The sequence below is a fragment of the Mixophyes fleayi genome, chromosome 1, assembly GCF_038048845.1.
Source record: "Mixophyes fleayi isolate aMixFle1 chromosome 1, aMixFle1.hap1, whole genome shotgun sequence".
Taxonomy (NCBI): domain Eukaryota; kingdom Metazoa; phylum Chordata; class Amphibia; order Anura; family Limnodynastidae; genus Mixophyes; species Mixophyes fleayi.
This window is the reverse complement of record NC_134402.1, coordinates 264,211,198-264,272,145: the sequence shown is the minus strand read 5'-3', so window position 1 is coordinate 264,272,145 and position 60,948 is coordinate 264,211,198. Positions and strand designations below refer to the sequence as shown.

The window sequence follows — 60,948 nt, the reverse complement described above, 5'->3', positions numbered from 1 at the left end:
TCCATCTCCCCGGACCGAAGAGTCACCCAATCGAAGGAGAAAACACTGAGGGTCGGCACCTTAGGAAAATCAACTACAGGGTAAGCGATCCCTCGGATATATTACCGAGTAACCAGTGTGTCTCCATAACGATAGGCTGATAGCAGAAACCCTCAGTGCTGGATATAGTGCTGAAATATGAAGTGACCATTTACTAGAGATAATCTCTTAGTCATATCAGCAAGGAAACGGCATTTTGGGACATCTTACCACACAGTTTGGCACGGATCAGCAATCGTTTGTAGAAACAAGTTGCAAGCTATCTGGCTTGGATGCTGTACACGCAAAACCATTGACTGTATCAAGAGTGACCTATATAATAACATACTTACCTGCTCATCGCAGGATTGAATACATATGGATATATGTGTCATAATGCTTTTGGTCTTCTATTTGTGAAACGGGACTTTGTATATCAGGACACCTGTTCAATTATCTTGATATTTGACCAACATATACTTGTGGTATAATTACAAGCAGTTCTGCTTTGAACTTCACACACATATACTACGGACTGCACCAAAAGTCTTGTAAACGGATTATGCTCAATTGCCTGTCCCTGAGGACTTGATGTATATGTATGTATGTGAAATGATTATTTGATTTTATATATCAGTGCACTGATTCATACATGTTGTAATATATACAATGTATTGAAATAATACTCTGTGTTTTATTATACACCATCTTGGCGCCTTTGGATATCCCCGTTGTTTCAATCGATGATGTATTATTCATCTGGAAAGGGGACCTAGACTCCCTAAATCAATTTCTAGATTACATCAATAACAATCCAGACAACATCAAATTCACCTCCCAAGTCAGTCAGTCCAAAATAACATTTCTAGATCTGGAGATTTTTATACAAGACCAATCAATCAATACCAAAACATTCCATAAGCAAGTAGATGTAAACAGCTACATCCTAGCTTCCAGTCACCACCACCCACTTTGGCTTTCTAGTGTCCCCCTTGGTCAATTCAAACGCATACGCCGTAACTGTTCAAACCTTAATGATTACGGCACACAAGGAGAGGCACTCAAAGAGCAATTTCTTGACAAAAAGTACTGTCAAACCACGATTGATAAGGCCTTCAATCAGGCCAGAGAATCGGACAGAACTTCCCTGATCACATACAAAAAACCCCCTCTCAATGAGGTCAATAACACAACAAATTCCTACCCTGATGCAATCTTTTTCATCACCCAATACTCAACAGCAGCCAATAAAATCAGCAAACTAATCAAGAAGCACTGGAGTATCCTACTTAAGGACCCCACCATGCAACATATCCTGCCTGAGAAACCCAAAATAGTGTTCACTAAAGCTAAAAGCTTACACAGATCCCTGGTCCACAATCATATACCCCCAACTACACTACAACAGTCAACCATAAACCATTCATCACCATCCAAAGTATTCTTCCACTGTGGTAGATGCACAGGATGCAAAAACATGCACACCAAATCAACCAAACCAATCAGTACATTCCAATCCCAAGTTACCAAACAGCAATTCCCCATCAAAGATTTCATGACATGCAACAGCAACAACGTAATCTACCTACTGGAATGCACATGTCACCTACAGTATGTAGGAAGAACAATTAGACCACTCAAAACCCGCATCTACGAGCACATACGTAACATCAAAAAGGGATTTCTATTCCACAGCGTCCCAGAACACTTCCATAGAGTCCACAACTCCAACCCAGAAGGTCTCTCCTTCACAGCCATAAAACAAATCAAAAAGAATTGGAGAGGCGGAGACACCCTAAAACAGATTAATAGGGAGGAGGCAGCTTGGATCTACAATCTCAAGACCCTCAATCCCAGAGGCTTGAATATAGATTTCGATCTGAAACCACTACTATCCTAATTAGAATTCCCTTAGGCATGGCAGCTCACCCATTCCCATACCAGCATCCCTTCACCTTCTAGCTAGTTCCCTCATTTACTCCCCTTCTCCTACCCGTCCCCTCCGCTTCAATTTCTTGTTATACCTATCCCTAACACGCCCATTCATCCCAAAGCTTCCACATCCCACCATCAAAAGCCCCCCTCCCTATCTGCTCCCTCATTCCTGTCATATGTCCGACTCACACAAGTATGGATACCATTTATCCATACACATTATACACAAAATAGCTATATCCGCACTTTGGATTTCACCACCCCGCCGCAAGACAAGTACACACTCCCTGCCCCTACTTACCCAACATCCTTAGATCCATCAATCACCATTCTTATGTATCAAATCAGCTTATCCGCTACATATCTTACAATTACAATTAGTCCCTCGTATATTGCTTAAACCTCTTTTTAAACATATACAGCCCGAAGTACATCCATTCTTTCATTCACTCAGTTTAACCACTCCCCCATATTCCCGGCCTTTCAACACTCATACCCCCGCCCCCCCCATCCAATCAGGTGATCACCATTCCCTTAAATACCGGCCCACCATATCCATACGGTCACTCCTTGAAAAAGTCCATAGGACGAAACGCGACGGAGAACGACATTCCTGCATTAACTCCTTTGTATACCTGCTTGTTATCCAGTACTCTCGATGTAAGTGCTATATTACCGTTGTAATAAACTGCCTTGAGATACTTCACCATATAGTCTTTTCATTTCCACCCACGCCACGATCCACGCATGCGAGATTGGTAGCGAAACATATGACCCGGGTCATCACCCGCAACGTCATCACGACGCGCTCGCTCGCTCACTACACTGACCCACTCATTGGCGTGCTTAGCAACCATCGCACTTCCCACAACGGATCGCACGCTTCTACTATCAAAGCACTCAACTGAGTGCAGACACATACCAACGGCCGGGGATTCCTGACAACAGACCATCTGCACACATGCGCGCTTCCTAGCGTCACAAGGTAATTACATCATCATGTCATCCATTGTGATTGCTGATTTCTTACTGATCAGACCATCTGCACTCATGCGCGCTTTCTAGCGCCACAAGGTAATTGCATTACCTCCTCATTTATGATATTGAATCACTCACAGGCGCACCATCACCACAGATTACGTTGTCCAGCTGCACTCTACCTACCATTCAGACTCTCATTCTTGAAACCTATTTCTGTTATTGTTTATCTCTCCTGAATTACTGTGCATCCACATATCATTGTATTGTTTATTGTATTGTTTTTTTTCCCATGCTCATTCATATCTTAACAGCACCTTATCACAGTGCTATATACCTCCACTGTCTGCACAAGACATACTTCACTCACCCTCAGGCTCTTATACACCCCATTACTGATATCAGTATTTGAGCGCATCTGGACCATCCTTCTTCAACAATTCCTAAGGGGAGCGGTTACTCCCGTCCTGACTGCAGCTCATACTACACTACTTTTTGTCCGGTGCACCCTTCCACCAAACCCCCATTCCATTATCCATTAAGTGCTAACAGGACAAGATTTTCTTACTTCTATTCTCTAATAAGTTTTCCTGTTACAAACTGCAAAGCATAGGAGACCTTCTTTCTGTGGATATCTAGTGTTACTCATTAACTGCAATGCATGTATTGACTTTAACACCCTTTACATTTGAACCCTCCAATCATACATTTTTAGAATGTGAATTTACCCCATAGCAGTTAGTTTTCCACAAAACAGATTTCTTTGCTTTTGGTCTTTACCTGTCAAGTGAAGAAATATAAAGGCTCTGTTACCATAGAGAACTATAAAAAGCCTATGTATAATATTTGGTCAGCATGAAAAATAAGCAATATTCACATATGACAGTTTTGTAAAAACCCCTCAAGGCTCTCAGAATGCACTTGTTTTAATTTTCCCTACTTCTGTTTCCCCCTAACCTTTATTGTATTGCTTTGGAAGAACTGCAATCTGAAAGAAAATATGCCTCCCTGCATTGTTAGGACAGGGCCCATTGTGGAATTGACTATGGAATTTATAAAAGAACTACAGCAATCTCAGAACACAATTAGGCTAAATCACTCTCCGTTATTAAGTATATCTCATTTAGGGGTCTATTTATGACCCTTCACTTTTTTCAGTAGAAACTTTTCAATCCTTATCTCCTTGATAAGGATTGAAAAATAATGGCAATGTATTAAATAAAAGATCTTGGGGACAGCAGTGCCGATAACCTGCTGTCCCTGAAGTGACTCACCAGTGTATCGCAGTCTTTTCTCATTGATGAAAGCTGCGGTTATCTTCTCTTTTTTTTTGTTTGTTAGTGCGCATGCGCCGACTGAAAACTTGGGGCATGTGCACTAACATCCTGGACGGCAAAAGGTACGTCATGTGACAGGGAGGCCCTCCACACATGCGCTGTCCAGCTCTGCTCTTCAGAGCAGAGCTGAAAGCTACGAAATATTTCAGTAATGTTAATGTACGCAAGCTTCATATGCTGCACATTAACATGTAACGGAAATATTTCACTGGCCATCTTTGATGCATAGCGTTACTGAACACTCCCCATACACTGTTATGGGGAGTGCTCAGAAAAACGCTAATAGATGCAAAGCAGCAGCGATGCTACAATAATACATAATGATTAACCGATAAATCCCTGGGGTTACTTTAATAAATAGGCCCCTTAGTGCATAGTTGCCCTCTCCCGGAAACTTGTTTCCGGGAGAGGGGGCGTGACGAGGCCAATCGCGTCATTTTGGCCCCACCCCCCCGCGAAAACATAATTTGCATCGCGGGGGGCAGGGCCAAAATGACGTGATTGGCCTCATCCCACCCCCCAAAATGGCGTGATTCACCGAGAATCGCGTCAAATGACGAGAATCTCGGTGAAATCCGGGATGTGGGAGAAATGCCATCTCCCCCGGGAGCCCGGGAGACTGACCCGAATTTCGGGAGTCTCCCGGACTTTCCGGGAGAGTTGTCAAGTATGCCTTAGTGTTAGTACTAAAAACCTAGGACATGTAATGCAACTTTGGAAATAATCATTCACAATGTTGGAATATTTAAATTGCTGCCATGTGAACTAACCAATATACTTCAATGTGTCCTGTTTTTAAGACTCTTCTCTGGGATTAAATAATGCCTGAAAAGCACCTCACACGTGAATAAACCTGGCAGAGAAGACTATTTCCCCATCTGAATTCTGTAGAAATATTACAATGTTTTCTATTAGAACACTACTCTGCCTGATTCTCCACCACTTTCACTAGCTACACATGGACATTTGCAGCATCCTCCTCCCCTGTGTACCATGTGACTACAGCAGTCACATGACCCGGTGCTGTCAGAAGGTCCTTCGGATGAAGGGGATCGCGTTTAGTTTTGCTTTACGGCAGCGGCTGTGTGCTGCAGAAACACGGATCCGGACGGGTCCAGGTAACGCCTCAGGGTGGCCCGGAAGGAACATCACAGGGGGTGGGTCATTTATACTGTCTTACATGGTTTACAGTGTAAAGGGCCATTCATAGATGGTTGACAAGGTATCATATCCTATATTCAGGTGTTTCCAGGACTGGCTCAGACTGCTGTTCTGCACATTTAATCATATTACTATTTTTCCATGTCTGCTTCTTTGTGTTCTTTGAACAGTAAAGTATAATTCCAGTGAAAACGGGGAAAAAAATAGTTTAGGTAGAGTTTGAGATTAAATTAAGGTTTACTCGCCTCTCATGCTCAGTTTACATGATCCATGTTTGCTCTGTCAGTCCCACGCCACACTGTATGGAATTAGTTCAAGGGGCGGGGCATCGACTCCTGCTTGACATATTTTAACAGACCCGATCTAGAGGGAGAGTGGAGTGCAGTTTTGGTATATTTAGACCTATCGGGAAATACAGTGAATGGAGTGTGGAAGGTGAGTAAATGTTTTTTTTTTTGTTTTTTGTCTCCTCTCAAGTTCAATGTGATAAATAGTGCTTTAAGAAAATGCAAAAAGTAGAGACACAAAATGGTCTCATTAGGCAAAAATGAGCCTATTTAGTTGTCACATGCATAGACAGGTGCACATCCACATTTTGCCTTTGGGACCTGCATCCTTACAGTCAGTGGGGCATATTCAATTAGGTTGGCGGTTTGCAATTCCGAGCCGGAACGGCGGGCGACAGTAATAGGTGGTACAGCAATAAGGAAAATTTTCCTTCACACCCCATAGGGTTGCGAAGTGAAATCCACGCTATTGCGGTACCGTATTACTTTGAGTAAAGCGCAGCGGCTGCATAATCGTGGACCTCCAAATGTCTACTTTTGAGGGATTGCCCATAAATTGTTATTCCCACAACTATTCCAATGCATTATATTCATATTTAATAGGTTTCAAGTTGTGCAGTTTATAGATACCGAACACTGTGTCAAATACCTACTATGAAAATCTAGTGGAAAATCTTATCAGTCCAGCTGCTGGATCCAGTGAGTTCAACTGCCATTGCTGTTGTCATCACTGTTCCTCCTCTGCGCCTTCCTTGGTGGCTGCGGTTGTCATCACAACTTCTGTGAATATGAGGAACAAGGGTCCTGCCTCAGTGTACAGCTGTGGGCATGATGCCAAAGAAAAATACCAGGTACACAGCTATGCCAAGCTGACACATAACCACAGGAGTGCCCCTACAGCACAAGGGCAAAAACCTTGTTCAGAAACAGAAAATGAAGAACGTTCAATTACTATAAATGGTTGTCAGCACTCCGCAGCAGTCTGTCTTAAGATTTGGGCAGGGCGATCATCTCTACAGCTTCAGTAGAAACTTATTGCAGTGCACAGTTATTAACACATAGCATTCTTCAGAGAATTATCTGTAAACGTGTGCTCCTTCTCTGGTACTTACTGCTGTAATGTGTTGGTCTTTATTTCATTTAGCTGCTTGCTGAAAATACTGTAACTAAAGTCTCATGTGATCATTCAGAGCCATTATGCTGAAGGCTGACATACTTCCTACTGTAAGATGATGGCACAGAAAGTTTTTAAGTAGCACATTGAGCATGCTTCTGCTAGTGTATGGGACTTTTAAACTTATTAAACCTGCCTAGAAAATGTCGAGATATGGGGAAAAAAGGTGAATTTAGAGGAAGCTGAGTGTAACACACAGTAAACGTAAAAACCTTTATACCTGTTATGCAGTGTTGCAAAAAACTCTTAAGACTTTGCGGAGGAGATTCAATTAGCCGCAATGTTCCTCAGAACATGGCGGTTGTGGGCTTTTTACAAGAAACCTCTGATGGAACATTGCTGCTAATTGAATCTCCCTCTTGGTGTTAAAATGAAATGTAAAATTATCTGTAGCATTTTTTATAAAGTTAGCTGTGCATATTTTTTCTTCCCTGTTTGTCATATAAATCCTTCCATAATTCCTGCCTTAGGCATTTTATTTTTCTATTAGTGCGGACGGCCCTGTAGGCCTAAGGACCCTTGACATTAGTATCGTATCATGTAATAACTTAGAAGCAATCTGCAGTCGGATATCACACAAATGCCCTCAGCAGCACAATGAGTATGCTCCTATCAAAACACATTAAACACTTATTAATACTCATGAAAACATATACCTGCCCAGAAGATGGGTAACTTTATGCAGGCATGTAAAAATATTCAGAAGTAACTATGCAGCCTTAACAAACAGTAAATGTAACAATATCTAATAAGTTGTCTGCTTAAATATGTTTAATGTGCAATTGTGTGTAGGTGACAGGTGCTGCTTATTCATGGTTTATGCAATCTGTTCCTAGGTCCTCTTTAATGAGTGTGAACCTGCATGTACAGGCAGGGGCATGCTCATAGTGATTAACAGTATTGTATGGCATCATCAAGCTGTAGAGCATCTTGGGGCTGTGGTACATGGCATTTCATTACTAAGCTATTTTTTCAGTCTAGAAAAATGCAGGGCATTCAAAATATTAAATACTTCCATAGTGACACGTAACAATGAATGAATAACCGTGTGTAGTGCTTTCACTCATGGAACCTGTCCCATGTGACAGGTAAACAGAACTACGCCACTGTACGTCTGTGTGCTATTGCTCTAGAATGTAAATACTGACAGCTTTTGATTGGCTCTGAATAATCGCATGATTACACTGACTATATGAATCTAGATAAACATGTGCAAGTATCATAGGTAGTTTAGTCTAAACTATGGCTCCCATCAATAACTATTTGCATGAGGCACAGTACCATGATTCACAAAAAGAGCTGGACCACAATTTTATAGCTGATGCTATATGGGTAGCTTCTTCAACTTTGCATGACAGGTCCACTAAAAACTGGTTGGATGTGTGAATCTAGTGCCATTTGTGCAGTTAACACCACAATATTTCAATATCAGTTTGACGGGCACCTCACATCAGTACTACTACTTACGGCTCGCCTCCATTCGCCTCATCAGATTATGGCTCCTGTTTAAATGAAGCATGAATAAATGATTGCACGTGTGCTACCATTCTAAAGAACTGTATAGCCCAATGTGCTTGTTTCCAGCAGTGAAGCTTTCTGGTGGTTTTGTTATGTTGTGGGGTGCATTTGGGTGCAGTCATTCCCTATGCTAATTACTACATCATAGTATTAATGATCACCCCCCACCCCCATGTTGCAGCATTTCTTTCCTGACTGGAAGGTGTCTTCCACGATGACAGTGCCCTCGTCCACAGAACAGAACACATGTGGTTGCAAAATGGTTTTATGTGCGTGACACTTATGTTATCTGTATGTCATGGTTTTTTTAGTCACTAGATCTGAACCCAATCAAGCAGATATGGGATACAACTCCTGCATAATTCCAGATTTTGTAAGACTTAATATTACGGCAGGTATAGGCCGTTCTGGATGCACGTGGTAGCCCAATCACTGCCCTATTAAGTGCAATTTTGTTTTGTCCATTACCTGTATGTATTCCATTTGTTTTCCTTTATTTAGTATAGACATAATTGTTGTTTTTTTGTTTTGTTTACATTTTTTATGTTTTTCCGTTTGTTTTCTTTTCTGAACATTTCAGTCTCTTGTGACTTTTATAAGCAAATCAATGTACTTAGTTTAACAGATATTATTCGTATATCTCTGTATTTTTGCAGATTGACAGTGTTCTCTATGTAGAAAAGAAGCACATAAATTATATCAAAAGCCATCCAAATATAACTGTTGCTATTATAGTATAGGACTTTGGATCAATAGTGGTTGGAGTGATAGAATTGTAAATTTGCATGATTCATTTAATACATTTTATGTTTTATATATACAATTTGTGCACTAATATTTGGATTCCCTTTAAAAGGTTTATTTGATGGAATGTATGCACTTCTTTTCTAGTTTTTTTTATTTTTGGATGAATCTGAAGGATTACCATTTACAGTAAACTCATTATTAGAAGCAGCTGTATTCTTATAGACTTTATTCTTGCTCTATTTATTTATTTTTTGTTTAAAGTAAAATTATATATATTTGTTATGAATGTTTGTATGAACATATATTTTTAATATATAATTTGGTAATAATACATATAACCTTCAATTAAGATTTATTTTTTCAGTTCAGCTGTATAAGAGCCTGATTAGAACCATTTGGGGTGTTGGTGTGTTCTCTGTATAACCAGAGAAACATGGCAAGGAGTGATCTGAACTGTACTTGGGTACCAGCAAGTCGTGAATGATGCAGCGAATCAACAGAATCAACAGAAATGTGCTCCTGGCCGTGCTAACAGCTGCAAGTTCCTTGTTTCTTCTGTTTCAACTATTCTACTATCGATACTACATATCTTCAAAGGTACTATTTATCAAAAGTGTGTGTACATGTATGTGTGCGTGTGTATATGTATGTATGTGTGTGTGTGTGTGTGTGTATATATATATATATATATATATATATATATATATATATATATATATATATATATATATAAATTTATTTCATTGGAGGGGGGGGGGGGGGGTTGTTTGGATAGTTTTATAGTGTAGCTTGCTCCACTGGCAGGTAACAAATGACCTAACAAGATCAATAAGGTGTTGTTGGCTTTCAAAGAATAAGTATGTTTACTGAAAGCTGACCTGTCATTGACATTTTGAGAGATGATCTAAATGGTTTCCAGAAACACAATGTGACTATCAGTCTGGATCCATTCCCTGCTGCAACTTCCATACAGCAAGATCCTCCAGGGTGGGTACCAAATAAGTGCTGTGTGATTAACCAGGTAAAAATGCATCTACCAGGGCTGTAATAATTGTACTGTCTTTTTTTCTTCAATGTGTAAGCGTGCATTTTAACCAGCTTCTCTAATTCAGTCTATTGATCTTCTCAGCCTACAACACTCTATAATTTGACAAACAATCAGATCTGCAACCAATTTGGTGACACAGAGAAGGGTGATGGAGCACAATAGAAATTATCTTCTCACTACCAGGTCGGCCGACGGCCTCACTCATGTGTGAGCCATTGGATTCCATGGCATTTTGGTTATTAAGGATGGGACTACATACTGAACAATAGCCAAGAAATATTTTTAAGAGTAAATAAATTGGTTGTCCAAATCTACACATGTGTGACAGCATAGTGGCTTTCAGGATAACCAATCAGTGCTAAAGATTATATGGTTCGCTTGATTTAGGGAAAGAGAAGGGAAGAGTGAATTGTTCCATGGCTATACCAGGAGTGAAGACCATATGAATTGCTAAAAACTTTCCTGATTAACTGTCTACCCTTGTTGTTTTGCAAAAAGTAAAAGTATACAATACATTTTATCTGCAGCCCATGTAACTGGGTCATGCGGTCTTATGTTCTCATGTTTTTTAGCCAGAAAAATAGTGAGCAAAAGTGAGAAGATACACAGTGCAAGGGTTCTTATTTCATTAATGTATTTGTTTGTGTAGAGCGTGAGGCATATGTATAGATTGTGTTGAGATTTGCAAATAGTTTGATTAGAATTGTAAATGTTGGCTGGGAAAAGGAGTGAATAACCACTGAATGCCGAGATCTGTACTTTTGGGGGGGGGGGGAGATACATTTGCCGGTGGTGTGGTGCATGGACATCGTGCCACGAACATCAACGACAATTATAGTAAAAATCTCTGCTCATTTTTCCTCGCACCTCTTGGGGATTTTGCAGAAATCTCCACCGCGATGTGTCTCTGAAACTTCCATGAGACACATAGCAGCTAATTGATTCTCCCTTTGGCTATCATGGTATACAAATGGCTTACAGAGTGTTTAGCAAGCTTTATTGCATCTTGCTGTGATAGTTTCTCATTTGTAGACCTAAAAGTTTAGTTGATATTCAAGGAGTGGAGATGATATATGAGTGAGTTCCCTGGTTAGTGGGTTTCCGCAGGGCCTCTTTCCACTTATTTGTGGGTGATCTGGAGGCACCTTATACATTTGATGTTGTGGGCTTTTTCCCATCACACATATCTTTGTGCTTAAATAGACACATGATAAAAACACACAAAAGTGACGTACATAATAGTAAAGATAGTCCTGATACCCAACCCACACTGTTGTGGTTAGTTTAAGACATTGAATAAGATTGGAATGACCAGTATTTTAAGAGTAAAAGAAAAAGTTTAATTGATAAAGGGGTGATTCTAATGTTTTAGTAGGTGGGGCTGTAAGCGACACTGTCACGAACACGCTCCCAGCTGCCGTGACTTTGGGGGTGTTTGCTGTATTAAGCACACGATTCCAGCCCGCAGTCTCTCTTTACCTATCATACAGGTTATAGAACTAATGAATCGTCCCAAAACAACGCTCACATCTCACACACTTCAGGTTTACCACCACCTATTTAATACGGGCAATAGGACCCCAATATACTGTCTCGCACTGGCACACAAGGTTTCTAGCTAGCCACAGACTAGGAAGACCAACACCAGCAAGCAAAGGGTTAACTCTTCACACCAGTAAATGTAAATGCAAGCACATACAGCTTGTTAATCAAATATATCAGCAAATCACACACTGGCATTTAAAGGGTTAACTTGGCCGAGCTATTTTCTTCTTCACAGGCTAATGGATTTGTTAGAGTATCAAGAACGCAACATTTTAAATTATAGATTTAATATACAAAAGTACAGGGCATACAGATATAAAAAATAATGAATAAACAATTATTAGATTAACATAACAAGCAAACAGTTTAAAATAAAAGGGGTTATATTCAGAATAGCACCTACTTGAGTTGCATAATCTGTGTCATGGGAAATTGGCTAGGGTGATGGACAGCTTATCAATGTGAATTGATTTCCCAAAAAAGTCTGACGTCTTGCTATACCTGGTCTCAGCCTTTTAAAGACACTTCTACACCTCTTTCTACCCCTAGGGGGTTGTGGCCTGTGACACTTTTTTCAATCACTATTTGCATGTTGCCTCATTTACTAACCAATTCTACTACATGATCTAACTTTTCTGTAGAGCGTCACATTGATCCAATTTTATCGTTAATAAATCCCCTATGACTCTGTCCATCTTTTGATACCAAACATGGTGAGATTTTGACAATGTGACATACCTTTTCCAAAGATTTGTGATTTTAGCTGTTCCCGGATACCACCCATACCTGTCATTCACAACCCTGGTGTGATTTCTGCTCCTCAGTATGGAGTGGCACCCAGATTTCCCAAAATATGAACTATGAAGACCTTTTCCTTTTGAAGCTCATATTTCTATATATCTTTATAGACAGTCTTCAAACGCTATCTTTGTCTACAAGGATCTCACCTAGGCATATGGCTCTGTCATTTAAATTTAGTGGTTTGTTGTGTTTACACTACCTTTGAAAAGGAAGTCAATTAGGAAGTGGAATATATGATCAAAACAATGGATGTCTGTGATCTGCATATCTTAAACAGGTCTCCTCATCCTAATTACTTCCTACTGGGCTAATTGTTTCCTTTGTAAAAACATTTATCTGAGTTGAAAAATCAGGTTCATTTAGGTATCAATGCAATGTTTTATTTGAGCCCTGACATTCAATATTCTATTTCATCATATCAGATTTATGCTCTCATCCTGACAGACACATTTCCATCAAGTGCATTTTAACGCACACACCCATAAGAGTAAGCACAGGCTGACTTTATGGGAGCAGTTTTTCCAAAACCGGAATATGTGTGTGTACCTATTTCTGCGTAACGCAGAGAAATAAGTGCAATAGAAATGTATGGTAGGGGCACTTCTCTAAAATTACCTTTTTATAGGGCATTTATTTTGCAGCACATATTGTAAGAGAACATTTTATTTAGGAGCTTATATTTTTTTTATTATAAAAAATGGCAATGATACATATTCATTTTTGTTAGGCATTTTCTGAGCTGTAGGAAATCTGTTTAACCACTTCCCTTGTACCAGACAAATCCTAGCCTTGCATCTTATTTATTAACATGTATTTATATAGTGCCTGGATATTCAACAGAGCTTTTATTATTGGGAAGAAACACAGTAATAAATAAGAATGGACATTATCAAAGGTCCTGCTCACAAGCTTATGCTTTATATGGAAATAGCAGTTAGATACATTAGGTTAAGTGCCACATGTTAGTCCAGTGAGAAGGTAATGGGGAACAAGTGCTTAGTGGGGTCTATATGATACAGTCACACAGCAATATTAGTTTCACAGGTTTGTTTGTGTATATAAAGATAATACATGTAAATTTTGTTTTAGCATTTTATTTTTATAAATTGTCCTATCTTGTTGTAAATATGGTTTATGATTAGAATTAGTTTTTTTCTATTTTGTTTATTTTAAGCCATTGAAAGGGAATTAAAATAAATAAATATACTTTTTTTTTGTACTGTGGCTAAAATGTATAAATACAGTGGATGAGTAAATCAAATTCCATTGCATTGTACCATGTCTATTTGTACATTCATTTATTCTAATTAATCTTTATTTTATTTAGAATGGCCCTACATTTTCTAAGCTGAAAGGAAGTTTGTCTGCAGAAGACAGTACACATTGGGTAAGTGTATATTTCAAGGGCCACATATTAAGGTTTAAGTCGTAAATGAAGTGGTTTGTAAATTAAAGTTTAGTGGAGACTAATACCGATGTTTTGGTTAGATGTTACTAAGTTGTCAGAAATGCAATTGCAACTGCACTAAATCCAAACCAATCTATATATGAAGCGGACTGAAATGCCATGAACTACTATTGGACAACTGCACAACTTAGATACAGTTCTTTTGAAAGACACTGAACCATCTTAATGTAACTGGGAATTTTGTGTTGGGGGTTTGTTAAACTTTTTTTATTTATACGTAACTTACCAAAACATTGAAATCAATCGGTCTATGAGGGGGTTACCGACATAACTAGTAGGGTTAGGATCCACCAACCAGAGGCAGGACACTAGCACGCATGTCTGTCTCTCACACTTCTGAACCAATTAACAACTATGCTGTTATTCACTAGAGATGAGCGGGCTCGGATTGCGCTAATCCGAGCCCACCCGAATAGTGCGGATCCGACGGGATCCGAGCACTGTTCGGGTATTTCCGGCCGCCAAAAGAACTGAAAACGAGGCTATGACGTCCAAGTCTCGCGTCGGATCTCGCGAGACTCGGATTGCATAAATTCCCCGCTTGCGGCCGCCATCTTCAGTCGGGCTCAGATCATTGAAAAGGGAGGTTGTAGTTTGGTGCTCCTGTGTCCTGTCACTCTGTCCTGCTTAATCAAGTGGTTTTACTTAGTCCTGTGCTCTGTCCTGCTGATCAGTCCAGTGGTGCTTTGTCCAGTGCTCTGTCCTGCTGATCAGTCCAGTGGTGCTTTGTCCAGTGCTCTGTCCTGCTGATCAGTCCAGTGGTGCTTTGTCCAGTGCTCTGTCCTGCTGATCAGTCCAGTGGTGCTTTGTCCAGTGCTCTGTCCTGCTGATCAGTCCAGTGGTGCTTTGTCCAGTGCTCTGTCCTGCTGATCAGTCCAGTGGTGCTTTGTCCAGTGCTCTGTCCTGCTGATCAGTCCAGTGGTGCTTTGTCCAGTGCTCTGTCCTGCTGATTAGTCCAGTGGTGCTTTGTCTAGTGCTCTGTCCTGCTGATCAGTCCAGTGGTGCTTTGTCCAGTGCTCTGTCCTGCTGATCAGTCCAGTGGTGCTTTGTCCAGTGCTCTGTCCTGCTGATCAGTCCAGTGGTGCTTTGTCCAGTGCTCTGTCCTGCTGATCAGTCCAGTGGTGCTTTGTCCAGTGCTCTGTCCTGCTGATCAGTCCAGTGGTGCTTTGTCCAGTGCTCTGTCCTGCTGATCAGTCCAGTGGTGCTTTGTCCAGTGCTCTGTCCTGCTGATCAGTCCAGTGGTGCTTTGTCCAGTGCTCTGTCCTGCTGATCAGTCCAGTGGTGCTGTGTCCAGTGCTCTGTCCTGCTGCTCAGTCTAGTGGTGCTGTGTCCAGTGCTCTGTCCTGCTGATCAGTCCAGTGGTGCTGTGTCCAGTGCTCTGTCCTGCTGCTCAGTCCAGTGGTGCTGTGTCCAGTGCTCTGTCCTGCTGCTCAGTCCAGTGGTGCTGTGTCCAGTGCTCTGTCCTGCTGATCAGTCCAGTGGTGCTGTGTCCAGTGCTCTGTCCTGCTGCTCAGTCCAGTGGTGCTGTGTCCAGTGCTCTGTCCTGCTGCTCAGTCCAGTGGTGCTGTGTCCAGTGCTCTGTCCTGCTGCTCAGTCCAGTGGTGCTGTGTCCAGTGCTCTGTCCTGCTGATCAGTCCAGTGGTGCTGTGTCCAGTGCTCTGTCCTGCTGATCAGTCCAGTGGTGCTGTGTCCAGTGCTCTGTCCTGCTGATCAGTCCAGTGGTGCTGTGTCCTGTGCTCTGTCCTGCTGATCAGTCCAGTGGTGCTGTGTCCTGTGCTCTGTCCTGCTGATCAGTCCAGTGGTGCTGTGTCCTGTGCTCTGTCCTGCTGATCAGTCCAGTGGTGCTGTGTCCTGTGCTCTGTCCTGCTGATCAGTCCAGTGGTGCTGTGTCCTGTGCTCTGTCCTGCTGATCAGTCCAGTGGTGCTGTGTCCTGTGCTCTGTTCTGCTAAGGACACTGTTATTTAAAAATTATTTTAAAAAGTTATAAAAAAAATAAAGAAAAAATTATACAAAAAAATAATAAAAAAAGTATACAAAAATAATTTTTTATTTTTTTTTAAAAAGTCTAGAAAAATTTCTACTGCAAAATATAAATACGTTCACTTTTCCTGCAGTCAAGAAATATTAGAACTGCAATATATAAATACGTTCACTGTTCCTGCAGTCAAGAAATATTAGTACTGCAATATATAAATACGTTCACTGTTCCTGCAGTCCAGAAATATTAGTACCAGAGATTAAACTATAATGGAGGATAAAGTAGGGAAAGATCAAGAACCACTTCCTCCTAATGCTGAAGCTGCTGCCACTAGTCATGACATAGACAATGAAATGCCATCAACGTCGTCTGCCAAGGGCGATGCCCAATCTCCTAGTAGAGGGCATGTAAAATCCAAAAAGCCAAAGTTCACTAAAATTCGTAAAAAAGAAAATTGAAATAATCTGAGGAGAAACGTAAACTTGCGAATATGCCATTTACGACACAGAGTGGCAAGGAACGGCTTAGGCTCTGGCCCGTGTTCATGACTAGTGGTTCAGCTTCACCCAAGGATCTAAGCCCTCCTCCCTCCCCCCCTCTAAAAAATTTGAGAGTTAAGCTGTCATCAACAACACAGCAAACAACTCTGCCTACTAAAGAGATGGCATCACAAATCCCCAAGGCGAGTCCAAGGGTGTTGGTGGTTGCGAAGCCTGACCTTCCCATCACTGTACGGGAAGAGGTGGCTCCTTCCACCATTTGCAGAACGCCCTCTGCATATGCTGGAAGGATCACCCACAGTCCAGTTACAGATTTGGCTAATGAAGGTGTGAATGTTGTACACCGGGAGGAGGATATTGATGTAGCTGGCGCTGAGGAGGAACTTGACGAGGAGGATGCTGATGTGGTTATCTTAAATGAGGCACCAGGGGGGGAAACAGTTGTTGTCCATGGGAAGAAAAAGCCCATCGTCATGCCTGGGCAGAAGACCAAGAAATCCACCTCTTCGGTCTGGAATTATTTCTATCCAAATCCGGACAACAAATGTATGGCCATATGTACCCTATGTAAAGCTCAAATAAGCAGGGGTAAGGATCTTGGCCACCTAGGGACATCCTCCCTTATATGTCACCTGAAGAACCTTCATAATTCAGTGTTTAGTTCAGGACCTATGGCTAGGACCGTCGGCAGTCCAGGGACACCTAAATCCCTTGGTCCTGTTGTATCCACACCAGCAACACCCTCCTCGTCAATTTCCTCCACGATCTCGATCAGAGATAGTCCTGCAGTCCAGAAATATTAGTACCAGAGATTAAACTACGTTCACTGTTCCTGCAGTCCAGAAATATTAGTACCAGAGATTAAACTACGTTCACTGTTCCTGCAGTCCAGAAATATTAGTACCAGAGATTAAACTACATTCACTGTTCCTGCAGTCCAGAAATATTAGTACCAGAGATTAAACTACGCTCACTGTTCCTGCAGTCCAGAAATATTAGTACCAGAGATTAAACTACGTTCACTGTTCCTGCAGTCCAGAAATATTAGTACCAGAGATTAAACTACGTTCACTGTTCCTGCAGTCTAGAAATATTAGTACCAGAGATTAAACTACGTTCACTGTTCCTGATTGGTTTGTTAAAGTGTGAATGTCCTATTTCAACAACATCAGGGTGGGTGGGAGGGCCCAAGGACAATTCCATCTTGCACCTCTAGCAAACTCTTGTGAGGTGTTCAGAATAGACTGGAAATTAGTGGAAATGAATGTTATTGAGGTTAATAATAGTGTAGGAGTGAAAAAAAACCAAAAATATGGATTTTAGCACTTTTTATGCTTTTTTAAAAAAAAATCAGAACCAAAACCTTTCGTGGGGTGTTTTGGCAAAACAAATCAGAACCCAAAACCTCAAGCTAATCAGAAACCAAAACACCAAAAGTGGCTGGTGCACACCCATATTATTCACCACTATACAGTCCTTAGCACCACCATCTGTGTCTTCCTAGCTTCCTTTGCAGTGTTTCATTATTTCATGATGCTGGATTAGTTGGTGGACATATTTGTCTTGTGCATTGTTTGTGTTCTCTGAGAACTGCCCTGTCACTGCTCTGATTTACATAATTGTTTTGCTATTGTTCCTTCTGGTTTTTATAGAGATCCTTTTTTTGACGAAGACGGTTCTGATGCTAAGCGTAGTATGGCTAGATTGAGTTGTGGTTTTGCACCTTTAAATACTGTTCACCTTTTTAATAGCTTTGTAAGTACTTTACTGTTAACAGTCCAAGTTAACCTCTTATCTGATTTCATCTGCATCCCCCCCAGCAGCTTTCCTCTATGTTGTCGGTGAAGAGACACATTTTATATCTGCTTGCAGGTGTCTGACTCATCTTAGGAATTGAAACATGTGGGGTGACAAGCCATGTATATTGTGTCCCACTTATTAGATTATTCTTCTGATGTTATCCAGTTTATGTCTAATGAACTTCAAGTTTTCCATCTACCTAGGTAGTGCAAATATCGATTGGGAAGATATTGTACTAGTGACATCTGCATTTCTATGGTTTATTTTTATTTTACGACATTTACTTTGATTGGCATTCTCCCTACCATGACTGTAACCAGCTGGTCAAGATGACATTGATCAAGGCCCCAACTTGGAATCTTGATTATTGTCCTGTTAATCTTATGGTGCAGTAATCCATCTTCCTTCTCGTGGCTGAAAATGTCTTTTTGGATCTGTTCAGCTCTGAAAAACCACAGGAGTTTAAATTAACAGCAGCAATCTGGATAATACTGAGATATACCTCCACTGTTACATGTGGTCACCAGGATGACTGCTTCAATTTAGAGGCGAGACGATTTACAATAGATACAATTTGTTCCCTGCAGTACGATCTTCTCAATAGCCTGGACAAGTCCTTAATTTATCCGACTCCCTTGCTGAGCTTCTACTACAAAACTCAGCGTGGTCACCTTGTTGAGACTTCTAAGATATGGAACTCCTGGCCTGCATCGAATGTAGGGACCCAGATGCCCAGACCACAGTCTGTTAGGGTTTTGTAAATTAAAAGAAAAGCAGATTCCTTGGCACAAACAGACTTTTAAAAGGGATATCTTTTATTGCAGCAATTCTAAAATCCATACATGGAGCAAAAATGAGGCTCCCTACCATTGTAGAATTCACACATTTTGGTCAGAGCTACTTTATCGCTACTAGCACTAAATGATTTAAAAGAACTTTGAAAACATCAATTAAACCTCTCCACTATCCTTCCGTGTTTTTCAGACGTTGTCATGTGTCTTTTGATACATCAGCGTTTTCTGACCTTCATCACAACCACATGCTTTATTTTTAAATAGAGTTGTGGTGGAAAGATGGTTAAGGCATTGATAGGGCATCACTCATGCCCCTCAGATCTGACACTTGTACTCAGACTTCCCACTTGCCATAAATGCCTCTACATGCCTTCAGAGGGCCACATGTCATAAAATGACCTCACACCACAACATGCCCTCAGATACCACATGTACTCTGAAACTTCCCCGTTTACACTCACATGCCCCACTCAGTGGGAGTATAAATGACCACCCAGATCTAATCTAGGAACCTAACTAATTAAATCATCCATTTAAACTAAATATTAATTTGCTTCATGCCGCAGCCACAGAGAAAGGAGGGGAACACACACAGAATACGCCGCCTTGTGGTCTGGTGTGCTGTGAAGAGGAGGTCACGTAATGTGGAAGCAAGCTACTCCTGATCAGCCTTATTTTCTGCTTTATGACATAAAGCAGATAATAAAATATAAGGCCCATAGGTGAAGGCTTATCGGACTCCTTGTCTGCCGAGGATTACTTTCAAAGAGCACCTACCAGTAAAGCAGAACTGTTTAAAATAAATCCAATGTAGAATAGGCGAGGCAGTTACTATTATCATAGAGAACCTCTGTTTGATATGTATAGATCTTAGTGATCTCCAGTAATATCTACAAATTTCAAACAACTGTTTTGAGAAATAAAGAAGCCTAAGTCATGTTTGCAATGTAAGTGGAGAAATTTGATACATTACTATGAAGAAAACATAACCCCACCATATCATAGTCAAGGTAAGTGTTGGGAAGGTGTAAGAGATTTAAAAAAAAATCTATGATAAATGTTATATAAAAAGAATATACAGAATGGTTAAAAATGATTGTACACAGTAGAAATTTACATTGTTTGATTATTCTTTTCTGACAAACAGAGAGTGGTGAAGAATTTTTTAAGCGTGGTTTCCAATCACAATGCACCAGTGTTTCTAGTGGACTCTGTGATTTTGGGACTACTAACCAAGGACTTGGGACAGCTAAGAAGTTCACCAGACAGTATACATTCAGAATGTCAGTATTTCTGCAAGCAGAGAGATGTCACCACATTTGGACTTCTGGATAAGATATGGGACCACAAAGTAAGATTTTTGTTTTGTTTTTTAATTCTCACTTAGTTTGGAAATTCACTATGCCCAGTTTTTATCTGATGCACCCAGAGAGGAAACTCCAGGATGTTACTGCAGTCATGCAGTTCCGAACAATTAAAAACAAATAATCCTTTATGGCACTAAGATATTTTTAGCAGTAGCAAAAAGCAGCTTTTGTAATAACATTTACTGCTGTTCTTTTATTGCATCCATGGAAGCTGGATCTAATAGAAGTAACTAAATTATTTTAGTACTGACTTTAGGGGAAACCCATATGATAAACTGACCTTGTTTTATAATGGTTAAAAATAACTAAAGTTGCAAACAGTAAAAATATATATACAGCTTTAACGTGGTGAGTTCATTCCTGCAAATTTAATATAAACTACACATATTCAATATCATTGTCATTGGGGTAAATAACGAATTTTATCTATATATAAAAGCTAAAAAAAATTCAAGATCTTGCTTTCTGTATTTTTTTTTCTACTGTTGTCTATTGTTTTCCTAGAAAGCAGGTTTAAAAAGACATTTATTCTAAGTTTCTACTAAAAGAAAGTTCTCCCTCTCTCCACTCCTCTCATCATTTTCCCATATTTCTGTTTGTAAAACATCCTTACAGGGGCTTCTAATGTTCACTATCTGAGATGACAAGAAATATTATAAATACAGTAGGAGTGCTTACTACATCTGAAATGCTATTGTATAATTGCCCAAATGCTCATATCATATCTAGGCAGTTGGAAGCACTAAAACACTGATGTGTCTGCCCATTACAATATGATGATGAGTAGAGTGTATATAGTTTTGTTTTTACAATTAACACCAGTGGGTATTTTTACTAAACTGTGGGTTTGTAAAGTGGAGATGTGGCCTATAGCAACCAATCAGATTCTAGCTGTCATTTTGTAGAATATACTAAATAAATAACTAGAATCTGATTGGTTGCTATAGGCAATTTTTTCCAACCCGCAGTTTAGTAAATATCCCCCAGGAGTTTGTAACTCAATCTGTGTCTTCTATTGCATTACTCCACTCTTCTTGCTTGCAGTTTTTTCTGGTGCTTGTATTTTGTTCTGATAGGATCTCGGAGCAGAAGCACAGAAGGTGGGTACTAGTTAGAGCAGTGGATTGTCCAGGCTAGCTGTCAACTTCTGCTGAGTTTAGTTATGGCCCGTTGGAAGCCACAGTGCAGAAATCAAACACACAAGGAATATACCAAAAATACTTAATCTGCCTGCAACAGTTTATTTTAATTTAAAATAAGTTTTATTCTTTAAAAAAAAAAATCATAAAACTTTATTTATTTTGAATTGCTCTGACAATCTTAATGTCTTCAGAATTGCTGTTTCTTTTCCTTTCAAGGCAAGTGCACTTATGCATGAAAACATATTTCTTCCAAATATCCGCTTCTATCTCCCTTTGTGTGTTTCAGGGAAGTATTTTTCGAGCTATGGAGAAGATGGGATTTCAGTGGCAGAAGTATGAGGGGAAAGATCCTCGACTGGAGGGGATGGACGACCTTTCAAGCACGGAAATACCTCTTCATTATTTATTGAAAATGGCGTCTCACACAATACATTTAGTAGTGTTTTATGAAAGGAGTGGCAACTACCTCTGGCACGGCCCCTTACTGCTAAAGAGAAATATGGATAGAAAGTTTGCACCTTTTCGGAAGCTTCAATTTGGTCGCGATGCTGGAGCCTTCAATAGGTAGCATACATTTCACAGCTTCAATATTCTGCATGTCTTTGGCTGTAGAAGAGATTATTAGCTTGTTTATTAAAAACTGTATAAATGTGTGACTTGACAGTAGTGAATTTAGGGCCTGATTCATTAAGGATCTTAACTTGAGAAACTTCTTATTTTAGTCTCCTGAACAAAACCATGTAACAATGCAAGGGGTGCAAATTTAGTATTATGTTTTGCACATAAGTTACATACTGGCTGTTTTTTCATGTAACATACAAATACTCGATAGCTTATTTGTACACTGAAATTTAAAGTTGATATTTGTGTGCTACATGAAAAAACAGTCACTATTTAACTTATGTGCAAAACAGAAAACTAATTTGCACCCATTGCATTGTTACATGGTTTTGTCCAGGAGACTGAAATAAGAAGTTTCTCAAGTTAAGATCCTTAATGAATCCGGCCCTTAGTCTTTAAAAATGTTTTTCATTTTATTTATTTTTAATTCTGCAACCTAGAACAAGTTAATTATACATAATAAAAATATAGTTCTCTAGCTGTAAAACATTCATGTTCACATCATCAATCAAAAACGTATGATTCTTTTATTTATAGTATGCTTAGGTGTTGATTCACATGATATTTTCACAATGAGACGTGATAATTACTGTCAGAATACTGCAGTCACCGGTGTCTTTAACCTCTCTGCCCACTGATTTATGCTGCTCGCTCTGGTTGCAGTGTAAACTGTGGATGAGACCAAACACAGCATGCACGGAATGTATATACAGAAAGTGACATCAGGTGATGCTCTAAGCACGCTTCTGAATGAGCCACCCTACACTTGTTAGGTTTCATAAAATGATGATTTATTTTATAGACTTTTTTGATGGCCATGAAACTGCATATACAATACCAGCTATTTCTATATATGTCAAGGTATGGATTAAATGGGCATTGATAATGCAATAAAAAGTTCCATTATAAAAGTTCAGTGGTTGAACCACAATAATTTGTTCCACACTAGGGGTGAAAATAATAGTCCAACAAAGTTAGCATACCCATCTAGCACAAGGTATGCTTAAAAATGCAATGGGAGGATTCTCGCACATCAAATGTAATTTTGCATTCTTTATTTCAGAGCTGACCTGAACCAAATCACTGCAGATGGATTAAAAGTTCAGATCCCAAAAGATCCTTCACAATTTTTAAGTGAGATGTTACACTCAAGGTTTCATGAGTGCAGGTACAAAGAAGCTCGGTCATTTTTTCAGGTTAGTTCTGTTTGCCATGTGCTGTAAAGTTGCATTGTCATAATGATGAAGATATTTGGTAAAAGTGCCATTGCAATGTGTGAACAAAGTTTCATATGTGAATTATGTATGTAGTATGCAGTGATCATTGTTACCTTAACTTACTACAGCTGAGTTATTGAACAGTGAAGTGTAATAGTGTGCTACTATCCCACAGCTTGTGTTCGTTGGACCATTTCAAATGTAACCAAGAGGACCAAAAACTCAAACTGATGGTATTTAGGCCTCTGCAGCAATATTATTATTATTATTATTTATTATTATTATTATTATTATTATTTGACTTATAAGGTGCCACAAAGGGTCCGCAGCGCCGTACATTACATATACAGAAAACAGAGAACCAAGACACAACATGATGCAAAAATATATACAAACACGGTAACAAGGTAAAGCAAATCAGATTATTTCTGGGACAGATAGTGAAAGGGATGGTAGAAATCAGCGAGAAGAAAGCCGAAACTTAAGAAAACAGGGAAACCAGGGCTAGCGAAGCAGGCCAAGAGGTACAGAGGGTGATGGAAAAGTAGAAGGAGCACACAGGGAAAGAGGGCCCTGCTCATGAGAGCTTACATCCTAAAGGGAAGGGGGAGACACAAATAGGGTGGTACTAACTGAGGGAGAGAGCCAGGACAAGGAACTTATGAGGAGGACTGATAAACTTGAATAAAGAAATGAGTCTTAAGGGCACGCTTAAAGCCTTTGAGAGTAGATACTAACCTGATGGAACGTGGATTCCGAAGGTGGAAGTAAGCAGGATTTTGAGAGGGACAGAATGTGAGGTTTGAATGAGAGGGAGGAATCAAGGATGACCCCAAGGCATCGGACTTGGGGGACAGAAAACGAGGGTAGTGTTATTAACAGAAATAGAGAGGGGGGGAGGTGGGAGAGTCCTGGAAGGGGGGGAAGACTATAAGCTCGGTCTTGGAAATATTGAGTTTAAGGAAGCGTTGGGACATCCAAGATGAGATGGCCGAGAGACAGGAGGAAACACGAGACAGAAGGAAAGGGGAGAGGTCAGGGGATGAAAGATAAATTTGGGTATCATCTGCATAGAGGTGGTACTGGAGGCCAAAAGAGCGGATGAGGACACCAAGGGAGCAGGTGTAGAGGGAGAAAAGCAGGGGGCCAAGAACGGAGCCTCGAGGAACGCCAACAGGTAGGGGAAGAGGGGGTGATGTAGAATCATGTGTAGAGACTGAGAAGGAGCGGTTGGTGAGGTAAGAGGAAAACCAGGAGAGGACAGTGTTACATAGGCTTATAGATTTGAGAGTTTGCAAAAGGAGTGCGTGGTCAACGGTATCAAAGGCAGCAGAAAGCTTAAGAAGGGAGTAGTGTCTATTGGATTTAGCGAGGAGAAGGTCATTAGTGACCTTAGTGAGGGCAGTTTCAGTGGAGGGAGCTAAAACCAGATTGGAGTGGGTCAAGGAGTGAGTGAGAGGAGAGAAAGGAGGCGAGACAATTGTAGACAAACCCGTTCAAGGAGTTTGGAGGCAAAAGGAAGAAGCGAAATAGGGCGGTAATTAGAGAGAGAGGCGGGATCAAGGGACGGTGTCTTGAGTATGGGGGGGGGAGACGAGCATGTTTAAAAGAGGAGGGGAAGATTTCAGAGGAGAGGGATAGGTTGAGGAGGTATGCAAGGTGGGATACTCTTGTTTTCACTTCACCAGTCAAGAATGATGTAAAAGCGAGAAGCTCCACCTGCTCCCCTACACTATCGCCCCACTGTAGCTTTTGGGTGCATCTGTTTTGTCTGAAATAACTTTTTATTCTTATTTAAGTATTCAGTGTAAATTTCTTCTATTAGATCTTCTATTATATTTCTTCTATTCGATTCTAACAGACATGATTGAGACCTTATACAGGCCTCTCTTGCATTGCATTAGGATTACTTTATTTTGGGGGGACGAGTCCTAGAGGTGATGTCACAGAATTTCCTTATTATCTATGAAAGTGTTAGGCTGGATTAGTAGAGTCGGGTTTACTACACTAAAACCCAATACACATCCTGTTCTTCTGTCCTGTTATACACTGTGTGGTGCAGAGTTAACAGAGCTCTCTGCTGGTTGTAGGTACTGGTTCAGCAAATGCAAAAGAAAAAGACAATGGTCTTCTAATCTTCAAAAATATATATATGTAAGTGTTTATGATTTTAACATATTTGACATTATATACATTTTAACCAAATTGATACACAGCAGTTTTAGTTCATATGGTTCACAGACTATCTGGCTTTTTGCTGTATGTAATAGTATGGATTCCATTGTGCAGAACTGGAAGTCAGAAACGATTAGAAGACTTGCTTTCCACATTACAGAAACTTCCATGTATATTTGTAATTGGTACAAATGGCTTTTTCATAACCGTCACAATAAGTTGCATGCTAAATTTCAACAAATTTCCATGTTTCTTTTAATGAAATCCTTTCACCCTAGCTCTATCCTGATGACATATCACTGGACGGGATTGAATTTCGGAAGAAATCTAAAACATTGTTACACATGGCAGCATCCACTTTAGATACATTGGGTGTGAGTTTCTGGATCAGCAGTGGTACATGTTTAGGTATGTCATTTTCACTTAACACCACTTTTTTTTTTTTTTTTTTTTTTTTTTTTTTTAATATATGGATGTTTTTACTGTTTTAATATAAAATTAGTTGCAATATTAAATTATATTTTAGGTAGCATTTTTTAATGTGTTTGTGGAGCTCTGAAAATTGCTAATAAACTATGCTTTTGATTTTCAGGATGGTATAGGCAGTGTAACATTATTCCATACAGTAAAGATGTGGATTTGGGGATATTTATACAGAACTACAAACCTGAACTAATCCCAGCTTTTCAGAAGGCAGGGCTGCCTTTGAAGCACAAATTTGGCAAGGTGCGTAGTATATGTTTGCCAGAAGTCCTTGTTATTTTATCTTTGTCATCCTTGTATTTGTTTCTGTAAACATTGTCTTACTTGTTTTATATGGATATCCTTTGTTTAGTTTTTGGGGTGGTTTTTTTATTATATTTGGTGTAGATGTTCTTTTTATGTTTTATTTGTTCATTTTGGTATATTTTTAATATTTTGTTATCAAATATTTAGACTACTTCTATTTACCATATTAGCTATGAAAACACAAATGTCATCAATCTTATGTTACTGGTCATATCCAATATAAATTTAGTTAAGGTTATGATCTGGGTTATTGCATTTTGGGAAACTTCCTCTTGCCAGTGTAGTGACCCTTTGAAGTATGGACTTATGTCAGACCACTAACTGTACATCTGACTTCAATATTAAGCATTTTGCTATCTGTTGTGGTTGTAGAGTTTGTCTTCTATTGCGTATAAAACATTAATCCCAATAGCAGCGGACTTTCACCATTCACATAATAACACCTGTTTAAGTCTAATGTACCAAGAACACTGCATATAAAGCCATTAACACTATATGTAATCCACGTTCTAACCATCCTTACTTATAGTATCAAGCTTGTAATCAACACCAATTACCACTTTTTTTCCTTTTTAATCTAAAATAATGTGGTTGAATTAATTTAAAAAATATTGCTATCTAATCCTTGGGGTAATTAGTTAAAACTACTTCAAATAAATTATTTCACAATTTTAATTTACATGGTTGAGAAGCTCTTTGCCTGTTTTTGGAGGAGTAAAACTGAAGTTTAATTAGCCTATGGCATAGCTGAGACACTGCTAGCTATTTTCTCTTTATCATAGGCAGTACAAGACAATTTTCACAAGAAAGGTTCTATATTATGGTTGTAATATGAAAGAATGAGTCATGTGACATCAGCTTTACTGCCTAAAAAGAAATGCTAAATACAAATTAATTTATATTGCAGAATAACCTTTTTTTCCCCCCTAATTTTCTTTTTATTTTAAAATGGTTGATGGTATAAAGGGGTAATCTTAACATTTCCCAGTAGATGGCAGTGCCACTTAACACTTGTAATGCCAGCTTCCATGTGTTTGATCTAGGCCTCTGATGTAAAATATATTTTGAGTAAGCAGTGTTACAAGTTTTATATGTTTTAGATTTAATGATTGGCAACACGTATACCGGAAAGATGTTACTGGCAGCATAGAATAAAGTAACGGTGCTCATACAATATAGCTACTGTGACTGTCACTTGTCTGTGTGTGTGTGTTAGGGAATTTAGACTGTAAGCTCCAATGGGGCAGGGACTGATGTGAGTGAGTTCTCTGTACAGCGTTGCGGAATTAGTGGCACTATATAAATAAATGGTGGTGATGATGATGAAAGAATTGCATCTTAAATGTTTTCTTGCCAGATTTATAAATAAATAAGTTGATAAAACAAAATATCCATATAAGCAAATTTACATATGTTACTAGTATTTGCTACAGCAATAAAATCTACAATAAGGTAAACTAAAATACCAGCTGTACCTGCACAATCCTGCAGCACACTCTTGGATTAGGCTTCTTTTCAAACAATGGGCCTGATTCATAAAGGCATGCAAAAGGAACGTATTGTGCATTTTTAGTTCCCCCTAAAAACACACATAAAACAAGCATACGTATGTCCGTTCCTGAAGAAACCATGAAATGAATTTATTAGGATGTTAATGCCTACTGTACATAAAATGCATTTTCACTGTTGCTCTTGATTACAAACACATGTTCTAGCAGGATCGTCATCACTGTCAATCGACACATAAACCAGACTTGTAGCTGGTGCAAGTGATATGACTAAAAAACACGTACCTTACAGATGACCAAAGCATGAATCGGACGCTGCTGGGTGCGCTCGAACTTGGCATGCCCTTACTGTACATTGACTACATGCATATGACCAGTCCCCTCCCCGTTCCACCCATGAAATCATAGGCTGTAGTAAGCATCCTTTGCGTTCGAAGTGAATTGCATACACCTGTATTCCCTAGTGTATAGTTAGTTTCTGGGTGTGCGCCGAGCAATTTAAAGCAAAATACAACACAAATCAGCTTTTTACATCCCTTAATGAATCGGCCCAATGTGTTTAATAAATGTAATCTTTAGCTTTTGATTCTGACATTTATTTCTGATACATTCAGTATTATTACTTACTCATTAGCAACCAGCAGTTGTACCCTTTATGGGTTTGTATGTTAAGAGGGCCCTGCTTGAAGAGCTTACAATCTAGAGGATTGTGTTATTGCCTGACTACTTGATCGTGTTTTGGTTAGCATAAACACCAGTTATTTAATTAATATTGTTACTAGCATACAAAGCAGAATTAACTTAGGTTACTAATTAGTTATTAGTAGTGATATAGATATATAAAGCCTAGTTTATGACGTAACAGTTTTAAGTTCCAAAAGATTTTTCTAGCAGATTATTCCCAAATATTGGCAATGCGTTTATTGAACAAAATGTAAGTTGTTTTTTTTTTGTTTTTTTTCCTGTAGAAATGTAAGTTTACCGGAAGTTCTTTCACCATTTGCTTCTCTGTCACATTTACTAGCGTTATTTGTAAATATAGCTAAATGTTTGTGCCTAATGTTCATTTTTCCTAATAAAAACTGGCCAAATTCATGTTTTAAAGATGCCAATAACAAATTCTAAAGAAAGATTGTTTCAGTCCGGATTACCATCTGTTAAAGATCTTTCAGAGTCCTTTCCAAAGAGAGCTACAAATCCTCTACCAACTTCAAGAAAAATCTTTTTATCTTCCATAAATCAGCTTTGTAAAAAAAATAAGAATCCGTTTTTTAATCCGGTCTGAAAACATAAAACTAACATAAATTTTCTTTTGTAGGTATGGCTTAGACTGATAAGCTTGCAATCTAAACCTGCTCATTTAGCCCATAAAGGCTGTAACTAAAATATCCTGCTATGATTTGTGTTGTGTAAGTTAGTTTATTCCACAGAAGGATAATGTAAACTAATTGTTCATGTTGGTTGAACAGAAGCACAGTGTGCTAAACTTTTCTCCTGTTACCACATTTGTCTTTGCTGGTTGCAATAAGGTATATGTTTTTCCGCCTTGAAAAAGTATTAACAGCGTTCCTGATGTATATCACCTCCACTGACACTTAAATCATAATGTCTATGCATAATAAGTAAAATAATATTGATCCTAGAGAGTTAATGACTGATGATCTAAAATGTTTTTAGTTAAATCTATTTGTAATTTTTGAAAGCAGGTTACAATTTGAAGACTGGATAACAACCAAGTAGTAAACAGCCGAAATACAAATGATTACAAAGTTGTGTGTTCATTGTTTACTGGGCAGCTTGCCAAATGACAACATTCAGCATTGAGATGGAAATATAACTCTGCTAGCACATGGAGAATAACAGATGAGTCTTGGCTGCTGTTAGTGCACCTGACTTTAGAAGGAAGTTGAAATCAAAAGAATTAGTCTATGCAATAACAGTAAAGTGGGAGCGAAAGATAAACTTGCTACTTGGATACAATTATACACCATAAATAAACACTATGTTTGGACAACAATCTGAATATGAAATATATGTAAGATTATTATATTAGAAAATAAAGGCCCTGTTATCCCGATGTAATTATAAATTAGTGGGGCATTATTATATTAAAATCTTAATATAAACTAAAATAATCAGAGTTATACAGTGGTAATTTTTTAATCAGATTATTTTCTAATCTTTACACAACTTTTAATGTTTAAAACTATATTTTGCTGGTTTTAAATTGGACCTTGAATGAAACTCTATTTTAATGATTATAATAAGTTACATGTTAAAACGGAAGAAATTAGTTCTTGGGGTAAATGTATCAAGCTGCGAGTTTCGACGGGTTTAAAAAGTGGAGATGTTGCCTATAGCAACCAATCAGATTCTAACTTGTTTATTTAGTACATTCTACAAAATGACAGCTACAATCTGGCTGCTATAGGCAACATTCCACTTTTCAAACTCGCCGAAAACTCGCAGCTTGATATATTTACTTCCTTGAGTGCAATGTGAAACCCTTTTTTGGGTTCAGCTGTGGAACCTTTCTGTAAAGTTTTATAAAGAAATAATATTTGCCTAATTAATAAAAGTGTAGTGGGCACACAAATATCAAAAATAACTTTGTGCGGTGGTAATCTTGAATTCTATGAATAAGGTATGCAAGTCAGAAACTGCACTTCACTTGACTTTCTCTTTTAAAGGGGTTTTCCCCTTTAAAAATAATTTGTACTTTATCCCTTCCCTGCCAGATATTAGTACTTTTTGGCAGTGTTCCCCACCTTTGGGACCACCATCACCCACTGTACTTAGCAGGGCCCCAGCTCTCACATATAAACACGTCTGTTGATCTCTTTAGACATTGCTTGGCTTTCTCCATAGCAGGCGAGGTTCGACACAGCACCTCTATATTAAGACAAGCTGTTGATTGCAAAGGAACAACCCCCACCAAAGGAGTAGTATTGGGAAGAGAGGGGATTTAGTAAGAAAAAAAAAAAAATACACCGATCAGTCACATCATTGAAACCATTGACAATTGAAGTGAATAACATTGATCATTTGTTACAATGGCACCTGTCAAGGGATGGGATATATTAGGCAGCAAGTGAACAGTCAGTTCTTGAAATTGATGTGTTAGAAGCAGGAAAAATGTGTGCTCATGCTGACTCTTGTCCACTGCTGAAAGAGTCTACAATAGGCACGGGAGCACCAAAATGGGACCATGGAGCAATGGAAGAAGGTGGCCTAGTCTTTTCTTTTACATCATGTGGACGGCTGGGTGCGTGTGCACCATTTACCTGGGTAAGAGATGGCACCAGGATGCACTGTGGGAAGATGGCAAGCTGACAGAGTGTGATGATCTGTGCAATGTTCAGCTGGGAAACCTTGGGTCCTGGTATTCATATGGATGTTACTTTGAGATGTACCACCTACCTAAACATAGTTGCAGGCCAAGTACATCCCTTCATGGAAATGATGGCAGCTGTCTCTCTCAGCAGTGATGGCAGTGGTCTCTCTCAGCAGTATAATGCGCTTTGCCACACTGCAAAAATTGTTCAGAAATGGTTTGAGGAACATGACAAAGACTTCAAGGTGTTGACTTGGTCTCCAAATTCCCCAGATTTCAATCCTATCCAGCATCTGTGGGATGTGCTGGAAAAATAAGTCGGAGCCATGGAGGCCCATCTCGCAACTTGCAGGATTTGAAGGATCTACTGCTAACGTTTTGGTGTCGGATGCCTCAACAAGTCAGAGCTGTTTTGGTGGCACCAGGGAGACCTACACAATATTAGTCAGGTGGTTTTAATGTTGTGTCTGATCAGTTTATATATTATGATGATTATCCATTATATATAATTACTAAGGCTACCATGGCATAGTGGTCTAAACCGACTCTGAATGATCTCTTTATGTATTTTGTGGTTGGAAGGATTTAGATTAAAACTATAAGCCCAGGGGGTAAATGTATGAATCTCCGGATTCTTCATCTCCGGCGTGTTCAGCCTCTTCAGCGCTTAAATTTAAAGCGGCGCTGCATTGTAAAGGGAAACTTCCCTTTACAATGCAGCGCTGCTTTAAATTTAAGCGCTGAAGAGGATGAACACGCCGGAGATGAAGAATCCGGAGATTCATACATTTACCCCCAGGTGTTCACTTGTTACAGCATTTAGTGGATCAGGACACACACACACACACACACACACACACACACACTTTTTCATCTTTTTTTTCCATTGTATATCATATATATGTTTGTATACCATCTGTGCTTTATATTTAATGTTGCTGTCTGGTATACATTTCATTAGCTTTATGTATATGAACCCTGTAAATACATTTTGGGAGACTCTGGCTAACTTGTAGTTCAGAATATTTACTGTAGGAGAGTTGACATTGAGTTCTAAGTATTGGGTATATAGGTAAGCAAGGATTGGGCTTTTTAGCTTTAACCTTGACAAATGTCTGTCTTTTAATGTTTTGTGATCAATAAAGGTATTTTTTATATTTTTACGTTCTAAAACAGTGCACCTCTATATATGACTGCCAAGTGTGTTTTTGTTGTTGTGTGTTGGGTTTTTTCTCTCTCTGCACTGTGGAGTTGCACCCCGCCAATGGACTGTATACGTGAGTGCGGAAACCTGTGTGTGTGTGTCTGTATATATATATATATTTGTATTTCCCCTTTCAAGTGTACACTCTTCCAGAATTATTGTGTCACACGGTGCTTTGCTTTGCCTTTCAGGTGGAAGATAGCTTAGAACTGTCATTTCTTGGGAGAGATGATGTGAAACTTGACATATTTTTCTTCTATGAAGAAAAGGATCATATGTGGAATGGGGGCACACAAGCCAAAAGTGGCAAGAAATTTAAGTGAGTATTTTTCGCAGAAACCCATGTCTTGCTATTGTGTGTGTATATATAGAATTATGGGGCTTTCCAAATTGAATATAAATAAGGAGGTAGTTGATTTAATGTTTATACATATACTAGCAAAAGAACCTCTTCAAAGGAGCATCCTTCTTCCTTTCCCCACTAGACTGCACACCTTGCCACAGCATACCAACTGCAGGTTTGGGCATCCACGCCACCATGAGGATGTCCACTGCCAGCTGCACACTTTGTACAGTTGTAGGACACACGATAGGACAAATTAAGTAGGAAAGGCAGAATAGCAGTCATTGGATAAAGTGGTAACTAAAGAAGGGTGCGAAGAAGGAAGGTTCCTTAACTAAGAGTAATAGCAATTAAGCATTAGGGAGTAGCATACACATGAAGAGGTAGCGAGAGAATAGCAACAAGAGTAAAATAATTGAAAGCCACTACACATAGATCAGTGCAAGTATAGAATAACAGGTATTAAAGTTGGAGCAAGTGGCAGTGATGAATTGGAAACCTATGAGTGGTTCATTGGTATTGTTTTATGCTTTGATTATGGGTTATTAATAGTATGTTCAGTCTTAATAGAGTGACTCTAGTGTGGTGGTTATTATGCAGAAATTGTATGTTATTTAAGTGGTAAAGTACTGGAGTGGGCGTGGTTTAAATAGCAATAGGGAAAGGGTGCGCGCCAGGAATAGGGTATATTAAGTTCAGTTTAGAAGAAGTGAATATATGTTGTTTACTTCTGGAGGTGTGACATAGTGCTCTGTTGTATAAAACCTACATTTGTGTTTTTCAGTAGTTAAGTTTGATGAATGCTTGAGTATTGATATGTGGCTGTAGGTAACTTCTTTGATAAAATATTTTGAGGTTTGTTTTGAAAACCAATTGCAAAATGATTTTTATAGACACTTGCAGCACTGAGCCCCTTAATTAAACAGTTGTGGTTAATCATAAGCATTAAATAACATCAGTATGTAAATAAACATAATCATACTCATGTGAAGTACTCCTTGCATGTAGAGACCAGTTCATCATCTAACCTAGTAATAGTTTGAATATACAAAGTATGTTTGCTGTAGAAGAGCATGCAGGTGAAAATCCAATTTATTTTATTCTGCAAAACTGGCTAGGCTGCATATACACAGAGGAGCAGAGGCTAGTAGATGGAGGCCACACTTTGTGCACAAACCCTCTCTGTACACACACTTAGTATGTACATTTTTAGTGTGTTTTAACCCATGCAAGCCTCTGGGTGGCGGTAACTGTTTTAGTAGGAGACTCCAATAGTAGTCTCCTATATTTTTGAGCACTAATAGATCCAGAGAAAACTGCAGCTTACAGTATCTAGCCGCTTTTAGATACAGTTTATAAAGGTAGCTTAATGTATTTCTCCCATGCATTTACCATGTCTTCACTGGCTATAACTTAGTGTCTACAACAGGAGAAAAACCCAAGAATTCATACATGTCTTATATTAATTAAAGTACATTTACACATTTATATGCTTTGCAAAAGAGGAAGAGATGGGCAGTTTTCTTGTTTGCTATATTGTACTCTTAATAATATATATATATATATTTTTTTTCATTTCAGATATCTGTTTCCTAAGTTTACACTTTGTTGGACAGAGTTTTTAGGGCTAAAGGTTCAAGTACCATGTGAAACTCTAGATTATGTGGAAGCTAATTATGGCAAGAGCTGGGATGTTCCTCTTAAAGTCTGGGACTGGAAACAATCCCCACCCAATGTACAGCCAAACGGAATGTGGCCTGTAGATGAGTGGGATGAGGTCATTCAGTTATTCTAGTGGACAAGAATGAAACCATTGTCATCGAACTACGCAGAAGTTGGATATATCGCTGTAATTGTAGGTGACATTTTGTTGAAGATTTTCTTTCAGTAATGTCACATGGAGGAGTTTGAGTGGCTCTAGGAACATTTTATTGTATTGAACCATGACTTATTTATACAATTTGTTTTAAGTTCTTCTGACTATAACAAGGATAGTCATGTGCACTGGCCTACAGTTATCACTTATCTGGCATAACACTTGTTTGGTTTTATTTTTTAAACAATTGACTGAAAATAGTAGTCCCAATTGTAAAGCGCTACGGAATTTGCTGGCGCTATATAAATAAATGTTGATTATGTAGTCATGTGACATATCGCACAGATGCAAAATTTCATAAGAAAAGCAATGGTGTTCTTTGTTTTAACGTAACGTTATTCATTCTCTAGTTTAAACTGAATTTTCTTTTGCAGGTAGTGACATTAATGACAATGACACTAACACAAACAGAATGTGTTGAGATTGTCTTGCTATCTGGAGAACGAAGGACATGTGCTATAGCAAATGATTTCAACAAACGTCTCCCAGATAAGCCACCCATTAGTCAAAGTGCATTTGCCAAACTCCATGCCAAATTGAATCAAACCGGATCATAAATGGCATCCCTACAGCATTCAGATGTTGCAACACCTGACTGAGGATGACCCAGTTAGTTGGACGGAGTTTGCGCACTGGGTAACACATCAACTTTAACTGAACCCTCATTTTCCACATCAGGTATAGTTTAGTAATGAGGCAATTTTTTTCGGCAATGGTGAGGTAAAAAAAAACAGAACCACAGGTACTGGCCAGAGACAAACCCTCGCTGGATGGATGCCTCTAGGTATGGTGTGGTTTGTGTGGACCATTCTTCATTAATGTATGGAACATTGACAGCAGCACATTACAAGAGGTTGTTAGATGAAGAGATTGTTGTAAGAGGATTTGTCATATCCTAATTTCTTCCAGCAAGATTATGCCCCACCACATTATGGACTCATTGCTAGGGATTATCTTGATGTGCAGTTTCCCCAAAGCTGGATTGGCCGTAGAGGTCCAGTCCAATGGCCACCAAGATCCCCAGAGTTAGCTCCATTGGATTTCTTTCTGTGGGGTTATCTGAAGGCAACAAGAAACAAGATTGTAACATCTGCATCAACAAATTATTGATGCTTATGATGAGATTCAGCCAGACATGTTGGTTAAGGTTCATCAGGAATGGGAATAGAGAATATTCTTAACACTGCAACATGGTGGACAGCACTTTGAACATATTCTATAAATTTTATGTTAAAACTCAAGAATGAATACAATTACGTTAAAACAACAAACAGCATTGTTTTCTTATGAAATTCTGCATCTGTTTGATATGTCACTATTTAAAAAAATTAGTTCCATCCAAGATGGCCACCATAGTGGCCACATACCCTAAAAACTTTTCCACCACACTTATGAACCACCCTGTGCATATAATAAAGGTATGTGACTTTAGGAGTCTGGATTTATGGTGTTCCTCAAGCTACTCCTATATTCTTGCTTACTGTAGACCCCTATGTGTTCCATATAATGGATTGGCTTTTTTAAATTCTTTATTCAAATAATGTATATTGGCTCAATAAGGGGAAAATACAACATACAAAACATTGAAGGGAAAATAAAACATGAATTAAAAAACAAACAAGTGTTGTGCTTTGTTTAGTATCAAATTATAATTTTATTATAATACATGTGTGATGTGTGGTATGAATGTATGTATAAACAGTTGTGAAAACTAAATTTACATTTATCAACTTCTGACATCGCTAGTCATTGAAGATAATGTCTTTCCCTAAGCTAGCCATGTTAGTACAAACAGTAACATCCATGCTAGTGGGTACTGAGAGCTTCTCTACTTCATTGCTATTGTCATCCACCAAATGATCACAGGCATTGGTGGTCAGTGGAAAGCTACAGGCAACCAATCGTGAGGCTGCCTGTTGCTGAATGGCCTCAGACAGGAAGTGTTCATTTCTTGTCTGTCTGAGGAGCGATGCAGCAGAACGGCTACTGCAACTAAAGGTAAGTGAGGGGGCTGCACTGAGAAAACTATAGGGTGGGGTGCTGCTATAATGTGTGAGGGGAGGAGGGCTGTCTACATGGTTGGGAGGTAGACTATTAATGGAGTTTAGGTGGGGGCTATTTTATTTGTGAGGTGATGGTGGAGCAATTTAATTTATTAGTGGGGCCTATTAAATTAGATGGGGAAATGGAACCTTTAATTAATGCTGTGGTGGTTTGGGGCTATTAATTGAATATAGGGCTGAGTTTGGGGAGGAGGGCTATTTATTAAATGGAAATATTATGTCGGGGATGATTGTGGGAAGTTGTTGTATTTATTAAACGTAAATGATATTAATCTATTGCTCGGGCTGTTTGGAGTTTGGGTAATATGTTTATTAAATGGGAATACTATTAATTTAAAGTTGCCAGGGCTGAATGGATGGAAGTGGAACTATTTATCAAATGTAAGTACTATTATTTTAATGTTGGGGTGGGTGGTATTGATTGAATGCTGGAACTAGTTGGAGTTTTTCTACATTTCATGTACCCATTTTTTCCCAAATAGGACCCCCAACATTTCACGATCCAGACAAGCAGCAACTGATTTAAACATGCCAGCAGCCACGGGTGGAGAAAGTGACAAGAACAGGTAGGAGAGAGCAGTACAGTCTGCCAACTGTCCTGAATCTGGTGGGGCAGTCCTGAATTTGGGTGACTGTCTTGCTTAGTCAGGATTTGGTCCGACTACAAGGACAGTCGAGAGGTATGTCGCGCTTTACACTACTGCTCATGAAGGCAGAACTGTGTGCACTTAAGAGTAGTGCACTCAGTTTTGCCTGTGTATTTGTCTAAAAATGTATCTAAGATGATAACCCCCCTGTTTTAATTGCACCTGGACACCCAGAGCCTTTTTTCAGCTCTGATGATACTTTAGTGGTTCTTGCATTGATTCCATTGCCTCCTCCTACCTTGCCCTGTTCCTTTTCTTGGATAACATAGGGCTAGTCCCCATTGCACTGATAATATGCCTTCTTTGCACTTAGTATATCACCAGCAAGCCCTTTCCCCTTCACTTATGCCATTGTCTGCCAACCCTCCCTGCACTGTTATTAATTCAAACCACCACCAATCACTGAACACATTTAGGGCTCATACACAATTGTTACAAAATAAGTGTTTTCTTGCAGATGCTTTAAGCATTTCACCATTACGGTGATCACACTGAATAGCCATTTATTATAAGGATTATTTTTAATGCATTTTTTGAAACACTGTACACATTTATATATTATATATAGAGAGAGATTTGACTGGTTTGCATCTCAGGACATCAGGGAAAAATGCAACAGTGCGTGAGGTGCGCATATGCTGCAATGGCAGACTGCTCAAATTGTGCCATGTTTCGGAATAATCAAATTTATTAAACCTAGTAAGATATGTTTCTATGAAGGGAATTTTGAAAAGATGTGTTAGTAGGCAACTAAACAAGTTAGAGCACAGAGGCATAAACCAGTCGCAGATCATGCAAAAGGATTTATATAATTTTATAACGCAGGACTGGCAGCTTTTTCTCTGCATCGCTTTAGGGATGACCCACTGTGGCTTAAGACATCATATCTAGGTTACTACAACCAGTTTCTAATAGTTCTAAATTCCACCTACTTTTGTGTTGGCACCACCTACAGTTGATTTTGTCCCGCCCACATGAGGCCACTTCAAGAATTTTTTACAGGGCCACTCTAAGTTCCCAATCTGTCCCTGCCCTCTAATATGTAAATACAGTAAAAACCTTGCACACAAAAATGGACCGCAGACCTTTTTTTTTTTTTTTCTCTCCCTTATCTGTAGATCATGGTCCTTTTTTCTTCTTTTGCATTGTTTGTTAGTGTGTGTGTTAATGGCCTGATAAGTTACAAATGTTTTCATCGGTTGTACAACGCTGCTGAATAATTTGGTTCTGTATAAATAAGGGTAGTAATGTTTATTTCATCAGTACATAATATGGATGATTGGTATATGTGGGGATAAGCTTGGAGAATACTTACTCAGAGCACCTAAAAGCCCTTCCACTGCATGTGATACTGTAAAAACATCTTTTTACCAACAGAGGTCTGTGCAGAATTTGTACATTACTTGATGCCATTTTCCCATTTTTTTAATCTTAATCCCATCCATGTAAATTTTATATGGGGGCTAAATGCTTATTTTCATTATTCTATTAAAATAAATATCCTTATAATTTATGGGTATTACATGGTGAAATACACTTTTCCATGATTATTTCCTTAGTTAGTTCCATGATATTAATTCCACCCTTGAAATATACCCCAAAGTTTATACTTTGATTTTTATGGGGAGATTCAATTGGCTGTGAGGTCCCGCTAATTGCCAACCAATACTGTAAGGAATATTCACTCGGTTTTCTTCGCACCTCAATTGGACGTGAGGGAAAATGAACAGAGTTTTGAATCAAAACATTAAGACTATGTGTCTCCAAGGACTGTTCCCGAGGTGCCAAATTTAATTTGTACCTTAGTGTTTACTGGAAGTTTTGTCTATTAATGCTAAAACAGGTAATTTGCAGGAAATGTAGTACCGCTGCAATTTGCTATGCCAGACCTGCTCTGAGAGCACTGGCAAAGAACTCCCTCCTCCACGAAGACTCTCTTTAGTTCATCGGCAGCCTAATGCTCCTGGCGAATGGAGAAAGTGCTATGCATGTAGTTAACACTGGAGAATCCAGTGAAGCCATCCTAAGATGATGAAAAGCAAAGTACCAAATTACCTAATATTGCTGTCCCCACAGAGATGTATGGGGATATCTTTTAATGCTGGAAAAAAATCTATGATTTCTTCAGTGTTAACCTTTTGGTAAATAAGAAAAAGTGGTGAAAGAGCCTTTTGCCAGCATTTACGCCGGAATTTTGGCTTTTCACTACTTGTTAAATAGACTCCTGAAGGTTTTCTCTATCTGACATGATCCACAGTCACTTTCTTCTGCGTTAAACTGTGGTTATTACATACATGGGGGCAAAGATTTTTACAACTGGTGTTTATATTACGATTTGTTTAAATGTAAAAAGCAAAAAAAAAAATGACAAAAAAATCTTGCTTAAAGATAGTTAGAGAGAAGTCTAGGCATGGAAACTATGTGATACCTTCACTGAAGGCAGACAATGAGAGCAGAGAGGGTTGTGTATCACCTGCTGAAATTGGCCAGGGTTGTGTCCTTGCTAGAAAACTCCTGTCACCCAACCCAAAAACTTTTTGTTTTGAAGTTACTGCTGCCTGTGACATACTGCATTGCCAAAAATTCATGGCCTTCATTACCAAAAATGTCCCCACGCTAGCTACAGAATCATATATGTTCATTGTTTACTATCCACACACCAATCAATTACTTAGGTGCTTCATTCTGCTCACATGTCTCCATTACTCCCACAGAGCGGTGCACACTGGGGCTTTCTCTCTAGCTTCTCTTTCTCACAGTGTGTTCTCACCAGCCTTCCACTATGTGGTCTCTGCCAAGTTGACCTAGTGTCTCTCCCTGTATTTTTTGTTTGGTCATTCATCAGGTCTGATAGGTGTGAGAAGACTTAGGTTGCAGGAGGTGAGAAAGACACAGAAATACTGAATGTTAGGTGCTCAGTTGTAAACCCCATCAGTGGTGCAACCAACCATCTTATCAAACCCTGCACTCAATTATCTAACACTTACCTTCTCCATCCCACTTGCTCCACTTACAACAGTTGAAATTGACCACCTCCTGTTCCCCTCAGTGTCCATGGCTACAAAAATCTCCTCTCTCTGCCTAACGCCATGACCTGTAGCCTCAATACCTCCATTTTATTCACTGCAGTCAAGATTACTGCTATTCAACCCTCCATCTTAATTTCCACCTCCTCTTTACACACCTTCATATCCTCCAATCTCCCCTCTTCATGCAAAAATATTGCCTGCAGACATATAGTGAAGAAAATATGTACTTGGCATGTAACAGTAACATAGTTGATGAGGTTGAAAAAAAGACACCAGTCCTTCAAGTTCAACCTATTTTGGATCTCCTGCGATCCTGCACTTAAATTTGAAATTGATCCATAGTAAGCAACCGCCAATCTGTTTCAATTGTGAAAATCCCCCCAGACTCAATATTGCAGTCCTATTTTTACCCTATATCCACTACTATCCTACATTTTAATTAACGGTCGTATCCCTGGATACACCTTTCCGCTAAAAATTTGTCTAACCCTTTCTTAAACATATCTATTGAATCTGCCATCACAACCTTCCCTGGCAATGAATTCCATATCTTGACTGTCCTTACTGTAAAGAATCCCTTCTTTTGCTGGTTGTGAAATTTCCTCTCCTCTAACCTTAGAGGGTGACCACGTGTCCTGTGTATGGTCCTTGGGGTAAAAAGTTCCCATGAAAGTTCTCTGTATTGACCCCTAATGTATTTGTACATAGTAATCATATCTCCCCTTAGACGCCTCTTTTCTAAAGTAAAGATGCCTAAACTGGCTAACCTTTCCTCATAACTTAATGACTCCATACCCTTTATCAATTTTGTCGCCCTTCTCTGAACCCTTTCTAGTTCCAAATTATCTTTTTTATAGAGTGGTGCCCAGAACTGTACTGCATATTCAAGAGGAGGTCTTACCAATGATTTATACAGTGGCAAAATTACACTGTCTTCCCTTGCATCTATGCCCCTTTTTATGCATGCCAATACTTTGTTTGCCCTTGCAGCTGCTGCTTGACATTGAGCACTATTGCTAAGTCTACTGTCTACGAGCACTCCCAAATCCTTTTCCATTATAGATTCTCCTAAATTAGTTCCATTTAATTTATAGATTGCGTTCTTGTTTTTGATCCCTGAATGCATAACCTTACATTTATTTGTGTTGAACCTCATATTCCATTTGGCCGCCCAATCCTCCAGTTTATTTAAGTCCCTCTGTAGAGAAGCTACATCTTGCTCTGATTTTATTACCTTACAGAGGTTAGTGTCATCTGCAAAAATAGAAACTTTACTCTCTAAACCATCACCAAGGTCATTAATGAATATATTAAAAAGGAGTGGCCCCAACACGGAACCTTGAGGTACTCCACTTAAGACTTTTGACTAATTAGAAAATGTTCCATTTATCACAACTCTCTGTTCCCTATTCTCTAACCAGTTTTCGATCCAAGTACAAATGTTGATTCCTAGACCCAGTTCCCTAATTTTGTAAACCAACCTCTTGTGTGGCACTGTATCAAAGGCTTTGCAAAATCTAAGTAGACCACATGTACTGTGTTACCCTGGTCTAAGTTTCCACTAACTTCCTCGTAGAAACTAATTAGATTAGTTTGACATGACCTATCCCTCACAAATCCATGTTGATTCCCACTAATAATTTTATGGCGTACCAAGTAATCCTGAATACTAGCCCTTAAAATACCTTCCAGTAGTTTCCCCACTATTGATGTCAGGCTGACAGGTCTATAATTCCCTGGTGGTGATCTCGTCCCCTTTTTAAACAACGGCACCACATCTGCTATTCGCCAATGTATGTTTGACAAAAAAGAAATGTTTATATTGCAGCATAAAAAGTGGATACCACTGCCAGTGATATACTGTGTTTCACTGAGATAACCTATAGTACAAGCCATAAGTTGCACAGTATTCTCCCCACTGCCGGTCGTATCGCAAAATGCTACCACCACGGGTCTGGTCCCATTTGCCCCGTGCATGGCTGCATTAAACCAAATAGGGAAAATGACTTAACAGATCAATAGCAAAGATTGAGCCTACCAAAGTTCACAGAGATTGCTTTTTGTTTTGTATGTGTGTGCATTTGTTGAATGTAAATCTTGGTCTCTGTTCCTATGCTGTCTGAAAGGACAACTGTCACAATGTCACTTCTCTTGTTCTAAGTGTAATCCTATTTTATTTTGTGGTCCCACCAAACATAAAGTTGAGAGAGATAGAGATATATATATATATATATATATATATATATATATATATATATATATATATATTTGTTAGCCAGATGAAGTGGTTGGGGCCATTTGTTTTGGCAATCTGGATTTACCCCCACGTTCAGACATACAATCCTTCGTGTACATGTACTGTATGGTGCACACCTCTCATATGTGTCTGTGCGGTGTCCTCTTCTGGGTCTATAACTGTGCTTGTGCTGTATTGTGTGTTCCCTGGTGTCTGTGTTTTCTGTGTACCCTCAATGTCTCTACTGTGCGGCCCCATATCTGTGTCTACTTTGCACCTGACCCTGTGAGCTGCTGATCCGTTGCTGTCATATATTCAGAGCACTATCTCCACAATGGACAGAAGCTGCATTATTTTCTTTTTATCCTTTTGTACAGGTGAAGGCCCATTTTTTTCTTTTGTCTTCTGAATTGTAATATGTAGGTTCCTCTGGCCTGGGTATGTTATTATTCCAATGTTTAGGAAAGTTTGAAGTGCTTGGGGTATTGTTAAACTTGAACAATAAATAATAGATTTTTCTGCTGTATCCTTGTATCTCTTGCTGCTTTTATTGAAATTCTAAAATGTGAACCCAGTTACACTGTAATAGCAGGACAATACAGTGACCTTCAAGGCAGAAGTCACACCAATAAATCCTTAATTGTCTGGACCATGCAGACACACAGCAGGTGTGTTTTTACTAGTGTCCATTAAATGCGTAGCAACTGCTTGTGCATGTTGCTTTAACCTTTGACCTAATTCAATGTCTAAAAAGAATTAAAGTAAAAAGTAGCTGGCCGTAATCACTGGTCACAGAATGACTAATCCTCTGCAGTGAAACGTACCATATAATCACTATGTTTATTCTATGTTAAGACGGATGCAGTATTTTAAGCAGTGTTATTGGATGTAAAACTGTTTTACCCATTTCTGAATCTGAATGATTGTACTGTCAGAAGTCAGTATGAAAAGAAGCGTAAACTAAAACTCCACATAAGATCCACATTTATAGTGGCTTTTATCAGTGAGGACTGTAGCCATAGTCTAAAATAGACATTCTGAAGATTGTTATATAAAAATTAATATCCACTCTTTCACCCGCTGGCATTTCATAATTTGCTTTTCCCCTTTTCTGCTGAGATTTTTCTTAATCCTATGCTGAGCCTATTTTGGCAAATTTTAGGCTGACCACATTCCACCATCAATAGCAGTAATTTGTTTATGTAAAATACCACTCGTTTGCATCCTCCAGTCATGACAAACAACATTTACCCAAAATAGCCAAAAAGTGGTGGTGTTTTTTTTTTTTGGGGTTAACTGACAATTAAAGTGAACTTAAAGCAATTGTGTGTATTTCTGTTCTAACCACCACCAATTAATGCTTTGTGGTGTTTGATTTGGTATGAATTCATCTTCCCAAAACAGAAAAAAACAAGATTCCTTTTTTTATAATAAAATCTGCACTTGAACATAATGCATTTTGCTTGGTAGTTTTGTCTTGAGTGAAATGCATGAAATGTGTGGGAGTAAAAAACAAGACTTGCCAAACTGGACAACTGCATTAAGAGGGCCCCCCTAAGTTTATTAAAGCCATTATAGGGAATATCTGGGCATTACAGCCCCCTTCCCCCCATCTCTTTATTTTGTAATGCTTTCTGTAGTGTAGGATGTTATTGTCTGGTGAGTACCAGACAATAACTTCCAAGGGGGCACATCATTTGAAAGCGGGAACTATCCTCATTAAAGTGAGGGGTACCCATGCTAAGATGGGGAGAGCTGAGTATTGAATCACCCTTTCTCCATCCGTAGGCTCATCCAGGGGCGGATCTAGAATATAATTTTACCGGGGGCGATTTAGCCCCCCCGCTTTTTGGCAACTAAGGCTGCCTGCGGCTGCACACTATGTGCAGGTCCGTTCGGCAGAGACAGGCAGGGAGATTGTGCTGCCCGTCTGCTATGATTTGTGTTTAAAACACAAGCAGAGCAGCCGGGCAGGACTCTCCCTGCCTGTCTGTGCCAAACGGACCTGCACACAGTGTGCAGCCGCCGACAGCAAGCCCCTGCTAGGGGGGACGATCGCCCCCACCCCCTGGATCCGCCACTGAGCACATCAGTGTTTTCTGTACTGTAGGCTGTTATCGTCTGGTGATCACATGCAATCACCAAACAATAACTTCTAAAGGGCCACATTATTTGTAAGAGATGACCCCATCTTTTATATGAGGGTACCACTGGGTTTAATAAAGCCAGTACGAGGAAGAAACTCTCCTTCCTCACTGTCACAAGAAGTACAGATACATTTAATAAATGTAACACCCTTCCCCCAACATCTATGGTTGGGGGAGATGTCACAGTTCTCACTGTCACATCTTCTGCACAGTACCTCCACTAGTCACATTCAGTAGTATCTTTGTTGAGTAATGTTCAGTGAATTTGCAACACCAGAGGGAGACTAAGGGAACCCACTTCCATATTAATGCTTTATTTATATATCTGACGCCATAACTAGTTGGATAGACTGGTCTTTAGAAGCCACACCTGAACATTTTAAAGCTTCAATTTCTTTTTCGTTTCAAAAATATATTTCAGTGTCGAAAAGGTTAATCTAGAGGTAGATATATAACAATGGAACCAATTTAAGCATCAGGCAAAAATTATCAGAGCAATAAACCAATAGAGCAGCAAAATGTGTACATATGCCTAAACACAATTAGTATCTTCTATTTATTACAGTAAGAGGTACCTCTGGACCACTTCTCAATAAGTTTGCTGTAAACATGCACAATACTCTATAATCACATAAACAGTGTTTGGTAGTAAAATATTATCACACTCAACCTTACTTTGAGCAGAGTAACATAAATCATGCAATTAAGTTTAAAGGGTATATATAAATGTTCAAATCCTTGCTATCAGAGAGTGACAGAGTTGTTAATCCTCATTACTTGTTTCTGGATTTGATGTGCACATAGGGGCGGATCCAGGGGAGGGATGATTGCTCCCCCCCTAGCACACTGCCGCCTCCAGTGTTTTAACTAAAACTCGGAGCAAAGTGAAAAAAAAACCGGGCCGGAAGTGACGACATTCTGAAACCCCTCTATACAACTAGTATAGAAGTTTTTCCGTTTGATATCACTTATGGGAAGTGAGTGACACTAACAGGGACACAGCATACGAACTCTGAATTATTCATATTGAACATACTAGCAAGACAATTTAATTGTCATACTGCAGAGAATCTAGTGAGATTTAATTGCACATTCTCTAAATCTCAGGACTTCTGTTTATAGTAATCTGCTTCATGATTAACAACTATATTAAGACAATATATATCCGGATCGTGTCCTGGATGTATGCTAGGCAGGGATTCATATAACTCCACGATCCTGGTTAGAGAATTTAAAGGGCACCTACCAATCTAACTAAAACCAATGTATATGTAACACACTGCACTGACAACTCAGTGAATATATTATTTTGGGTAACTATTCTGAATATTCAGAGGACATTCATAACACCTAGCCCTCTGCTTTTCGTTTAAAGTTGAATTATCATAATAGCGGACCTTATACTAATATTACAAATTCATACTTTGAATATAGATAGTAGCAGCAAAGTAATGCCATTTATTTTGCATTTTTAATCACACAGCACATTTTTATTTATAGCTTTTAATTATTTTGCACCTTTTCCAAACATCCTTATTTGTTTATCTTATTTTTAATGTATATCTAATAAAATGTATGTTTTTATGTATGGGTTATCCCGGAGTGCCCCTAAATATATACACATTCTCTTTCTCTGCCTTTTAAAATTTTCCTGTGTCCAGGGTGCATCCTTCAGGATTATATGAATCCTGAATAGTCTAAATTTAAATTTATTGAGGAATATTACCTATAAATCACACCTGCTGCATTTGTATTTCTTTCTCTTAGGCAACACTAACAGGGATGTTGTGATACTAGAAACAGCAGGCAGACAATACAGATGACGTACTTTTGTTTAGTTTTATCACCACAATTAGCTTGTGTTGCTGGCACATCTGACAATAACTTTGGAAAGGTTGGACATTTTGTATAAAGGTAATTGGATTTCTTCCTTTAAGGAAAATTTCCTAGAGAAAGATATTGGTATTCATTTTGATTAAAGACCTCATAGGCATTTGTCCTTTTATTAGTTTTTAAATAAACTTAAGAAATCCTATAGTAGTACAAATCTACAATACAAAAATAAAATTAAATGTACAGAAAGAAAATGCACTGCACATCTAAGGCTCATTCACATGTATCCACTGTGCTTTTGCAATCCAGCGCAAAGAATTTAACTTGCATTTGACCCTTTTGAAATCAAATTTTGATACATTAATAACGCATTGAAAGCACATTTTCAGTGCATTCGATGGGACCCATGTAGCTTTGGTGTGACCTGCCAGATCTTGGCTGCTTATCACCAGAGAGCAGACAGACAGCTCTTGGATGTGACTTGCCTTAATTGCAATATTTAATAGCCAAATAGGCATCAATAATAAGGAAACAACAGTGTGATGAAAGTGCTGCAGTGTGATGAAGGTGGGATGAAAGGGACAGTAGTGTGATGATGGGGCATATATATCTGTTATCTGTTGCTCTTATTGTTGTGATTTTATAGCTATATAGTGTTTTACTTAAAATAAAGTTTAGATCTAACCTGACCGATTTGTATCCTAAAATACATTCACTTGAGATACACATAGTGCTGTAGGGCACGGTGCATACAGGAGACGGGGCTGAAGAGGGGGAGTGGACGGGACTGCAGAGGGGGAGGGGTCAGGATTAATCCATAAATCGCCCCCCCCCTAAAACAAAAGTCTAAATCCGCCCCTGTGTGCACATGGATGAATAAACAAATAGCACAGTCTCTCTAAAACAGGATACACACTACAGCAGTGGTTCCCAAACTATTTCAGTTTGCAGCACCCTTAGAGTATCCATCATTTTATCAAGGCACCCCTCCAAAATAATTACAGAGCAGTCCCGTTTTATAAGGAGTTGGGTCAAAATAACGTAATAAGTATTTAGGTCAGGACAGAAATTCTTAATAAGTTGTTTGCAAAAATAATACACATAAATCCAAGGGAAAAGAATATTTGTATATATTTTTTTCAATTATATTTCTGTCAAATAATAATTTACAGCTAACATTAAGAGGAATAAGATCAAACAAAGTAAAACAACAAATGCAAAAATCATCACACTGTGTGCCCCTTCACCCTCACACTCTGTGGCCTTCTTCTCCCTTCACACTCTTTGCCCTCCATCATTCTTTTGCCCCTCCATTGCTGTTTCCTATTACCATTTCCCCTCCGTTTCTTAACATACTTGGCATTCTTTCGTCTGTCTTGTCTTTTTACCAATCCGTCAGCGCCTAGGACCCAGCATCCTCCTCTCTCCTGCTGCTGCTCACTGAATATGACGGACATGATGACATTCAGTGAGGAGGGAGAAGAATTCTGGGTCCCAGGCGCCGCCGGATTGGTAAGTTTTGTTTTTTTTCCCTGGCCACGGCACCCCTGGGAGCCGCGCCGTGCACTTTGGGAATCGCTGCACTACAGGTTTTTCACCCGATTATCATTCCAGTCACATGATAAAAGGCTTCTCGGCCTGATATCTCATTAGTGTGTACACTTCACCAATGAACGATTATCGTTCCAAAGCACATTGTATTGTTTGATTTTATAAACAGACTAAAAATCTTGGTCAACGATGGAACAATCTTGTTCCAATTCTGCAGTGTGTATGCACTCACGACCAGCAGTGTAGACAGATCTCCATAGAGTTTACAGTGTCACGATCTTTTGAGCCGAATGTTATGATGGATGAAGAGCACATATCTGCAGGAAAAAATTGTATAGTGTAAGAAATTTTTTGTAGTGTATACCCACCCTTTTTCACTGAGCTTGACAAGGCAGTAAGGATCTTCAGTAATAACACTTATTATTATCTTTTCCTGGTATAATAATATACCTCTCCTGTAGAGTTTAAAAAAACCACTCCTTTTATACACATGGTCCCTCCAAAATAGATGTAGAAACATGTAGTACATGCTGGCTGTTCTACTATTTTGAAGCAACTCACTGTTTCCTTTCTGTAAACTGTCACAATTCTCATTTATAATACTCTCCACTGAAAAAATGTTCTCTTTTCTGTTTGAATACACTTTTTCACCTTTGTTTCTCTGTCCCAGATCTCCTAACTCTCCCTGCACTATACCCTTGAAGCTAAAGCATAGTGCTGCAGAAGTGTTTTTACAAATATATCTTTGGGTCTCCCCACCAGTTCTTTGTCTAACTAACAAGAAGTCTCAGTCCATTTAAGTAGATACTATGGAAGTCAATTATTACTTATTCCACTCTCTGCGGTGGAGTCTGGCAGCTGCTTCTGTTCCTGTCCTAAATTGCACATGCCCACTCGTCTCTGCTGACTCCAGCTTCTCATTTTCTCTTTCCAGCAGTCCTCTCTTGCTTTCCTGTTTTTCACCACCTTTGTGTGTCAGATCTCATCCTCCAGCATGCTGGGAGATGTAGTTCCTGGACAGCATGACCATGTTACATTGCGTATGCGCAGCCCATCACGGATGCCGGTGCTTCATAAATAAAATGAAAGCAATTGTGCTGATTTCCAAACCACCAGCTAAAACGTTAGATGCAACCTACTGCCCCTGCATTTCTGCCAACCCAGGTGCAATTCTAAGTCTTGTGAGGTCTTAGCACAAATTCAGACCTACAGATAGTGTCATCGTGACAGGCTTCATCTTAAAACTCTAACCACCTATTTTTTTTTAGTCTATAATGGCTGGTATATTAATAATAAATGTGTCGGTGTGCTAGAAGAAACTGTTGTGTGCTTTATGAATAACAACGATGCCGGCATTTAAATAACAATTTCAGCTGCCATTTATCTAAAGCAACATTAACTGGAGACCTACATAACAATTATTATTAACATTTATAGGGTGTTACATGTGGTCTGCAGCACTGTACACAGGGCAAGCAACAAGACAGTGCATAATATAACAGTATAATACAGTAAACAAATAACACTACAACTCTCAACACAACTACTGATAGCCTGGATGGGTAATGGGGTGCAAGGGTATATTCAGAGCAAGTTGAAACATGCCCATAAGCGTGTGCACAGCTAACAGGTTTAGAGCCACTGAAAGAGGTGCGAAGACCACGGAGGAGTGGAGTCAAGGAGCAGAGACCCCAAGGAGCAGGTGCACAGTGTAGCTGATGAGCAAGAGTTTTAGGTAATGAGAACAGGAGTAAATATGGCCTTGCTCACTAAAGCTTACTATGAACAACAATGTGTAAAATGGTTCAGAGTTCATTTTCCTACCCTTATATTGCTCATATTCACGAACATACTGATATAATGTTTCTGTGGTAAAGAATTTAGAATGTAAGCCCACTGAGACAGGGACTAATGTGAGTGTTTTTAAAAAAGAAAAGTAAAAAAATGATATACTTGCAAAAATAGCTTACTGTGCAGACAAGAAATACGATTGTTTCAGTCAAGCCCCTGAAGTAAGTCCATGGATTTGACCAAAATGATCGTATGGATTGGACTTTGTGACATTTATTGTTCCTTTGCAATAAACACTTTACCTGTTGGAACTATCTGAAATACTATTGCTGGTCTCTTCATTCTACAGTGGACTTCTGGTGATATATATATAGTTACCTATAGAAGAAATTTATATAGGGCCTGATTCATTAAGGAAAGGAAAGGAAAAAAAAGAAGTAAATTTGCACCATTACAAAACCATGTTGTATTGGAGGGGAGGTAAATTTATAATGTGTGGACAGATTTTTAGTTGGGCTAGGGCACGTCCTAGATCAACTTTAAATTTCACTGTAAACATAAAGCTATCAAGTATTTGTGTGCTACATGAAAACACAGCCAGTATTTAACTTATGTGCAAAATATTAAACTTGCACCCCTTGCATTGTAACATGATTTGTCCAGAAGGAAACACAGGCAATGCATGGTTATTTGCCATCTGGATTTATGGCTTTATTAAAGATGATGACTATAAATGTTCATCCTTGTGCTTCAAACTTCCATTGAGATTACATGTTACTATATTGAGCCAATATCTTATGGATATCAAGGTTTATTTTCACCTAATTTTTTCTATAAATTTCAACATAGGGACATATGTTACCCTACACAGGGAATCTTATGCATCTGTAATTTTTATTCACTAAAGGTGATGCCCACCTAAGAAGGGGGCTTTACATCACTCTCAGGAAGTGTCCTTGGCACATTCCATTCGAGATGTACTCTCCACTTGGTAATCTCAATTTAGATGGCACTGCAAATAGGATTTAATTTAAACAGTCAAATCTGTTAGTGTGACTCCACCCCTGCTATACAGGAAGGATATTCAGTTTAGTTTTTGTGCCTTAGGAGTAGGCATGTTTACCAGGGCTCCTGCCCTGGATTTAATGTTTTTTTAATTTTATTTAATATTTATTTTTTATTTTTATAGAGGGGGAGTGCTGGGCTCAGGGACGCCTCCCAGGGTGTGGATAGCCTGCGGCCTTACTCCACCCCGGGTCCCAGAGCCGGGGTGAGTAGCTCTGACAGCTATCTCACCCCCAGCATTGCCAGCAATTCGTTTTGTAAAATTTCCTGGCAAAAGACGGCTGACAGCGCTATTTAGCTATTTACAGCTTAGACCGTAGCGCACAGACAGGTGCTGCAGTCACGTCCCCCTCCTCCTTAGGCAACGAGCATTGTCAGCAAGAAGAGGGACCAGAGCAGCCACAGCAGATCCATTGAATCGAAGAGGACAGCTGTGGCTGCACCTCGCACAGGGGGCACAGAGCGCCGTTGTGGAAGCGGGGGCAGCCATTGGCTGAGAAGGAAGGTCCTGGAACTCCTCTCCTACTTCCTGGCGCCAGCACAGAGTTTTCAGCGCCATTCCCACAGAGTGGAGGACGGAGCCCTGCTGTGCCCCTCATACAGGACAGGTTTTTACCTTGTTCTGTCGCTTCTTATACAATTTTCTTTTCTTTAAGAGAGAGTGTGTTTGTGTGTGAGGCACCAGCGAAATTTAAAAAACTCTCTACCCTCTTCCAGCTAAAGATTGTGAAAAATGGGAGGCACTTCCAAGGGTGGACCCACCCAATAGCCAGGTTGACTAGAACAACCACTTTACCAGTTGAGGGAGTTGGTTCTCTCAAGCATGTCACAGACAAAAAAAAATTTTTTTTTTTACTCGGGTTGGCTGGGGAAGCAGCTGGTAGTATTTTCAGGCCGGCCATGTCCACGGCCTGGTTCAAGTAAGGCTATCTAAGCATGGGAAGAGCAGTTGTCAAAAGGTCTCCGGGATGGAGCCCCTAGTGACGAATTAATGGTGCGCTCCGATCATATCAGAGAGGTTTCAGAGTTTGTAGGGCAGGCTTCATTGGATGTCAATTTTCTCGCGGCTAAGCTTTCGGCATTGGTCATAGCAGCAAGACGTTCTCTATGTTTGCATTCTTGGTCCGTGGACGAGGATTCCAAATGCACCTTGGAGGTGGTTCCTTTTGATGGCATTTACCTCTTTGAAGCTAGATTAGACCAGCTCATTTCAAAAGCTAAGGGGGTAAGAGCCCTTTTTTGCCTGTCTCTCAGACCAGGCCTAGACAGCCTAGGTTTTGTTCCTTTCGGCCCTTCCAGAGATCCAGAGGATCACCTGCTAGGGGTAAGTCAAATACCCCCACTAGAGGCGTGTTCCTTAGGGGCCGAGGTCTCTCACGTAGACGGCATCCTAAGCCGACAGAGTTTGGCCCCAGAATGACTTTATCTTCATACATAGAGCTGTGGTGGGGGCACGTCTTATGCTTTTTCGGGACAGGTGGCTGGTATCCTCATTAGACCCATGGATCAGGGGCATTGTCACGAGGCGGTACATCATAGACTTACCTTAGTTTCCTCATTGCCGGTTTTTCACCACATGAGGTATTTCGCGCAAGGCCCTGCAGATAGCAATCCAGAAGTTGCTGAACGTGGGAATCATCATTCCAGTTCTGCCACCGGAAAGAGGTTTGAGGTTTTAATCAAACCTTTTCCTAGTCGCAAAGCTAGGTGGCTCTTTCAGACCTATATTAAATTTAAAGACCTTAAACTTAGAGTCAGGGGATTCACAATGGAATCTCTCAGGCCAGTGATTGCGGCTATGGAACAGGGAGAGTTTTTAGCTTCCATAGATATAAGGGACACTTTCCTGCACTTTCCCATTTGGCAGAGCCATCAGTGCTTACTACGCTTTTCAGTAAAGGATAATTATTTCCATTTCAGGGCGTTACCCTACGGTCTAGCGACCGCCCCAAGGGTATTTACAAAGGTAATGGCAATAATGTCTGCCCTTCTCCGCTCCAAGGGTGTCACGGTAATTCCTTACTTGGACAACCTTCTCTTTGAAGGCTCCATCGGCTCAGATCCTGTCACAACGCATTCAGTTGACCAGATCCTTCCAAGAGGAGCATGGTTGGATAATCAACCTGCCACAGTTATCTCTAATCCCATCGCAGACGATGCGGTTTCTAGGGTTAGATTTCGACACCAGGTGTCAGAGAGTGTTTCTCTCGGAAGTCAAGATTCTATCATTCCAGTCCGGGATCAGAGACCTCTTAAGCAAGTGTCAGGTGTCCCTGCTGCAACGCACGAGGCTGCTGGGGACAATGGTGTCAGTCTTCGAAGCGGTGCCTTATGCTCAGTTCCATTCGTGGGCTCTGCAGTGGGAGATCCTGCACAAGTGGTCAGGCTCTCACTTACATATGGACAGGCAGATGATCATTCTATCATCGCCGGTCTGCCTGTCCCTCACTTGGTGGCTGCTCAGATCACATCTCTCCCAGGGATGATCTCTTCAGACCTGGGAATGGACGGTTGTCACCACAGACGCAAATCTGTCAAGTTGGGGGGGAACTCATTGCAACCCTCAGATTCCAGGGTCAGTGGGACCCACTGGAGTCAGCTCTTCCCATAAATGTGTTGGAGCTACGAGCTATATACAGGGTGCTGGTACAAGCTCAGGTGTTTCTGCACGGAAAGCCGATTAGGGTCCAGTCGGACAATGCGACGGCGGTAGCGCACCTCAATCATCAGGGAGGAACGCGCAGTGCCAGGGCCATGAGCGAAGCGACCAGGATAATGCTGTGGGCAGAGAAACACATTACAATTATATCGGCAATATTCATTCCAGGTGTAGACAACTGGGAGTCTGATTATTTCAGCCAAAACACAGTTCATCCAGGAGAATGGTCTCTTCATCCGGAAGTCTTCGATCTCCTGGTTCAACACTTGGGTTGTCCAGAAATAGATCTAATGGCTGAACTTCAAAGCTCCTCCCTTTTGCTCAAAGACCAGAGACCCCGCGGCGGAATTCATGGATGTTCTAGTGATTCCTTGGCGATTTCACCTAGTTTACTTATTCCCTCCCGTTCCTATGATCCCGAAGGTTTCAAGAAACTGAAAAGGGAATGGGTAAAGGCAATCTTCTAGGAATGGTAGTAGATCCTCTGTTCAGACTACTTCTCAGGCCAGACTTAATCACTCAGGGTCCCCTGCGGTGCCACTCGTTAGGTCGGCTGAATTTAACAGCTTGGCTACATGAGACACTGCTCTCCCACCCTTGCTCTGAATGTTGTATGGTTGACTGTGTTGTTGTGGTTAGTTAACCTAGTTGAACTCCTTCAGGTTTTGTTAGACATAAACTGAATATCCTTCCTGTGGGAGGGGTATAGCAGGGGTGGAGTTACAATCACAGATTTAACTGTTCAAGTGCCTGGACTCCTGGAATCGCCTACTAAACCCCTATGTGTAGCAAAAAAAGGGATACAGAAATAGCGCAAAGCTTGAGATCTTATATAAAAGAATTTAATAACTAATATATAGCTTGTTAATACATAAATAAAAATTGAGACTGCAATATAATTTTGTAAAGGACCAGAAATAACAATAATATTGACACAATCCTCAATTTGAGTGCCAATATATAGTGGAAAATATCGAATCCAATGAAAATATGATCCAGCACAGTATGGTATAATGGTAGAATGGCAGTTAATCAAGCTGGCTATGGTAACCGTCCGCTCAATGGGATGTGCATAACCAATTGTAGTTGTAAGTGCAAGGTATGTGAGAAAAGATAAACACTGATGCCTTAATGGTAAAAGGCTAGTTCATAGCTATCTCACAATTATGATAGTCCGCACAATTAGAAGTGCATGTCCATATAGATTTGTATAACAGGTATATGTAGAAGAGCACTTGCTCAATGTTAGGTTTAAGAAAAATGTTCCAACCTGTAAATAACGCCGATGTAATCCTGCTGGAATCCGCCCACGGGCACTTGGTTCCATATGATGAAAGGGAGGAAAAGTGAAAAAATCAAACCCCGGGGTTAATAAACTGGTCCATAAAATACTATTTTCCAAAGAAAGCAGCTTAAGTGTAAGGACCTCCCTTTCATCATATGGAACCAAGTGCCCGTGGGCGGATTCCAGCAGGATTACATCGGCGTTATTTACAGGTTAGAACATTTTTCTTAAACCTAACATTGACCAAGTGCTCTTCTACATATACCTGTTATACAAATCTATATGGACATGCACTTCTAATTGTGCGGACTATCATAATTGTGAGATAGCTATGAACTAGCCTTTTACCATGATTCCAGTTGTATGCCTTTAAGGTGGAGTTTCAGATGTCATTTAAGACAAATTTATCCACAATTGGCCACATATTCTAGAATTATTTTACGGGCCCTGAATGGTTGATGTTATAACACCACCTGTATGAAAGGAACCAACGTACTGAAACCTAGCATTGCAGACCCCTTGCCCCTTGTAGAGTCGATATTTCCATAACAGAATGAATCTAACCAATGATAAAAATGCAGATTGCAATTATATTTACAAAGCGAAACCTAAATTGTCAGGTATGCATCTCATGTGTGGTAGCTTGCTAATGTACGCTTGTAAAAGGTGCAGCTAAAATATTTGCTTTTATCCTTTAAACGAAACCTTCATTTTTTTTTTGTCTACCAAGTAACTGAGTCCTGAAGTACTTCTTTGTTCATTTGTAATATACGTTCCCTTTGTGTAATGTATGATCCTTTTCTTATCCTATGGATTGATTTTCTGTTTATTAACCTCATTATCTAGCACACATGCATGTTTCTTGTAGCCCCATTTATAAAACATATCAACAGAGTAATAATTTAGACACGTAAGTTAGACTAAGACGATAATGTATATGCAATATATGAGGTGGCCATAAACTGGGTTGTACTAAACATGCAAGGGAAAAAAAGATGAGGGCTTCTAAAAACAAAAATTAGATTCATGACTAAAAAAAAAAATCTTTTGTAATGATGTTTTTTTTAAGTTGCAAATTGTGTGCACGTAGTGATTATTTATCAAACATGCATGCAGGAATCAGCAGAGCATAATTCATGAGAAAATTCAGTAAGACCAGGAGGGTGCAGGGATGAAATTGAGTGATAGTGTTAAGCCTTTAGACTGTATTTTATTTAACACAGGTTCTTAACAAATAATCTTCCAGTGAAGGGAGGCAGTCTTATCACCCTCATGCAGACTGTTTCAAATCCTTATCTCCATTCAGCAGTCTGCTGTAGTGATTTTTTTTTTTTGCAGGGAGAAGCAGAATCAAAAGCCACATGATTGTAAACCTCGGTAAACCGTCCTCCCTCTCTGCTGCCTTCAAACAAACAGTGCAGTGAAGTTGGCAAGCAGGGAGAAATGGTTCCAAATCATTGTTCATATATTACATGGATCTGGCTTGTAAACTGAATTTTGTGCAATATGAAATATATATATATTTGTGTGTCTGTATACTGTAACTGGATTCAGTAAATATGCTGTTTCCTAAATATAAAAATATATATATAAATGAAGCCGCAGCAAAGCTTTAACCCTAAGACAGTTATTATAAAGCCATTACTTCCATACATATAGCCATTTGTAAATCAGAAAAGACAAACATTTGCTTTGGCTTGATAATATTCCCTAGGAACTGTGTTTCCTGGGCCACTGGCAGCATCCTTAGCTGACTTGTCTTCTGGAGAGATTTATAGTGAGAAGAGTAACTGCTGTTTGAGAAAGGCTGTCTTTTAAGTAGGAATAAGGGGCTTCTTCATCTCCTAGATAGCCGTTTCACTATTTTTACAAAAAATCGACAGATATATTCACAAATATATTTTTACTACATAGATTAATACCTGAAAGTTTTGTGAGAAAACAGATAGCTGTATGGTTTCTGACGTATATACGTCATACTTGCCAACTCTCCCGGAATGTCCGGGAGACTCCCGCATTTTGTGAGAGTCTCCCGGACTCCCGGGCGAGTGTGACAATCTCCCGAATTCTGCCCACTTCACTAGGAAGTGCCCCACTTCCTAGTGAAGTGGGCAGAATTAGATCCCAAACGCCGCGATTCCCGGTGAATCGCGGCGTTTGGCCCCGCCCCCGCTGTCAAATGACGCAATTTGCGTCATGACGTCACAGGGGGCGGGGCCGAAATGACGCGTTTTCGGCCACCCCGCCCCTTCACGCCCCCCTCCACTGGCTGGCTCCCGGAAGGGAGCTGAAGAAAGTAGGTAAGTATGATATACGTATAATACAGGTACACAGCTACACTTTGGGTGCTTACTAGCATGAAAATGTATAATTAGCTAGTAATAACATTCCTTTAAGCTATGTGATATGGAAATGGAAAATGTAAACAGTTATATAATACGAGTTCACCTTGCAGTGCTGCATTGAGAACATGCCGTTCAGTGCATTCATTTCCCTCCAAGATATGTTCAGGAACATCAGGAAAAGGGAGTATGCTTCAAAAGCTAGGGATGTACATTAATAGCAAATAATAAGGAATTAAACCCATGACCCCAGTGTTGTGAGACAGGAATATTAACCACTGTGCCGCCATGCTTCTGCCCAATGTCGCTGAGTTAAAGTTATTGACAGCGCTCTCCTCTCCTCTCTGAAAGAGGGGACAATATTTTTCTTTCTACATTATGTAATCATTAAGATGTGGAGTGGCAGGACCAGAGGTTAACTGAAAGGAATATAATAACATATATAAAGTAATGAGAATGCGGGCATATGTATATTTGTGCCTGTGTATCTAGGAGAAGCCTCAATGGTCCCAGGCAACCGGAGGATTATTGTGTTCAGTTAGACAGGTGTTATTTTAATGTTTATTTTTATAAAGTGTTATAAAGTGAGTTTATATGCCATGTAAGGCTGTGCTTTAGAGCTTACAATAATCTAAAATAAATGAACCCATCCCTCCTTTTAAGAGTAAAGCTGGATACAAACTACAGAATTTGCCACCAAATTTTTATGCCGATCGATTTTACATCCAATTGATGGTCCGATCTCTCGGTCCATGGACTGCATACACACTATCCTTGTTTTAGACGATAAAGGGAAGAGCGGTCGTGCCGCTAGCGACTCTTTACAGCCATGTTGTCGTGAGCAATGATTTTAATTTCGTACACACTGAAGCAACATTTGTGGGGCATGTAACAATATACCAAGGACATTAGCATAAAGGGGCAGAGCTTTCACTATAGTTAACTACCAAAACAGCATAAAAAGAGAAGGCAACACGGTCTCTTCATTCATTCCTATTTTTTAACCTACAGTGGATACAGTAGAAGAAGAAAAAGCAACTGCACTTTTCCTGCAGGTACGGAAGCAAAGAGAAATAAGGAGAAAGAATAGATCTTGTTGGAGCAAAGATTGGTTCAAGAGGAGAGACACGTTTTCTCATATGCCCCTGCTACAGGAGATACGGGACAACAACCCAGATGACTTTAAGAATTTCCTTCGTATGAATGATGCCACTTTTCAGGAACTGCTCCAACTAGTAACCCCTCTCATCCAGAGGGAGAACACCCATTTAAGGAGATCCATACCGCCAGAGCAAAGACTGGTGGCAACGCTAAGATTTTCGGCAACAGGGAGGACACTGACAGATCTGAAATACAGCACAGCTATTTCACCTCAAGCTCTTGGTATGATGATACCTGACAACTGTGATACTATCATCGAAGTTCTCTGTGATCAGTATATGAAGGTTGGTAAAAAGCAATAGTATTCATTATAAAAAAAATAGAGGTTTATTACCATACATAAAATTTTAAAAATACATTTGACTTGTAACGTTCAATGCAATAATTATTTGTACCAGAGCAACAGTTTATAATTGTTGGTAGTGCAAAATTTTGCTTGTGTCCATTCCCGATGTGTCCCCAGCATACACGGTTGAGACATTATGCTTTCTCCGCCCATGGTAGCATGCTGCAACTGTGCTTTGTGAAATGTGTATGATTGTTTGTGTCTGCGGTTAGATGGGGAAATAACTGTGTCCGGCCACAAATCTTCAGCGGTAGCCCTACACATGAGGTCGCACAGCAGACGCTCCATTTCATCTTGTATGCGCTTGCTACATTGCTACGACTTCTCGTTTTGCTAGGAAACCAAATGTGGTCTGTTTCTTTCTTTTTGTCATCAAAGTGTTAGCGCAATCAAGCATCTTTTCTGTTAGTGCATCAGTTTCTTGTATTTCCCTTATTCTACATCTCTTTCGCTTCTGAATGTTTTTTTTCTAGTGTACCAGCTTGGGTCACGTCCTGGCTATCAGCAGTTAGCTGACTTTCACGTGCAGTGCTATTACTAGTTGTAGCTTCCTGGTCTGCAGCATCCAGCAAGAGGCCTTCAGATAGGAGTGCATGCATGTTCAAATGTAAACTATTTACACATCTTTATGTTTCAGTTTCCATCGACAGAGGAAGACTGGAAAGTGACAGACGAAGACTTTGAGAGGCTATAGAATTTTCCAAATTGCGGTGGTGCCATTGATGGCAAACATGTCAGAATTATGCCCCATCACACAGTGGATCTTTCTACTTCAATTATAAAGGATTTTTTTTAGCATTATTTTAATGGCCATAGTGGATGCGAACTATGAATTCTTATTTGTGGACATTGGAAAAAATGGAAGAGTCTCATCAGATGGAGGTGCATTGGAGCATACTACCTTCCATAACAAACTACAAAACAATGCCCTTAACATTTCATCTCATAGTAGCACAAAATATGGACTAAACTTTGTGTTTGTGGCAGATGACACCTTTGCATTGCACAACAATGTATTAAAACCGTACCCACAAAGAAATCTGAGCATTGAAAGGCATATCTTTAATTACAGAATGCCACGTGCTCGACGTGTATTTGAAAATGACTTTGGGATTCTAAGTAACAGGTTCCGAGTTTTTCATTCTGCCATAAACCTGAGTTTGGACAAAGTTGACAAAGTAGTGATGGCCTGTTGTGTTCTGCATAACTTTCTACGGCGTAAAAGCAACAGTGTGGACGTACCACTCAGACCTATGTGGACACTAATGCCGAGGACATAGAGGTAGTGGGCTTGAGACCATTAGAGTGTGGACACTCTAGAAATAGTAGTACATTGGCTAAATTAAATCGTATTTCAATGGGGATGGTGTTGTGCCATGGCAGAATGATTGCTTATGACAACTGTTTATATACATGTTATGTATTTTCATTGTTTTGTTGATTCTTTTAACATGAATAAACCTGTTACATGGCAACATCATAATGTACTGTACTTACTGTGCCGCTTGCAGGTATATCATATGCTTGCTCTACCTCTGGGGATGAACTGCTGTCTGTGGGCATGCTGCTAGTGGACGTACGTGGTGTTTCTTGATCCCTCACAAAGTGTAAAAGATCAAAGTACCATAGCTTTGGCACATACGTGTCTTCAGCTACAGCTCCTGATTTTTTGGCGGCATCAACTTAATTTATTTCTTTTTTATACACAGTCCTAAGGTTCTGGATCTTGCTTTTTGCCCATTCCACAGTTGCTCCAGGGTAATATGGCAGACATGTTTTTACAAGCTCTTGCATCGCCACGTTACGCATCATTCTGTTTGAATAATCTTTGGATTTGACTTTCCACAAACATGGGTGAGCCCTGTAGGTCTCAATAAAATCCTTCATTAGGTCAGCATTTCTTTCGTAAGCCTTTGTGTTCTGTTTGGCTACAATAAAAATAGACATATTTTACATCTGTGGTGTACAATAAAGCAATGCAAGTACACATGTATGCACCAATCAGAAAGAACTTACCGTATATGTGAACGAATGTACAGCTAAAAACGATCATAAAATCGCTTCGTATGTAATGGTCCTGTACGGGTTAAAGTTATAGCAACAAATCTTCATACACGAGGTTATTAT

At 39.6% G+C, this 60,948-nt stretch overlaps 1 protein-coding gene across 5 annotated transcripts; it reads left to right on the top strand.

The window, feature by feature from the left end:
- Positions 1-5,275: 5,275 nt before the first annotated feature.
- FKTN (fukutin) lies at positions 5,276-36,287 on the top strand. 5 transcript variants are annotated; one of them, XR_012691445.1, is made up of 11 exons: positions 5,284-5,425; positions 9,520-9,752; positions 13,877-13,936; positions 20,238-20,441; positions 21,886-22,163; positions 23,284-23,416; positions 25,891-26,020; positions 26,205-26,338; positions 32,639-32,766; positions 34,372-34,649; positions 35,045-36,287. XR_012691445.1 is itself a non-coding variant. In XM_075210378.1 (10 exons), exons 2-10 carry the CDS (start codon positions 9,636-9,638, stop codon positions 34,583-34,585), a joined length of 1,398 nt encoding a protein of 465 aa, XP_075066479.1. In that variant the 5' UTR covers positions 5,276-5,386; positions 9,520-9,635; the 3' UTR covers positions 34,586-34,865. The 5 variants fall into 5 exon arrangements, 4 of the variants coding, with proteins under 4 accessions (XP_075066479.1, XP_075066489.1, XP_075066462.1 ...); XM_075210378.1 differs by lacking the exon at positions 35,045-36,287 and having other exon boundaries at positions 5,276-5,386; positions 34,372-34,865; XM_075210388.1 differs by lacking the exon at positions 35,045-36,287 and having other exon boundaries at positions 9,525-9,752; positions 34,372-34,865.
- Positions 36,288-60,948: the final 24,661 nt, after the last annotated feature.

What these genes read in the sequence shown, in the direction of transcription:
- FKTN (XM_075210378.1), top strand. Translation starts at nt 9,636, where the DNA reads ATGATGCAGCGAATCAACAGAATCAACAGAAATGTGCTCCTGGCCGTG. An exon ending in GATGCTGGAGCCTTCAATAG is followed by an intron (nt 22,164 to 23,283) that starts GTAGCATACATT and finishes TCTTTATTTCAG; the next exon opens with AGCTGACCTGAACCAAATCA. An exon ending in CAGCAGTGGTACATGTTTAG is followed by an intron (nt 26,021 to 26,204) that starts GTATGTCATTTT and finishes TTTGATTTTCAG; the next exon opens with GATGGTATAGGCAGTGTAAC.